At 39.6% G+C, this 72089-nt stretch overlaps 1 protein-coding gene across 2 annotated transcripts; it reads right to left on the reverse strand.

The window, feature by feature from the left end:
• Positions 1 to 9693: 9693 nt before the first annotated feature.
• tbx18 (T-box transcription factor 18) lies at positions 9694 to 35219 on the reverse strand. 2 transcript variants are annotated; one of them, XM_073056447.1, is made up of 9 exons: positions 35145 to 35219; positions 32055 to 32295; positions 31499 to 31673; positions 30745 to 30846; positions 29071 to 29242; positions 26544 to 26711; positions 25391 to 25455; positions 14459 to 14553; positions 9694 to 12743 (listed from the first exon to the last, which is right to left on the reverse strand). In XM_073056447.1, the coding sequence occupies exons 2-9, from the start codon at positions 32275 to 32277 to the stop codon at positions 12028 to 12030; spliced, it is 1716 nt and encodes a 571-aa protein (XP_072912548.1). In that variant the 5' UTR covers positions 32278 to 32295; positions 35145 to 35219; the 3' UTR covers positions 9694 to 12027. The 2 variants fall into 2 exon arrangements, with proteins under 2 accessions (XP_072912548.1, XP_072912547.1); XM_073056446.1 differs by lacking the exon at positions 35145 to 35219 and adding an exon at positions 32596 to 32710.
• Positions 35220 to 72089: the final 36870 nt, after the last annotated feature.

Raw genomic sequence — 72089 nt, forward strand, 5'->3', positions numbered from 1 at the left:
TCCGACATTGAGGTCAATACTCCTGCGATGCTGTGGGTGAAAAATTATCTGAAAGGAAATCGCTTTTGGGTTTATAAGGATGTGAAACTCGCAGGCTGTTTAGATTACTTATTTGCTGTAACCATTTTGTGATCTGATGAAGCTCCAGTAATGAACAAATGCTTGCAAATGCAGAGAGGAAGCTAACTCCTGACCATCGTACTGGAAACAAGCCATTTCTTGACATGAGCCATGTTGATTTGGTGACCACCAGAAGTCAAAATCATACTCTACACCTCTGTCTATGAACCTTTAATATGTCTCAACGTATGTCATATTTTTTTGCACAGATTTCAATTATTTGGCTGTATCTGAGAAGTAAAATCTTATGGTTAATCAACATAGAATCTTCTAACAACCCTGAATTCTATATAATAACCTACCCCAGGTGTAAGGGAACAAGTTACTGATAGATAAAGAGGGTTTAAAAATCTTGGAATGAGATTGATTCTTTATAGCCAAGTTATAGAGTCCTACTACAAAAGCTTGAAAATAAATTTAGGTCATTCAGTGTCAGTCAAGTGTGACTTTAGCTAGCTACCATCTTCCACCTTCTCAATCAACCCTGGGGGAGCACATAAGAATGGTCAGCGCTCATTGTACAGGGGCAGGATGACCAGTTGCAACCTGCTGCCCTTTGCTATGGGTTCTACCCCCAGCAAACTCCCATCACTACAAACCCTTAACAGTGACCAGAAAGATCATCTTCCTCACCAGCTGCATCAGGAGACCTAGTTTTAAAGGGCAGCATCAAACAACCTAAGAGGGAAGGGAAGCCCAGGGAACTGCATTTCATTATGAACTCCCTGCAGCCAATTTTAGCAGCTTGACTTCTGCCATGAGATAACTCAAATTACTGCACAGTGATTAGACTCAATTAACAAACAAAAATGAAAGACCATAAGTGTGCTGTATGTTAGCAAAACACCAATTAAAGTTGGCTTGAGAGTCTTCTTACTTGGCCCAATCTCTACCAGACATGTTGCTGCTTACAATTTAAAATGTGATTCATCAGACAATGAGTGTTTCTCTTTTCTGGCTGGGAATGCCATCGTTTGGTGACCCCATTTTCAGGAGAGTAACACTGACTCTATCAAAACATAGAGGACAGAGGGGTGACAATGGAGAAAGAAATTTTCCTTTGCTTGTGATGAAACACGTACTGAACTCCTTGTGTACTGAATGTCCTTTGCATCTTCCAAAATGCACACATTTTCTAATATATAACATCTGCAAAGTTATTTTCCTGGAAATTTATAATGTCAAGTTTCATAAAGAAATGAGGTTGAATGGAACTTTACAGAAATTCTAACATCTGAATAAAATGTGTAAAGTCATTGATATTACTACATATATTTTTTTCACAGGGGTAACTCAATTAGAAATGTATAAATATTTCTCTACATGTAGATTCAATATAAGTGGAGATCAAGATTAACAAACAATATGATTGAAGGGTGTTACCATTTCTGTTCTGGGTCCAGCACCTAAGTATTATTACAAAGAAGGCACGACAATGCCTCTACTTTCTTAGAAGTACTGAGAAACACTGTTAGTTGGGCCACAGTGAACTGTTCCCACAACCAAGGGATTCACTTTCCAGGACTCTTCATCTCGTGATCTCAATATTTATTGCTTATTTATTTATTATTATTAATTTGTTTTTTCTTTTTGTTTGCACAGTTTGTTGCTTTTGTCCATCTTGTTGTACGCGTTTTTCACTGATTCTTTGTATTTACTGTGAATGCCTGCAATAAAATAAATCTGATATGGTGACATATATATTCTTTGATAATAACTTTACCTTGAACTTTGAAATTTGGTGATCATATTGCAATAACCTATAAATCAATTCTCCAAAAATTACTGTGCATCAGGATTAATCAGAAAATGTAGAAAGTTTGGACTTTTTCACATCAAGAAATAAAGCTTAGAGGAAATAGATGAGCACCTTTTGACTGGTTCTCAAGTTGTTTGCATCTTTTCTCTTGACCTCCAAATGTTGAACAATATCAAAGCACTAGAGAAAAAGGAGACAAGACTTGGGTGTCATGGAAAAAGTACATAGATGTCTTCCTGAAACACTAGAAATTATAGTCTGTGAATATTTTATGGACTCCATAAAATGACTTGGCAAGTAGCCATCCAGCATTTTTCAATACAACTCTCATTTGCAAGGAGGCTGTTGAATGGATTTGATGTGTTAACAGCTCCTCCCAACCCACATCCATGAAGTTCAAAGCCAATGTTTTTCCGCAGAGAAAATCTGCCCGCAAGATCATTCTCAAGTCACTGCCACGTGGATCATTGAGCCATTGTTCAATTCATTCGGAGCACATTTCAAAAATGGTACTAATCCAATTAATACCAGAAGAAATATACTCTGATCTAATGATTGGATGAGGGTGGGTTTTATTTCTACACAACTGCAATTTTTATTAGACTGTAGATGGGGACATTTTTATTGAACATTTTAATGACATTTTAATGCTGGACATTGCAGCCAGCTTTACTCAGTCAGGCAGTCTTAGACCATGGCAATTAGCCATCTGTTCAAACTGTAAGTCATTGGAGAAATCACTCCATGCTGTACAGCTGAGCCAGAGACAGTGTCAGCTCAAAATTCTTCTTGAAGAAAAATGTAACTGATTGAGGTAGCGTGGAAGGGTAAATAAATTAAAGGTCACGCCTTGTTAAATTTACAAATGCAACATGGAAGATAAAAATTTAAAAATATTGCATGTCAGCGATTTTACAGATAGGAGCAGCAAAATTTTGCAAATTGTAAGGAAACAGTATTTAAAAGGTTCATGGGTCTTATTCCCTCTGTTTTACTTTTGTTTCTTTCAGAAAAATGTGCAAATTATATGGTAATGTAATAGGAATGATGTCAGCATGACACCTGCTTCGCATTCCGATTTTCAGTCTAGAGGACTTACAAGTGCTTGTTCAACCATTTTAAGTAGAGTATTAAGGTATTCCTCAACCACTATGATTAGCAGAGTCAAAGGAATAGGAGGAAGTGAGGAATAGGTGGAAATGAGGAATAAGAGAAAAAAAAATCTCCCCCCTCACCAATAGTGAGAGTCTTGAATTTCCTCAAAGAGAGGAAATGATATAATCAGACCGCAAGCTTACTGATTTCAGTACTATAGTCAATTATCATAATCATGTCCCTCTTGAGTAGATGTTCCTGCACCAAGGGAGAAGCAGTTTTGTCTAACAATAAAGTCTGAACCTGCAGACACAGGGATGTTTTCCCTGAATTGTGGCTAGCATTTATTCCCCGCGCACCCCCCCCCCCCACCCCACTAATGTCATAACAAACTGTTCACCTAGTCCCTTGTGGTACTTACAGGACATTTATAGATGCAATCTGGTTGGAAAGTTGCAATCAAATGGTATAAACCTCTGTAAATGTACAAATTATTTTTTTCATTTTCTATCTTTGATACTTTTAATTACATCACACTGACTACTCCACCTCATTTTCACTTAAGCAGCAGGGAAATGAAAAACTAACTCCTTTATTTGAGATCAGCTTTCTCAGTCAGTAAAAGTGAAATCATTTTCCTGTCCTAAGTATAACTTCACTCCATAAATGACTATTTCAGTGGTTGGCAAATTGGTGCTGTCATTACATTTCAATGGACTAAGAGGCTGAGCTCTAACTTATTAACACTTCCACTGAAGCCTTCAAATAAATGAGCCCTCCATTAAACATCTGGAAAGAAAACCTGCCGTCAGTACATAAAACTGACCTCTGACAATGAAGATCCATGAAGAATCCATGAAGATGTGGTTAATTTTCCTTAGATTAGGAGCTACCTTTCAATGAACAAAGGCACTAATGACAAGTCACCAATTCTTCGAATGCTCGATGCAGCCTTCAGCTGATTTTGATTAAAGTGTTTATGGACCAAGACTTCAGATGTGGCACTAAATGCATGGTCTGCCCACAACAATGATCATGTCTTCCTGTATCTTTTGGCATCTTGGAGACTGATAATGCCCACCTCAAAACAGTAGGAAAGTAAAACCATTGGTGTTTTCAATTTCTTACAGGCATATACAGGGAAAAAAATAAAAGGTTCAAATGTTCAAAGGTCCAATTTAATGTCAGAGAAATGGATACAATATACATCCTGAAATGCTTTTACTTTGCCACCATCCACAAAAACAGAGAAGTGCCCCAAAGAATGAGTGACAAATAAATCCAAAAACCCCAAAGACCCCCCCTATTCCCCTCCCTCCCATGTGTAAGCTCAGCAAGCAACAATCCCTCCTCCCCCCACTGGTAAAAAAATCAGTCATCGGCACCATCACCAAGCACTCAAGCGTGAGCAAAGCAATAGCAATGACAGAGTCTTGCAGTTACCCCGAAGACTTCACCTTACACCCAGCATTCGACATACCACAGATTCTCTCTCTCCCTAATAAGGGAAAAAAAGGTGTCTCCATTTCCCAGCGAGTGGGGAAACATAACAAACAACTCACTGGTTTATGATGTTAAAAAGTCTGTTACTTTGCTTTTATCGAGCTCTGTGCCCAAAGATCACAAAGATCCGGGTCTTCGGGTCCTGACTCTCCCGACAGCATATGGATCTCCTATCATGACACCAACCCTCGATCCGCCCATTTCCAGAGCCCCGAGATCTTAAGCTTCTGATTTCGAGCTGGACTCTCAGGCTGAACCCTTGGCATGCCGAACAACGGCCAGTCCTGAAACCCCAAGAACAGGTCCCATTCCCGCAAAGAACCGAAGTCAGCATGTAACTCCAGATCAGGGTCTTCAAATGACCCTGAAAGGGCAAAATAAAGATATCAAAGATGGAAGTAGAGCTGTTTCTGAAGATGCAAGCAAAGGAGTCGCTGGTTAGTGCCATTTTAAAAATACAACAGAATTTTACAAAAAGCAACAGAATGTGCAAAAGAAGACAAACTATTCATGAAGACATGAGAACATGATTTGTAAAGAGTCTTTGAAAGTGAGTCTGTAGATCATAGAATCAGGTTAGTGAAGTGGTGAATTAAGTTACCCATATCTGTTCAGGAGCCTGTTGGTTGTAGGGTATTAGGTATTCCTGAACTTGGTGGTATGGGACCTAAGGCTCCTGCCTGATGGTAGTAGCGAGAAGAGAATATTATCCACAAGCTTCAAACCTGAAATAAGTGCTTTAGCTTGTGCTACATCCCAGGAAATTCACAAAACCATTGTAGAAAACTGGTAACACCCTGATACATAGAAGTCTCATGATTTCTTTATGGAAATGGAGTGATGGAGCATATGGGAAAGTACTAAGCGCCTTGAGTCTCTGGCACTATTACCTAGAGACCATATACAAACTGCAGAGGAATAGAAACCATCACAAACAAACTTAACCAGTTGACACATTAAGTACTTCATACCCCACCTGCAAATCCCACATGGTACTCTTTAATCACCTCAGAACCCACAGACATGGAGTGGAAGCAACTCGTCCCCAACCCTGAGGGACTATCTCAAAACAAGAAGAAAAGAGGGCTCAGAAGTTGCAATGCAAGCCTTAACTAGCAAATACCACAAGGCTCCACCCTAGAAATCATTCATTATTTCTTATTGTGTCCATTTAAAATAAAACTCCAGTGAATATTTGTACATTATTTGCAGTTGAATGAGGATTTTTAAAATGTAGGTGTTGTCTTCCCAGCTTTTACCTGAAGGCAGTGACTTCACTGAATTACAGATTCATTTGCTTTCCAGGACTATAGCAGTATTTTAAGGTTATAATCAATAGGAGAAAATTTCAGAGATTTTTTTAAAATCACAGAACACGGAAAGCAATGAATTATGACCCTGATTATTTTTGATCCTCTATAAGAGTGGTCCCCAACCATCGGGCCGTGGGCCGGTATCAGGCCGCGGCCCGGTGGTTGGGGACCACTGCTCAATAACATTGATCATATCAAGAACACAATTTGGAGACATCATGAGTAAAGTGAGCAAAAACACCGTTTAACCATAGTCCAGATATGAAAATAAGTTTGAGCAAGGCACCTGGGATTAAAGCTCTTCCAATTCTCCTGCTGTTCTAGATTCTACATGATTATGATGTGTTGAATTCAAAATGACCAAGTTACAAATGTTTTCTCCAGCTGCAGGAAAATAAATCTGAAACAAATTCAGAAATCCAGACTCAATATGCCAGACAGCACATGGAAATAGAGTTATTAGCTGTAAGTTTCTGGTTATTAAGTCCAGCCTCACTTACACCATCTTGGATGGTACTTCTCTTCCATGGAATCCTACCATGGAATGAGGGAGTTCCTTCAGGAAAGGTGATATGTTAATTGGTGCCACAGACTTAGGCCAGATTGCTTACTCCACCGGAATTTGTTTAAAAACTGACTAGATGAAAGGTATACTAGTCGTGAAATATAAAGCTTAGGAGTTTCAAATATTCTAGTGGCTGAAAATACAGACTGAACAAGTGTAATGGAAAAGAGATGCCGTCAATTTAAATGTCAGAACTAACATGAAATCCTGCCCAAGTCAGGGTTCTGCCTGATGTTATTGAGTGCTCTCCAGCATTTTGTAAATAGTTTACATATTAAAAGATCATATGGCTCTGAGCTTCAGCACTCTACTGTATCCTTTGCTTCTCTACTTGCCAACAAGCAAGTGTTAATGTCTGAAGATTTACGGATGATAGCAGGCACGTCATTTCAGCTAATTTCAAGACTTCAAAGCAGCCATGGGCTCATCTCTTGTTAGTCATCAGCACAACGTTTTTTATATTTTTGGTCCCGAATTGAAAGTTCCCTTCCCTGGCTGTCAGGAATTAAATCTTCATGTGTTTCTCATTTGTCATGGACTTCACCTTCCAATGACAGAGCGCGTTTGCACTTACAGGCATGGCTAAATTTAACATGGAAGGAATGAGATCTAGAATGATTTGCTGAGGCAGTTGTCTGAAGGAAGTAGAATTTTCCAGTATTTGTGGAAGTTACAGTGATTGCATCACACTACATATCATAAAGAATCGGAAAAGGGTAGGGACAGGGTATGATGGTGGAAATGTATATAGTTTTGGAAATAAGGGTAGGGATTTATACATTAGTTAGCGATTTGATGTTGGCTGTATTTTAACTTATTTATTTCTTGGAAAAGAAAACTGGTCATTGTCTGTAACAAGAGATTGATTCACAGAAATAAATGTTTGCGTGTTGTTGAAATTAAATTTCTCCCAAGATTTGCCCCTATCAGGCCTAAGATATATTTTAATTATGTTTATATGATCATGGTTACATTTCAAATTTAATGGACAAAGTTTATTATCATTATGCCTCCATAAATGTCTGAAAACATGAACATGATCGTATACTATACTCACAAATGGAAGCACTTTCCATATACAGTTTTATGCAATGAACTGACAGCTAACAGACCAGCTTAGATGGGACTTTATAAATAATATATTTAGTCTTTATTTGTCCCTTTAAATCCCTTCAGTCCAGAGACTTCCCTTTGCCTGGTTTGCTTTGTTAATATTTTTAACACCAACTCATATTCAGTCAAAACTCTTATAAACTCCTGGAAGTGGCAACTTTTATTGATGTCAAAGGTCAAAGTTCAAAGTTAAAAGTATGTATTTAAATGAAAAACAGAATAAATTAGAACAATATCAACACTACTACTGTTCTATAAAAATGTGTATTAGTTCCTATTTTTTATCACCAGAGGAATTCATCAGTGTACCTGTATGCTGCCACATTCTTTTGATTGATTGTAAATGAACAAAATCAGTGTAGATAATAGACTGCCTTCAGACAATGCTATTGATGATTGAATTTTACAAATCTTCATTTTCACTGTAATATTCAAGATGATTGTCGATACCTTCAAATTCTTCATTGTTCCTACCTTGTTGAAGTAGTAAAATTCATTCATTTTCACTCCCTACTGTTTCTGGTATCTCCAAATCTGAATGTTTGAAACCGCAGTGAGCAAAGCAGTTCTAAATTGTCTTATTGCTTATTTCTCACCAACTCTTAGTGACAAAAATCACTGCTTTTTGAACACAAGCAATTGACACTATTTAAAAACAGTTCACTCTAAGCACAGTGTAGTGTCTGAAGGCCAGGCAAATGCATGCGATTGACACTAGTTAGGAACTGTTCGGCCACAGTCTCCTGTCCCAATTAAGCAGCTGTGTCCCAAATAAATAAAGAGAATCCTGGCTATTTTGTCAATTAGCTTTTGTTCTTTAAGAGTGGGCTCAAGCAACCCGCCCAACTAACTAAAATCCACTGCATTCTGACTGTATTTATTCTTTTAACTCCCTTCAATTCAAATACTTCCCTTTGACTGGATTGCTTTATTGATAATTAACATCATTTCATGGTTAGTCAAAACTCCTATAAATTCTTGGAGGCGGTGACATCAAGGGATGCCTGCTAGATAGAATAGATTCTTTCCTACACTTGATGGACCCTTTCTCCTCAGCTCATGTTTGCTTAGGTCATTTTGTTATTTCTCATTAAGCTAAGGGTACGGATCAGTAGTGTTCAAATGCTGGCTTCTTAATTCTAATCAATGCACTGATTATATTAGCCTTATGTTTAATTGGAATTGCAATACACCTCACCTCTTTTTTAGCAAAGTGGCTGGACGCTGGGCATCCTAGGCTGCCAGCTTTCACTAACGTAATGGTCAGTGAGCATACAGTAATCTGTAAGAAAAACAGAAATGCTGGAAACACTCAGTAGGTCAGGCAGCATCTGTGGGAAGAGAAGCAGAGTCAACATTTCAGGTAGATGACAGTATAAACTAGGATGATATCCACCTTATTTTGTGACATAGACCAGGCACAGTCAATTTAAGACTGGGTTGGCCTGCTTCTGATATGGAAGTTATTAACTTTACTAGGAAATCTAAGGGCATTTCCATTTAGGTGTTTTGGCTCTCTGTCAAAAATAGGTGTGGAACACTTTTAATATCTAAATTAAGACTCCAAAGTCTTCAGCAGATCTCCGGTGAAAAATATATATGTGTACCAAGTGAAGCACCCTCCTCACCCAGAACTAGACAGCAGCTTTTGCACTTTCTGAACCAAGAGGAGCAGAAGAACTGGGCCTGCTCCTTCACACTGACACCCAATTTCATCCCAGCCAGCAGCAGGCAATCCCTCCCAAAATGAAGGACTGTTGACAGCATGATATGACACCTGAATCCATGTGGAACAGCAGGTAGAACCTAGCAAAACCTAGCCTTTGTCTTCCTACCTTTTAAATCATGCAGCAATCACTCAACAAGGTGTTTTGTGATTGCTGATTAAGCTATGTCAGATATTCCCTTTTATTGCGCTTCAGTTGCACAACTGCACCAATGAAATCCAAAGTAGATCCCATTTCCATTAACAGATACTAAATATTAAACATACTGCATTTTTCCAGAAAGTGGAAGATGTCAATATTATTGTTAATATTAAAGCAATCCATAGCAATACTACTTCATTGAAGACATCAGAATAACATATGAAATGCATGACAGCTTCACTATGTCCCTATTTCCTTAAACATGATGAATGAGCTAATCTAGAGAGATTGCAATCTCCTTGGTGATTTTAATTAATACTTTGAAATTTTAACATTAATGAATGCTCTAGGCATGTATTCATGTAAAGTCTACATTTTTTATTGCCAGTAAATCTTTGCAGTATCATTGTTACATATTTACACTTCTAAACAATTTCAAAGTACAGCTTTTTAACAATATTTGACAAAGCTATTCATGATTGATAATTTAGCAATATGTCCTCACTGCTGAATAACAAAACGAGAAGAAAATTTGGCACTTATGGTACGGTGTAATTCAGAAAAGGAGTGAAAGACTGTAGTCCTTGTGATGCTGGTAATGTTCTCTATGTAATAAGAACATAATCTTAGCCAAATTACCTCTATTATTTTAAAAGACTTTATCATGCAGCTCTTAAACTGGCAAATTTGCTTCAAACACCAGAATCTTGTAAATATATGTATCTATATTTCCCAAAGTAGATTAAGCAAGTTGAAATAATCTTGAATCATATCTTATTTTCTTTATCCTATTGCATATATAACCCCAAGATACTTGAGAATAAAAAAAATCATCCCAAATGGGAGATAATTTGCAGATATATTCTTTGTGAATTATTATTTATTGTAGTCATTTCAAGTGCTTTTTTATGAGGGGCATTATTATATTTCCAGGGCATTAATTTCTGATAATTCAGTCACCATTTACTAAGAGTTAGGTTGAAAATCTTTTATTTTAATTTAGCAGCTTCTTAAAATGGGGGCATGATCAATTTATGAGCACCAGCCTATGTCTCTTATTTAGGATTAGTTTCAACAATATTTGTAATTATTGCTTATGTATTACATCTGTCACAAAGCTATCCATTGTTGTCTCTTACGTTATTTGCTTTATCCCAGACCAATAAGGGAGAACATCCTGTATATTTTTCATGTAACATTAATTCTATTCAGTACATTTGACATGTGATTCTCAAACATTACCACCTGATGCCAAATGTATTTATTGGCTATCTAGAATTACATTTTATATTTCTAATCAGCATAATTAGGGAAACTAATCTTCCAGATATTGGAGAAATATAAGATCCCTATGTATAGGCATACAACTAAATAGTATTATATCAAACTGTACTTATATTATCAGAGAGATCTCAGAAACTATTAGCTCTTAAGTTAGCTCTGTGATTATTCCCAAAGGCAAACATGAGAGAAGGCATGGCTGATTGTACAAAAGTTGGAATATTTTATTGTATTTCCCCCTGATTAAGTGCACTGCTTATTTTACTGCCATAAAATGAAAGTAACTTTGGATATCCCTACATTTTAGTTTGTTTTCTATATTTTGGGGAAATTTTCATATCGGATTACATCTTAATTAATGTAAATCACTTCTTTGTTTCTGCCTTATAAGTTGGCACGTTGATTGTCATCTTTTATGTTAAGTTGGAAGAGTATCAAACAGGCAGTTTTTAAGTATAATGTAAAAAACAAGAAGAGAAGAGAGAAATCAAATATTATTTAAACTTGACTCCATGGATATAGTAAAGATTAATCCAAGAAGATTGTGGAAATGATCTGTACTCTGTATTGAGTGCCTTGATTTTAAGGGCCAGCTCCAGAGATCAGACCACTCTTTAAAGGGAAGATCAATATCCTATATGGGGAAGATCATCCATGTAGTATTGCTTGTACACATGTCACTGCACACGTAATCCTATGAAAAGTGCACTTGTGCGGCCATCAGGGTCAGACAGGATCAACCTTTGCTGTGGTGATACCCAGTATTTTGGCAGTCTATTAATAATCACAGTTTAGACTTATGGAAAAGAAAGGTTACTTGGCGAGAATTGAAAGGAGCCAAAGTATATAAGACTATATGTCACTCCAGGACAACACTCCCAGGACTGCATAGAAGAAAGTTGAAGGCAAAGAAGAAAAGCCACCAGATGACCAAAGAATGGTGCTTGTAAGTTTATGTGAGGTTGAATGTTGAGACCGATTCATTTTGCATCCTAGTGTCTTGATTGACTTCACATTGTAACTGTCCATTCACTATCTGCCACAGTTAGTGAATTCAATTGCCAGTTCAGAAGATGGCATCAATATACAAGATACATTGTCAATGATAGTGACTCTTGAAAGCAACTGGCCTTTTTTTCCATTTCATTTGTTCCTTTGTTCTTTGAATCTCTTCTGAGAGCACAGTTGGAGCACCATTGCACCTGACACGCCATACGTACAATGGGAATAAACACTTCAGTAGATGCAAAGTCTAAAGTTGTTCTGATCCCCAGCATAATCAGTAGAAGTTCTACTATTGGCACTGGTCAGAAATGCATTTCATATTGGGGAAAGTGTTGATAAATGGAAGGATCTCCACGAACAATTCATTATGTAACACTGCAAGTTTCAGGCAGCACAGCTATCTTGTCAGACTAAATGTGCTGGAATCTGAGATGGTGAAGCTGTTAAATTCCCTAAAGACCGTGTGTCAAACATGTTTTGCTGGCTGCTGTTAAGAATATGCACCCCATCCACAGTGGGCAAGATCTGTCGATCAGTCATGGTACCACTGGGAGACGAACCCAGAAAACCTCCTTGGGAAGAAATTATTTTCTCAGGGCTGGCGGCCAGTCTAGGAGACGTGGAAAAGTTATATCCATATAAGCCATATGGGCTATGCAGTCTGAAGGTACTGTAGGAACCCTGGTGGGTCTGATTGGTAGTGAAAGCATTATTTGATGGTGAAGGCATGATGTACTGTAGCTGAGGAGATGATATTCCAGAGATTGGCACTGGCAACCCAGGTTGGTGGCAGTTGAATGCTTCTCCTTCATTGCCTGATATTGACATGTTCACACTTGCAGTGTTAGCCACACCAATGTAAGAAGGTGTCCTCTGAGTTGCGAATGTTTCACTGCCCGGGCTGGTCAGGCGGTTGTAGGTTTCGGCAAGACTGCTGCTGTATCTGTTAAAAGCCAGGCCCGTGCGGTTGCAGGTTGTGAAGTCTGCTGGGCTCAGGCTGCAGAGTTGGCCACCATTTTGTGCCAGATGGAAAGCTGGTGAGGAACAGGAAGAGCCTGGCAGACGATGTGCTGGAGCACCACTTCCTGGGTTCTGGTGGGCAGTTGAAGGTACTCTACCACCTATTAAGAAAAGCATAGTCTCTTTGCAAAGTTTCTTATAGTAAACATCTTTTAAGTACTATTGAATATGTGAAAGCTGACTTAACATATGAAAATTAAAAGTGACAAACATTTTTTCAGGTTACATAGTTTCTTAAAATCATTTGTCACTCATGTCTAATTGAATACCTGTCCTTCTTAAATTTTTAGCTTTCAAGCCATTTTAGCACAGTGGAATGCCATCTGCAATGTCAACAAGCATTGTAGCGGAGCACAAATGGTCTACAACTGCATGCTCGGTAAATCAGATATTATTCATTAAACAACTGGCAAAGAGGATCTCTGCTACAACAGGTGGCGTGGTTGTTGCTGCTGCTCCACCCAGCTGCCTCTACTCCTGCCTCCACTCGTAATCATCCCCAACCCTGACCCTTAGCCACCTTCCAAATCTTTCAAGCAACAGATGGTGGTAAGTAGATATCAGGTGAGGACAGTACAAAATCACTCCTTTGACAAAAAGTGAGGTAACTTTAATTGTTCACCACTATGGTCTTATAACCTAGCAAGAATGAGTGTTTTCAGCAAAAGACAAAATTTACAAAATTCATGCTCCCCACCACCATCAGATTTCTGAATGGCAATCAACTAATCTATGAACACTACCTCACTATTTTGCTCTCCATTTGCACTACTTATTTCATTTATTTTTTATAATATTCTGTATTTATTTTGTATTGTAATTTATTGTTTGTTTTTCAGTTTTGCATGGTACTGCTGCTGCACATCAACAAATTTCGTGACATATCTCAGCAATATTAAACCTGATTCTGATTCAGAATATTGCTTTATTTCGATCCAGAGGGTTAAAAGCAACAGCTTACTGTTTTGCTTATCCTGTTAAATTTACCTCTTATTTTTGTTTTATTTAAAGCTGCAATGCCATTATATAATGCTGATACAGTTTTTTAAGAAAAACACAGTGTATGGTTGAATCTTGTCCCTCAGCTAGATGCACACATTGTGCATGCCCCTGCAAGTGTAATCCCCAACTAGAATCTAGGAGTTTTATCAAGAACTATGTATCATGAATTTTATTCATGCTCCACTTAATACTATACATCTAAAACTCTCAATGTGTAGTCACACCCTTGAATTTGAAATTTGCTGTTTGCACAGCTGCTTTGAAAGGGTAGTTATATCTTGAAGGTACCACCAAATTGTTCCTTTAAACTCGGACATTGGTATAGGGCAGGTATAAAAACTGCATTAATCCTTTACAGATTATCTTGCATTGCAAAGTGAAATTAATATGTTAAAGTACCAGAATGACTAAAAAAAAATTTTGTTATTATTAGTTTTTAAGGATTTCTGGTGAAATTAGTGTAAAATAAAGCACCGTTTATTGCCAAGCAAGAGAAAATCTGCAGATGTTGGAAATCCGAGTAACACACACAAAATCTTGGAGGAGGTAAGCAAGCCAGGCAGCATCTATGGAAAAAAGTAGTCGACGTTTTGGGCAGAAATTCTTTGGCAGGACTGACATTCGACGTTTCGGCCTGAAACATGGATTGTACTTTTTTCCATGAACGCTGCCTGACCTGCTGAGTTCCTCCAGCATTTTGTGTGTGTTACTGTTTATTGAAATACTTTTTGGCTGCCTATCGCTTTAATAGTGATTAAATTTGCCAATGATTATTAACAGAGAGAACGATTGCAAAAAGAAGCCAAAGTACTACCTTGTTTCTGAATTCCAGGTATATCTTCAAAGCTGAGGGTCCTCAAAGAGGGCCTCCAAAATGCATAGGATTCCACAATCGCCTCTAAACCCATTCTAGGTCAAGAAAATTACATCATGAAATATGTTAAATCATTTATGTACAATGAATTTAAATAAATTTATACATTTGGAGAACTTAATTTATTGGTTACTTAAAACTTATTTTAATAGCTGATCATTAATTACAAGATTTCTTCAATAATTGAGGTAGAATCTTGACCCATGTCAATATCTTACATCTTGTTGTATAATTCCATGGGCAGGCATAGTACATCTTAAGTACCAACCCCAGTATTTATTATGTTTTCAAGATATAATTCAATAATCAATAAATTTTTGTGGCAAATTATTTTCAAAATAGCCACACATTAGGAAATAAATCATGTAAGTTTCACATGTAAGAGAATAGTGAGAGACAGTCCTATAATTAGGCCATAAGACATAGGAGCAGAATTAAGGCAATCTGGCCCATCGAGTCTGCTCCACCATTCAATCATGGCTCATCCTTTTTCCTCCTCCTCAACCCCAGTTCCCAGCCTTCTCCCCATAACCTTTGATGCCATGTCCAATCCAGAACCTATCAATCTCTGCCTTAAGTGCACCCAATGACCTGGCCTCCACAGCTGCCTGCGGTAACAAATTCCACAAATTCACCACCATTTTGGCTAAAGAAATTTCTCCGCATCTCTGTTTTGAAAGGGCGCCCCTCTATCCTGAGGCTATGCCCTCTTGTCCTAGATATTCCCACCATGGGAAACATATTTTCCACATCTACTCTGTCTAGGCCCTTCAGCATTCAAAAGGTTTCAATGAGATCCCCTCTCATCTTTCTGAATTCCAGTGAGTACAGACCCAGAGCTATCGAACGTTTCTCGTATGTTAACCCTTTCATTCCTGGAATCATCCTTGTGAACCTCCTCTGGACCCTCATCAATGCCAGCACATCTTTTCTAAGATGAGGGGCCCAAAACTGCTCACAATACTCAAAGTGATGCCTTACCTGTGCCTTATAAAGTCTCAGCATCACATTCTTGCTCTTGTATTCTAGACCTCTTGCCTTCCTCACCACTGACTCAACCTGCAAGTTAATCTTTAGGGTGTTCTGCACAAGGACTCCCAAGTCCCTCTGCATCTCAGCTTTTGGAATTTTCTCCCCATTTGGAAAATAGTCCACACATTTATTTCTACTATTGCTGTATGCATACATCTACTGATGCCTCTGGACACATCATCAGTGATGTTCCTGGAATCATCGGGTGTTTCGGGTCTTTCAACATCATACACCATCCTCCAGGTGACCCAGCCGGGGCTGATCAGACCCCAGCTTGTGTCCAGATGGCTAACTACACATGACTCCATGGCTCCCCTCTCTTGAGCCACAGCCACCTTGAGGCCCTCTCTGCCCCATTGGTGGTACAGCAGATGGCTCTCCACTTCCTCTCTCCCTCGATGCCCAAATTGCTGTAGGCTCTGGCTAAGAAATGGGCTGCAAATCCCCTACAAGCAACTTCCACTGGGAGACACCTCGCTCTCCACCCAGCCTGCTGGCACCAAAGTATATGACCATGTATTTTCCAACATTGTACTTCATTTGCTACTTTCTTGCCCATTCTCCTAATCTGTCTAAGTCCTTCTGCATCCTACCTGTTTCCACAATACTACCTGCCCCTCCACCAATCTTTGTATCATCTGCAAACTTGGCAACAAAGCCATCTATTCCATCATCTAAATCATTTATATACAGCATAAAAAGAAGTGGTCCCAACATCGACCGCTGCTGAACACCACTAGTCACTGGCAGAAAACCAGAAAAGGATCCTTTTATTCCCACTTGCTGCCTTTTACCAATCAGCCAATGCTCTAACCATGTTCGTAACTTTCCTGTAATACCATGGGCTCTTAACTTGGTAAGCAGCTTCATGTGTGACATCTTGTCAAAGGCCTTCTGAAAGTCCAAATATACAAGATCCACTGCATCCCCTTTATCTATCCTACTTGTAATCTCCCCAAAGAATTCCAACAGGTTTTTCAGGCAGGATTTTCCCTGAAGGAAGCCATGCTGACTTTGTACTATCTTGTCCTGTGTCACCAAGTACTCCATCACCTCATCCTTAACAATTGACTCTAACATCTTCTCAACCACTGAGATCAGGCTAACTGGTCTATAATTTCCTTTCTGCTTCCTTACTCCTTTCTTAAAGACTGTCCAATGATTTTTGAAAGATCATTTCTAATGCCACCACAATCTCTAACACTACCTCTTTCCTAGGGTGCGGTTCATCTGGTCCGGGTGACTTACGTACCTTTAGGTCTTTCAGCTTTTTGAGCACCTTCTCTCCTGTAATAGTAACTGCACCCATTTCTCTCCCTTCACACACTACAACATCAGGCATACTACTAGTCTCTTCCACAGAGAAGACTGATGCAAAATACTCATTTAGTAAATCTGCCATCTCCTTGTCCCCTGTTATGGTTTCTCCTGCCTCATTTTCTAGCGGTCCTATATACACTCTCATTTCTCTTTTATTTTTAACATGCTTGAACAAACTTCTACTATTCACTTTGATATTTTTTGCTAGCTTGCTTTCATATATCATCTTTTCTCTTCTGATTTTTTTAGTTGCTCTCTGTAGTTTTTAAAAAAAATCTTCTCTATCCTTTATCTTCTCATTAATTTTTGCTTTGTTGTATGCCCTTTCTTTTACTTTTACAATTGCTTTGACTTCCCTTGCTTTGACTTCCCTTTTCAGCATTGGTTATACTATTTTCCCATTTGAGTATTTCTTCATTTTTAGAATACATATGTCCTGCACCTCCCTCATTTTCCCCAGAAACATATGCCATTGCTGCTCTGCTGACATCCCAGCCAGCAGCTCCTTCCAATTTACTTTGACCAACTCCTCTCTCATACCACTGTAATTTCCCTTACTCCACTGAAATACTGCTACATCAGACTTTACTTTCTCCCTCTCAAGTTTCAAGTTGAACTCAATCATATTGTGATCACTGGTTCCTAAGGGTTCTTTAACCTCAAGCTCCAAAATCACCCTCGGTTCATTACAAAACACGCAATTCAGTATAGCTGATCCCCTAACAGGCTCAACGCAAACTGCATTAAAAAGCCATCTCTAATAATTAAGCAATGAAGCTTAGCTTGATTTGTTATTACAGATCATCATCATTATTATCATCTGCTGTGTTGTATGATGAGGGTGATCATGGTCAATGACCATGATTATTCTTGGTGAGTTTTTCTGCAGAAGTGGTTTGCTTTTCCTTTCTTCTGGGCATCGCCTTTAAAAGACAAGTGATCCCAGCCATTATCAATACTCTGCAAAGATTGTCTGCCTGGCGTCAGTGGTCACATAACCAGGACTTGTGATATGCACCGGCTGCTCGAAGGACCACCCACCACCTGCTCCCATGACTTCACATGAACCCTGATCGGGAGACTAAGCGGGTGCTACACCTTGACCAAAAGCAACCTGCAGGCTAGTGGAAGGAAGAAGCGTTGTATACCTCCCTTGGTAGAGATGTACCTTCACCCTACCACCACAAATAAATAAGGATGTATTCTCTCCCAGTCTCAGAGGAACATTCACAAGGCAATTTAAGAGATAGTCATTTTAAAATCAGTACAAAGTAAGAATGGTACAAATAACAGCTAGATTTATACTTATATATACAGTATTATTTCCTGATTTGTTAATCTTTTTGAACAATATATAGAATTGTTTAAAATTTATTTTTATCTTTGCCTCTTGGCTAATGGCCTTTGGGACAGTTAATATAAAATTATAACATCATTCAATTCTTACAAAGTTCTTAATATTTAAGCCAGTCCCAACATATTACTATTTCACCAAGCTTAGCTTTGCATGAAGTCATTCAGGGAAATAATTGCATTCTTCCTCCTAATGTGTGAATGTAATCCAGCTTTTAGGGCACCATGTCTGTTTATCTAAATAACAGTGGAACAAAATCTCTGGTATTTTTCTTCCCAAAACTGAAATGAGAATGAATCACTTTTAATTTTTTCCATTTCATGCTGGTAATTTCATATCCATCAGGAGCCCATGTTGCAATATCACACAAATGGTTTAAACATCATATTTAGCACCATTCACATGCAAACTTTTCAGACACTACACCGATTTTAAAAGCAACATCCAAATTGTTTTTGCCCCAACATAGTTTGGTAAGCAAAACTGATGCAACATTGTTAGATGAAAAAATATCTCCAGTAAAGTCAGCTGGAGAAAATAACTATAACCAATGAGATTTTCATTGATGACAGAAATATAAATTAGCATTAGCCAGTTATAGTTTAATATAAGCCTGCCATCGTTTATACAGCCACAGTACAAAATCAACTTTTCTTTTATGATACCTGTGTTAAAGTCATTAAGTTACAAAGAGAGAACAGACCCTTCAGCTGTTCATACCAATGAAGTATCCATCTATACCAGGGGTGACCAACCTTTCACATTCCATCGTCAATTTTTTTCACGCACGAGTTCAGATGCGCTATACTACTCTAGTACCCCCATTCAATTATTGTAAAAATATGTTAATATAGACATATTTAGCATTTTTACATGATATATTGATTTAATATAAAAACAAGGTAAACATTACTTACCTTAATGAGACTTTTAACAAATATATTTTGTCTTCTTTTGATTTCTTCCTTTCTCTTAATCACATATTCTTTCCGTACCTCAAACCCAAGCACTAGCTTCAGTTTTCCTTCTATTTCAGTCTGATGTTGTGTTTTATAGTGTCTATTAAGATTATGTTTTCTATTATGTCAGAAAATGTTTTCACGAACAATGTACAACGGTTTTCCTGATGGACCCGCTATAAATAAGAACTAATTTTCCCACTGTTTATTGAATTCACGCTTACTATCACTTTCTACTTTTCTTTTGCTCATTTTCTTTAGCACTGTGATGGGTAACTGAATGTTAAAACACGGCTTGATTTTTGAAAAAGTACAAAACTGCAAATGTTCACAAAGGACGAACAAAGCACAACTCGGTAGCGCACGAGTGTCAATTGTAAACTGACTGGCAAAGACCTGTGACGCACCGCTGGTGCAGACACCTGGAACCTCAGGATCAAACAAGTATCAAACGTGTATTGAACAGTTATGGAACAACTGCAGAACAAAAGTCCTTCTTTCCTAGTTTGACTCATTGAACATTTTTTAAATTGAGAACAGATTAATGTGAAAGAAGATAACATTTGCCAAAAGATGTGCACAAAATAATAAAATCTCTAAAAATAATTGCTAAGTTTTAGAATTATTCTCAGTAAAACCCATTTCTAGCTCTAAGCTACTGGAATTCCTGTTACAGGTTTTTTTCTACAAATCGGTTTTTGGTTAATACTTTTTGCATGAGTAGGCTAACTTTTTTATTATTATCACTGGAGTGCAATGCGCCACTTCTAATCATCCAATGCGCCACTTTTGGCGCATGTGCCATAGGTTGGCCATCGCTGATCTATACTTATCCCATTTGCCAGCACTTGGCCTGCTATGCTTCAGTGATTCAAATGCTCATCCAGGTGCTTAAATGTTGTGAGAATACCTATCTCCAGCAGCTTCTCAGTCAGTGTATTCCAGACAGCAAATACCCTGAGTGAAAAAACATTCAATCCCTTACTCCTCAACTTAAACTTATGCCTTCTTGCCTTAGGCACATTTTATAAAGGAAAAAGTTTCTATCTATTCTGTTTAATCCTCTCATAATTTTGTACATCTCTCTCAATAACCCATTCAGCTTCCTCTACTCCAAGGTAAACAACCCTAATCTTATCCTGTCTCTCCTTATAACTGTAACATCCATCTTCTACTTCCTCTTCATTGTAATCAAGTCCTTCCAGTGCAATCAAGTGCAACCAATATTGGTCTCCTAGGATATTCATGTGCATTTGTATTTCTGCACTTGACTGTTAAAATAGATGCAAGCTGCTTTTCTATTATGATGGAAAATAAAATTAATTTGATTTAAACAGATGAACACAGGCACAGATTTGGCTACTAGTAAATGCAGTGGAATGACACATCATTTTAATGAGCAACCAGCAAGCAACATGCAGTGAGGAAAAGTGATGAACATTGTTATTCATCATATTATTCCTCAATAAATTCAATCTACTAGAGCTGTGAAACATAGATCACAATTTTTATGGTTTCACCATTTAAAACCAAATCAATCAAATCACTTTAGAAAATTTAGAATATTTATTAACAATGTAAGAGCAGCTTATCAATGGTTAATGATTGCCAGTCAATCTCTTTAATCCAATTATGTGCCAAATCTCTGTGCTTCAGGCCTTAGAAATTCCACATTCAGTTTGTGAAATACGACTGCCATACTGCACATTATTTCAAACCCTACAAACTAACAGTGGCCAGCCTCTACTGGCTGACCACAAACATGATCAATTATAACCTGGTAAATGAATGGAGTGATAAACCACACTTTCCAAGAAAATGTGGATAGTACTTAGCTGATGTTCTTCAATGTTAGCAACCAATACTCACCAGATTCTCCCTTGCCTTTGGTGCAATGATTTCAATTTGCACTTCCAGCAAGCTAGTGGGCATAAAATTATGAAACTTAAACATGGTCAAGTCTAACAAATGAGGTTGGTACTAGGCTGCCCTGATCCCAACAAACCAAACTCCTAATTCTAACAAACTTCTACAGATACACTGTTAAAAGTATCCTGATTGATTGTACCATGGTCTGCCATGGTAATTTAAGTGGACTCTGTGCAACATACAGTATCGTAGACACATCCCCCTTCCCCCCACCATTGGTAGTATCTACAGGAAGTACTGCCTCAAGAAGCCAACATACATCATCAAATATCCCGACCAGGGGTGCAGTGCTAGCCGGAGCACACCCGGCACATCTTTAAGAAAAAAGTCAAACCAAACAAGCTAATTAATTAGGTGCCACCCAGGGTGATTTGAGTATCTCAGAAACTGTTGATCTCCTGGGATTTTTACACACAGCGGACTCTGGAGTTTACAAAGAATGGTGCCAAAAACAAAAATACATCCAGCGAGTTGCTGTTCTGTGAGCAAAAACATCTTGTTAAATCCACTCGCTAGATTTTTGTTTGTTTTTGGCACCATTGTTTGAAGATTCCGGAGTCCGTTGTGTGTAAAAATCCCAGGAGATTAGCAGTTTCTGAGATACTCAAATCACCCTGGGCGGCACTTAATTAATTAGCTTGTTTAGTTTGGTTTTTTTCTTAAAAATGTGTCGGATGTGCTCCAGCTAGCACTGCACCCCTGATCCCCACCATCAGGCCATACCAACTTCTTGCAGCTAGGATCACGCCGAACAACCCATATGACCATGTTCAAGAACAGCTATTTCCTTTCAACCATTAGGTTCTTGCACTCCACTCCCCTCCCCTAGCAAAACCTTAATCACTAGAGTGTCGCAATACTGTGACTATTTTGATCATTTTGCACTAAAATGGACTTCATTATTTTGTGATCTTTCTTGTAAAAATTGTGCATAATTTCTGTTTAGTTTATTTTTTTCTTGTGAGTGCTGTGTATATGATGTAATGTGCCAATGTATGCTGCTGCATGTAGAATTTCATTGGACTGGTACACACATGTATCAGTGCATATGACAATAAACTTGATTTTGACTTTGACCAGACCAGCAGTCTCTAGCTTCAAAGGATAAACCTACTGCTGAACTGCATAAGGAGATGATATTCAGCTAGAGCTATTTTCTGTTCTATTGGTAATCTAGACCTACTTTCTCCTTGACAGAAGACAAGTCTTCCAAATAGCCAAAGGAAGAGAAAATCAGTGAAGGGCTACATCAGAGAGGTGATTTTGGATCATTTGGGTAGGTGACTCAAATAGGGAAGTGTGAACCATCAGCTGGTGATGAATACCTATGCAAGTATCCAAATGTGCTAAGTAACTGTATTTGATTTGTAATTGAGCAATGACAGTAGAATTTTGAAGATGAGATTTGCAATATATAAACAAAATAAAGACATTTCCTCAGTTTTGAAATTTTGAGATGATGAAGGACCGGCTGCTCATTTAAGCAAGAGCTGATCAATAGAAGGAGTGATACTATAAGAGATAGAGATAGGTGCTATTTTTTATGATACTGTTAGCAAAAAATATAATAGAACCCTCATATGATATGTGAAGCCTGAAACAATGGCCAATACAGGAGACGAGTTCAGTGTAAAATGTCTAAAGCTAATGCTAATTTTGGATTTTTCTGGAACTGGCCAAAGGAATTTATAGCTGATATTAGGGCTGAAAGTGAGAATATGGATTTATAATGCAGAGACAACATAGGCTTGAACTGAAATGGCAGAGCAATAAAAGCAGGACAAATCTGTGTTTGAACCTCAGGTAAGCACAAATTACATTCATGACTGTAATGAGAGATTGCATATAAAATATCCAGGTTTACTGACAATATAAAGCCAGATGCAGGAAGGACAGAAAGATGCTGTAAAGGAATACAGGCAAGTTAATTAACTGGATGGGAACATAACATGACAGGTAAAATACAAGGTGGAGGAAAGATAGATTTGATAAGAAAAGTAGAAACACAAGATAACATTTAAATGGTTTCAAGATTGCAATTCAGTGGGATCTTGATGAAGTACATGATCTAAAAAAGTCCAAGTTCAGCAATAGCAAGGGATGAAGAAAACAAGTGACTTGTTAATGTTTATTACAAAAGAATTCAAATACAAAAATTCTTTCTTCACAGGTATGTGATGTGAGTTGGTAGAAATGTGTGAATGTTGATATCTTTATTCGTGAAAATCTATAGTTGTATTATAAGGATTGTTCACTGGACTGATTCTGGAGATGATATATCTTATTTGTGTTTGAGGAGAGATTGATTAGAAAAGGTCTTATATTCTTGGAGATCTCCCAAGGTGATAGTGTAGACCTAAGCCGCCTATGAATAGAACTGATCTTGTTCCAGATGGAGAGGGGAGCTACAAGAAAGTATTTATGAACTTAGGAAATAGCAAGGGAAAATGGTGTCAAATGATGGGGCATTGTTATCATAAATAAGAAAAAAAAGGGGAGCAAAAGACAGAATAAGAACAGGCACGACTTGGGGTTAATACACACAAAAAAGCATTGGGGCGGCAGTCACTAGACTGCAGAAGCAGGGAATGAATAGTACTCTGTTCTCTTCAGGGTGTGTGAGGGTAGTAAATGGTTTAGCAGAAAATGATGAGGAAATCAGCAGAGGATGCTAGCTACATTTACATAGAAGAAGCCCTGTTACCTTCCTGCAAGTGTTGATCTGGCCATTTCCAGGGAGCAGATTACAACTGGGAGGTTGCTGAGATAAGGAAAAGTCTTTAACTTAATTCTAACTGTGATAATACCATGCTCCACCCTCCATTGACTTTCCTCCCCTCCACTATTTGTCGTCAAACTGTGGAATGGATGGAGATGAGTATTTTAAAGCCAGCATATACCTGAACATAAGCACAAGCCATCGGGCTGGTAATCCAGAGTAACACATACATAATGCTGGAGGAACTCGACTTGTCGGGCAGCATCTCAGGAGAGAAATAAGTAGTCAACATTTCAGGCCTGGATTCTTCACCAGGACAGAACGTGTTAACTTTGTTTCTAAGTCCAGAGACACTGTCTGACCTGCTGAATATTTCAAGCATTTTCTATTTTTTTGTCGAAATGTTTTATTGAAAATTAATTTTCTTTTCACTTATCATTTCCATTGCACGGGTTGAAGAACAAAATGGGGGGGGGGCAGATTGACAACAGATTCAATGTAACTTTTACTGAGCGTTTTACCAGCTTGTTCTGATGAAAGGTCTCAGCCGAAATGGCGACTATTCATTCATTTCCATAGATGCTGCCAGACCTGCTGAGTTCCTCCTGCATTTTGCGTGTTTCGCCGTAGAAGGAACAACACCTCCAGTCCACGCTAATTTTGCGGGGTTCGTAGATTGCGGAAACATTCCCAAATACTCTGCCATCAGTATAGCATTTTCCTAGCAACGGGTCTCAGCGCTTTCCAGACTGAGCGCCGCAGCGCGAACAAGACTCTGCTACCGCCCGCAAAAACTGGAGCCGGCGGTTTGGACACGCTTACATCCCAGTGGGCCAGGTATACTGAGGCAACTGTCACCGTCTCCTCTCTATGCGTGTATAAGAATCTGGCAAAGGAATTAAATCAAAGCGTAATTGGCCCAAGTTGAACGAGACGAGGACCGTGAAAGGACCAAGAAGTCGGGCGAGTTGTTTGCTCGCCAATATTTCGTTGCCAGACAACGGCCTTCACCCTGCCTTTATGGGGGGGGGGGGGGGGTTACAGGCGTTTCGCAAGAAGCTACAATAAAAAGTTTATTGGGCGGACTTCGGCTTCACTTTCCCCAGGAATAAGAGCTTTTGCGTCCTAGTTAGTGTCGAGATAAAAGTCGCCTCCTGGAGAGATGTTGCTAAGGCGATAATTTACACAAGATGTCTTGAACTTTTCCTACTTTATCACTTGCAGCGCTTGCGCTATCAAATAGTCGAGTTTGTTTAGCAGATAAAACCATCTTTTCCTGTACTTTTTAAGAGACCAAAGCCTGGTAAAGAAAATTAAACTTTAAACACAGGAATCCGACTGTAAGAGAACTGCTGCGTCGATCTCAGCATCTTTTACTTTGCTCTGGGGAGAGGGCTTGCGGTGCCAGTTCTAATTATTTCGATGTATGGAAGGCGTAGGAAGTGTGAGGTCGGTTTGAAATTTTATTGTAGCACTCAAGGTTTTAATATCGCGTGCGCGTTTTACACTGCTGGCAGACAGATTTCACATAACTCCTTCAGTAGAATGAAACGATTTACCTGTTGCGCCCAGAATCACGGAAACCCTTTGCAAACGGATTGCGGTCGATCTTCAGCCTGGTGATCTGACATAGAATTGGAATTGGCATTAGGGTCATCATTATTAAAGAGTCGGTTTAAGTTTGCACATTGCTACGTAACGCAGTTCTTTATAAATGAAAACGAATCACATTATTTCCATGTATTTTGCTCCAAGCAGCAGACGGAACATTGACGGCCTCGATTTTTCTATTTCCTTCACAGGCTCCAAGGTAACCTCCCTCTCTCTCTCTCTCTCTCTCTCTCTCTCTCTCTCTCTCTCTCTCACACACACACACACACACACACACACACACACACACACACACACACACACCCACACACACACACACACACACACACACACACACACACACACACACACACACACACACACACACACACACACACACACACACACACACTTACTTTACCAGAACTGACCAAAGAACTGCAGAGCCGGAATGTTGACTAACACACTCAGAATGTTGGAGGAACTAAGCAGGTCCGACAGCTGAGGGGAGGCCCGAATCGTCGACTCTTCATTCCTCTCCATAGATGCTGCCTGACCAGAAGATTTCCTCCAGCATTTTTCCTGTGTTACTCTTGATTTCCAGCATCTGCAGAATCCCTTGTGTTTTCAAAGCGAAAATTGTTTTTCCACAGATGCCACCAGACCTGCTGAGTTTTTACCCCGGCTTTGTCTGTTAATGTTCAGTTAATAAGTCTAGTGGGACGAGCGTTTTCTGAAAAGTTATCCAATTAACTGACGTCAGTTAAACTTACACCAGTAACACCGTATACAGATGACTTCAGACAGAAGTTTAAGTCATTCTAGTATACTTGACCCATTAAAATGGGAAACTTTTAAAATCAGAACAGCAGTTTTGCTTTGTTAATCATTGGACACAACTACCTAAAATATAACACCTTCTCAACGATATTTTTAAAATGAGGGAAACTGTGTGTAGCGGACCCATGGACTCCGGTTACACACCATTCTGTAAAGACGTGGTCAGAGGAAATTGAACAGAAATTCTAAATAAAAACTACGAATCAGCGAAGATGGATCCGAGCGTACCGGAGAACATTACTCGGTGCCAGGGTAAGGGTGGATTTTCCGATCGCTTCTCACCTGCTGGTTCTGGTAGGCGGTCACGGTGGTGAAGACGGTCTCTGAAAAAGAGAAGTGCTTCACCCCGTCTCCTCTTGGGATGGGTTTGACGGGGGACAGCTCCTCTCCACACTCCTTCCGAATGATGTGCACCCGGGGCTGGTACTTGTGCATCGAATGCAAAATGATCTGTTTCAACAACAAGAAAACGAAATGGTTAATTTAGGACGGAATCAGGCAGTGTCCTTAGCGCTTCATTGTTCGTGACCCATTGGGCAAATATCCAGAGGAGGACTAATTACCTGTCTCCACATTGTAAAATTGAGGAAAATTGATCATTTCAGATGCAATGGTTTCGTTCAGCGTTCCACCCAAACCAAATTTTCTCCTATATGTCCCTGTGAAATAAACAGTGTTTTCTTTTCCCAAAGTACTCCTCTATTCGTTCTTGCTGAACTTTGATTTTACCGTATGCTTTCCGTAGCATCGGTAATCTGACAGATGCCAATAGTTAGTGGCAAATACAGAATTGGATACCCTGTTGTTATGAAACGATGTGTTCAGTCAGACATTCGCGGGTAATATCCCTTTAAGTACTACAGTATAGCTTGACACCCAGCTTTTCCCTCTGCGATGTTACAAGTTCACCAACTTAACCTCCCCGAGAATTATATTTCAACGTAAAGCTTTGCTTTAATTTTCAAACAAATATCAGCACATTAAAATGATAACCGTTTTGTTAACTTTACACACAGAATCTCAAATCGAACACGAGATGGGAACCGATTAGCCAAAAAATATAAGTCTTTAGTTCTCATATTCAACTGCCGGTTACCCAGAGCGACTTTGTTTTATTTCCGAACATCGCCCAGCCGCCTTCAACAAAATTGCCTTAAATCAAGTGAAAATATTCATCAATCGCACTTCGTAGGTGAAGCAAAGGGCTTCTCATATACAGAGAATGCGACGAGAGGAATACTGATCAAGGAACAGCGCTTTCAAACTGTAAAGTTTGCACTACTGTGTAATAAACGGAAAGCGCGTTTTGAAGGATTCTTCAGTGTAAGGTTCTCCTCAACGGAGAACCTGGTTTTGAAAGTTCTCCCACTCCACCATGGCAATTGTAGCAATCAAAACATAATGACTAAAAATCATATGAATATTGATGAGATTAAGTTTAAAAATTCGGAAGACGTGAGCTTGATTTTTGAACGTGAATTTATTTTATTGTTAGACGTGTAAATTGAAAGATTTGCAATTGCGAATAAAAAAAAAGTTTATTTGGGAAGAAAACCTACCGCCTTTATCCAATCTGGCCTACGTGTGGTTGGTTCTTAACTCTTCGCTGAACTGGCCTATTAAACCACGCAATTGATTCAGACTGCTACAAAGGATTAAGGTCTGCAGCTGTTCGAAAAGGTCCCCCACAACCTTCCCAGAATAACCATGGATTAGTAGCAAATCCCGTCCTCGCAATCGATGCCCGCATTCTCAGAATAAAACGTATCTTTTTTTTTATTACTTTAGCTGCATTGGTTAGAATAGCAGCCCGCTTTCAGTAATACAATGTCTTCAACGTTAGATTCCGGGTTACCCATTTACCTCCCTCCCCGCGTTTCTTCACCTCACTGCTGTGACGCCCTGCCAGCCTCGACTATTCAAACAACCCCATAGCGTCCTGGGATCCCCGTTTATTCGGATCAGTTCGAATCCGAATCAGGTTTATTATCACTGACTGCTACTGTCGTGAACTATGTCGTCTGCGCCGTTGTACAGTGCCAAGACATGCAAATTACTATAAATGACAGGATAAATAAATAGTGCAAAAACAAGCGAATAGCAAAATAATGTTCATGATTTCATGGAAGACTTTGTAAAATGGAACCAACTTGCTAAAATTGGAAATACAAATCATAAAATATAGTTCCGGTAAAGATGGTTTTCAGAAGTCAGAGCAGAATATATTTAGAATTGTTCATGTTATATCGCATATTTCTCTGCTGAGTTAGGTTTTTCATTTCGCAAGATAACGTTAAAGTTTCAAACATTAAATGATTCACATTTCCATATTTTGCAGGATATTCCGTAATGTAAATTTATCGTATGAATGTTAAAATTAATACGCAAACTTCTTTCTTATCTCGATTCTAGTCTGTTACGGAAGTTTGTGCCACATTTGCTTGTAGATTAAATAGTCGATTCTAAATAATTATTTGTCCTTTTAAAAATGATTGGATGTCCATTTAATGAGCCTGGCCTTGCTTAAATAAACACATTACCTAATCTGAATCCATCTCATAAAGTTCGAGGTAATTTTAAATAAACTCTGCCGAGAGGAGGCGTCAGAAACAGGGGCAGCAACCGATTTTTTTTTTGCCGGTTTAAAGTGCAAGGAATCATTTGCTCGCAATCGATTACAGAATTACTAGGTCGATTTGTATTTTTTTAAGATAAGCAGTTATCTCCGGTGGCTTCGAATTACGCGAAAACAAATCTGTTCTGCAGTACATATAAGAGGAAGCGGAGTGGACGGAGAGTGAACACTCACGTGTCCCTGGTCATCCAGCTCGTTGTTGGTCAGTTTGAGCTTATCGAAGCTGATGACCTGACGCATCCAGGTGTCTCCCGAGGCTGGAGAGTCGGGGTGGATGTAGACCCGAGGTGGGACTGGAGAATCAGCATTTCCTGCCACCATCCACTTAGAGCTGTGGTACACATATCTGCATCGGGGGGAGATACCAGAGCAAGAGTCAGAGCCGTACAGAATAGAAACGGGTCTTTCAAACTTATTACCAAAGTGCACAACCCTGAAATTCGTCTTCTCTGGATAGCCACGAAACCAAGAAAGAAAAAGAACGGCAGCAGGATCATCAATCCCAAAATCCCCGCACAAAGAATCGAACGAAAACAGAACAAGCGCATCGACCCCAAATCGCCCACCCCCGCACAAAAAAATAAAACGAGAAAGATCGGGCGAAAAACCCAGAATACGAAAAAAATCTTTAAGACTGAAAAGATGTCGATAGTCTAAGCCCACATCCAAAATGGCCTACTGCTTCCAAACTCATTGATAAAATACCAATTAAACATCATCAAACATCTTCCTTATTGTTCCTCTTTTCGAGCTTGCAATTTATCATTTTCAAAACTATCAAGGAATCGTTGTCAAAATCACGAAGCCTGGTTAAAAGCAATCTCGATATACAGCCTTTCCAGTTTACCTGAAAAAATATACATATCTAATCACCACTCGAGGTTCCATACCTCATTGTCGCAATTTATTAATATAAGGCTACACTGAATTAAACTTCGTGGTCAATATCCGGGCGGAAATTTTAAGTAGAAAATAAATCATTCATTCTGCTATTGCTGCAACCGAAGAGTGAACTTAAGATTAGTTACTGGATAATATGAATGGAAGCCGACATGCACAATTCTGCGTGGAGTTAGAGAAGGAAGTCTAGAGATACCCACTAATGTGTATGAATCGGGGGTGATCTTATAATAAAGATTTCGACTACCACCACTGCTGCTCGGCGTTCACAGTCCGAGATGGTTAGAAGCGAGGATGATGCACAACGGTTGCAAGATGTTCATCACTCCCGGAAGGAAGTACCCAGAGAGACGCATCCTAACGCGAGAGGACTGGTATTGTTGCAGACAGTTTCTTGGTGTCTATTTCTTATTTTTGATTGAGTTCTTTGAATGGTCATGGTCGTCACGGCGCGACCAGGGTCAAGAAGCCAAACCAGCCGGCTATTTGGGATTTTTGGCAAAGTTTCTATGCACACAACTTATATTTTCCGATTTATGCCCAGTAGCATACGAAGCTGGCAGTCTCAGGTATATCCAGAGCCCCTCAGTGCAACTACCTACATCCGTCCAATCGCGTCTTCTAACCACAACACAAAAACAACAAATACTTAAAACCTTGATATTCCTTGAATGTCTTTTTAAAATTTGGTTGTTTCATTTAGCACCAGACTATGAGGGCGCGAATTCCGACTGAAAGCGCCCATCGCAACCTCTCTCCCTCTTTCTTCTTTCTCACCTCTCTCTCTCTCTCTCTCTCTGTCACACACACACACACACACACACACACACACACACACACACACACACACACACACACACACACACACACACACACACACACACACACACACACACACACACACACACACACACACACACACTCCACTCTGAATTTTAAGCTGGTTACCTGTAACGCTTGTTATCCACTGGAATGATGTCCATGGCGATATAATACTGTTGATGGGGATCCAGGCCAGTGATCTTAACCCGCATAGCTGGGAACATTCGTCTGGAATCGATTAAAAAAAAATAAACGTAACAGCGTTAAGGCGGGAAATGATCAAAAATATTATAGCTAGCTATTGCTAATAGTGTAGACCACGCTAAATCGGACATAAAATCCTGAGCCGCACAAATAATAAGTCAGCAAATGACAGCATAACCAACACCCGCCATTCCAAAAAGGGAAGAAGACAATTTAACTGCAGAGAACAGATCCCAAACGCAGCTTTAAAAAATAGTGATTCTCACTCAGCCTGCGCGGGAATTAAGTAACTCAACCGAGCTCCGTGAACAGACTAACAACAAAAAAGAGTTCCTAACATATGGATTTTTCCGATACTAAGTTACGATTTTCCTTTTGCAATACGCAAGGAAGCTCTTTTAAAACATTTACAAGCGGGCACATGTGGGTTTAATCACGATGTGCGTTCCTCGATACAGAATAAATAGCATAAACTTCAGTGCAATATCAAGCAAAGTGAGGTGCATTAAATATTTTAAAACAATTACGAGACCGAAAGAGAAAGAGTTAACACTGGGAGTTCACAAACCATTCTCTATAATGAAGGGACCAACATTCTAGGTCTAACTGTCAACTAACCACCAACAAAAAGTGCACCTTGTCTGTTGGGTGTTTCGCGAACCGCTGTCAGACTGACCTTCCCGCCTTGGTGATGATCATCTCCGTGCCGATGTCGTGAAATCTTTTCCACAGGTCAGCACCTTGTAGTTCGGCGTGAATATCCTCGTGAGCGGTGCCGCACTTGGGCGGCATATAGGCCTTAGTGACTATTGGAGGGGAAGGACACTCCAGTGTATCGTCCCCGTTCAGAACTAAAGCATAAAGGGTCAAACATGAAACACTCGATAGGACTGAGATTATACTTAATGCAAACAAAAATGATATAGTATAAGTTAATTATATGGGCATTGTACACGCATATATATTTCAATTGTATTTATAGTCTAGCAAGGACTATATTGCAAATGATTTAGTTGATTTATTAGCAACTAACGAGTGGCTAACATTACACTTTCTATAATCTGAAACCGATGGCTGTTAAGGTAAAAAAAACAGATTTTCTTTGATGAAATCGTAACAAAAATCGAGTGCCAAAGTAGCAATTCGGCGTGTAACCGGGTGACTTCCTTTAATTGCACTGTCGAGAGCGAATCACGGGCAAATTGGAAGCTATTTAATGTGCGAAAACTCACCCGATCTTTCGCTGTAGTCTGTGCCACAGTTTCTCTCGTCGTCTGAGTTCCTGTCTTTCCCCGACGCATTCACAGGCTGGCTTGTTATTACATCTTTTATCTCAACACCATTCATGCAGCAATCGTCCAATTTCCTCTTCTTCTCCGCTCCGATCAGCGCTTCCACTGAAAAAGCGTGAGCTTTCAAACTCATTGTAGACGGCGATCTCCTTTTCTCAGCCATTCCACGTCGGGCTCTGCTCTGTATGTGTGCAGGAGACAGATTTTTTTATAAGTTTCTTTTCCCCAAACTCCCAGACGGAATCCAGTGTGAAGATTATTGCTGAAAAAAATATATAAGGGCTTTGAGAGTGACGGAGAGAGAGGGAGAGAGGGAGAGGGGAGGGGAGAGAGAGAGAGAAAGAAAGAAAGAAAGAAACGGGGGTTCCGTCTTGTCCAATGGGCCAAATGGAGTGACATGGACTGGGCACGCCGCGGGTGGACTCTGAGCGCAATTAGGGCTGGTAATTGAATTTTGTTGCCTTGATCTGTCAGCACTTACAAGCAGGAGAGCGGTGGACATACTTCACCCGTCCAGCTACACGCGTGTCAGTTACAGACGGCAGGAGGCGGTAACCTGTCAATCACGCCGCTAGCGCCCTATCAGCTGGCGGCGATTGTCCTCCTGGACCAATGTGAGTGCACATATAATTATCATTTTCTACTTTTGTCCTAATATGGCACATGGTCTAAGTATCAGTCAACAGGTTTCTGCTTCACTGTAGTCCGCTTTTTTGGAGTGTTCTAATGGTTTTAACGATTCAAAGCATTACTTTTACTTCCCATTAAGTCTCCGACTGCAGCGGTTTGATAGCGCGGGACACAAGCCTTCGTTATTAATAAGTGTAAACAAAAACTACATTTCAGCAAAGCAAAGTTTCAAATAAATCCAATAACAAGAACAAAATCCTAGTTGGGTAAGAGTCAAGGTGGGGGTGAGGGTGGGGGGGGGGTTAAAAAGTCTCATTCAGTGGTTAATAGCGGACTCTCCTAAAATGATACATCTCTATTATTTTGTTGAATTAACTTGTCATGAAGTTTAAAAAAAGTCCAGATAAGAATTGAGAAGGATTTCCTTCTGTGGCAAGTAGCATGTTCAGCGATGCCAGAGGTGATTTTTTTTCAATTGTAGACGTATATTGAGTGAGCGGTAAATATATTGCGGGTAGTGAATCATCGGCAGATGCCTAGTGAGACGTCTTTATAGAATAACGTAATGTGTCAAAATATGTCGACAAGTCCTAATACTCGGAGCAATAAATGCTAGTGGTAAGACAATTACCAGAAAAATAGTCAGATTGATTAACAAAAAAAAAATTTCTGGCCCAACAATACAATTGAAATTAAGACACAGCTGATACTTTCGCGTTTCATGGATAAGAGACGAGTTTAAAAGAAAATGTGTGCGCGCGATGATCTAAATTGAAACCAGTAACGAGGCAGAGAGTTTCCCAAACCGTTGATTTTCAACGCGCCGTCAATAGTACATGAACCCTGCAAATGGCAAAAGCCAAATGTGAATCCATAAAGAAACCAAAGAAATCTGCTTTGACAACATTCAGTCATTAGCAGCTCTCACAGTGTCCCGTTTGCAAACCGCGTCTTGGAGGAAATATTTCAGTAACTATTGTTCAAGAATTTCCCATAATTTAATGCCTAAGTCACTTCAGCTGGACCCAGATAATGTTACAGTTATCCAAGTCAAATATATCGGAACTTAATTCAGGTTGTTAGCTGAAGTCCGATAACTCGATAAGGGTAGAAACATCTTAATGCGTCTGTGAACATTTCCAGTTGTCTTATACTGCGCCAGCTAAGTTTACAACATACGATATACGACCATGATGCCTGCGCAGGCTTCTGGTTTCACCGCTCTTACCGCCGTGCATTCTCGCAGAAGATTTCACTGCTTCAAATAAATATACAATGTTCTCTTAAGAAAACGCGAGGTCTCCGCCGCAGTTATTTCCCATGGCAATGTCCCGATCTGCTGAATTTCTGCGAAAGAGTATTTATTCTAAGCCATCTCCCCACTCCAGTAGTCTTCTTTGTAAATTCATAACCCTCACAACCCACTGACTTTTCAATCTATTCCTCCATCCCCTACAATTTCCAGGCGCTATGGGAAAATATTTAATATTTGCTTGCATCCATTGTATATATACATACATCGCACGTAGGAAGGCGGTTTTCGGAATATTAAAAAAAAATCATTCTTTCAAATAAGTTTTCTTTTCGAAAGGAGATCAATAATTGTTTTGAAAACAATTAATTGTAATAAACTGAAGTTCTTTAAGTTTTTATATACTAAAGATAAAGCGCAAAATTAAAATAAATCTTGCATGTATCGAATAATTTTGTTTTTTTTAATATTTGCCGCGTCACAGAATGTTTTTCTGTGTTTTCGTTTTTCTTTTCATGCATTCTTTTCAGTTTATTTTAGCCTACCCTAATCTCAACCTCGTCCCCATCCGTGCCTCAGCCGTCTCTCTCAGAGTTAATTGCCAACTTTATGACTGAAATTTGATAAACGAGTTGATAAAGACAGCGTCCTTCTAATTAAATGTAATTACACCAAATCTCAAAGTTCAAAGTAAATTTATTATCAACGTACAGATATGTCACCATATACAACCCTGAGATTCACTTTCTTGCGGGCATTCGCACTTTCTCCTCGCTCAGATGCGGTGCGATTCCCCCCCATACCATCCCTCTTTTCTTCGTTCTCCTGGTGCCCTGTCCACTTCCAACACCCACTCATTGTATAGCCCTTTGCAGCCCGCCTCACCTTCTCGGGGCGTGGAAGCTATGTTGACATCTTTGCAGCGGCCAAATCCATGTTCAGCTCCAAACCACGGTACTCGGGAACACAGCACCGACAGCTCCAACCAACCATCTCCACCAAACCCAAAGTAAATCACGAAAAACCCAAAATACATAATCCCCTACTTGGACCCATAACCGGCCTACACTGCCAAATCAACGAAGGAACGATTAGCTTCACTTTTTCTGTTGATTGAACGCAAATTGCCAAACAGTTTCTCTACTTACCAGGTCTTCCTCGATTTTATCCGTAGGCTTCACAGATTCCTCAGATATTGGAGATTCTCTGGGCCCTCTTGGAATATTTAGCTTTTAAAGCCTATCTTAAACTGACACGGAGAAGTTAACAGTTAATTTTGAAAAAAAAGTTAGAAAAGTTAAATTTAAAATATTTCAGTTTGGCGAAGATTTTTTAATGTAATTTCCTGTACACAAGTGTAAAGAAAAACGGAATAATTGTTACTCAGGATCCGATGCAGCACAACCCCCCCCCCCCCCGCACAAAAGAACACAATATTATTATTTTTAAAAAGACGAAGTACAAATACACGAGATAGCTTATATACACAGACCCCTCGCGGGACCATGATGATGAAAGGGTTCGGCCCGAAACGTCGACTGTTTATTCACTTCCATAGGTGCTGCCTGACTTGCAGAGTTCTTCTGGCATTTTGTGTGTGTTTCGCTAGATCCTGCTAGCCACCGGTTTGATAAATTAAACTGGTCGCAGTGCCACGGATTGGAATCCCAACAGACTGACAACCAGCGATTTTCATTATGCAAGCAAAGCCTTCATATAAAATGCTACATTAATATCTATGTGGCCCTTTTTGTTTTGGGTGAAGGAGAAACAGCATCAGGCTTAATAGAACGCAGCTGAAACACTGGGCAATTTGTAGGTTCTAGTAAATTCTGAATATCGACTCTCCCGGATGACTTTCATAGGAAAAAATATCGGGTTTTTTTCTGTTGAAATCCTGTTGAAGGGTCTCGGCCCGAAACGTCGACTGTACTGTTTTCCATGGATGCTGCCTGGCCTGCTGAGTTCCTCCAGCACTTTGTGTGTGTTGCTTGAATTGCCAGCATCTGCAGATTTTCTCTTATTTGTGATTGAAATCTCGATTGTGTTTATTTAACAGAGTAAAACTGGAAAACAAACAGCGAACTTTTTATCCTGGGTATCAGCTCCGGCGAAAGAAACATTGATTCGATGGAATCTGACTAAGTAAAGGAAATATTTTTGTCTCTAAATTCCACCTCAGAAAAGACAGACCGCTAATTTAGGGATAAACTGGGTGTAAGTGTGCCTGTATCTTGTCCCAGGCGTTTATTATAAGCTCATGCTGCGTCTGCCATCCACAGATTCTAGCCAACAGCATGTTTTTTTTGTTTATCTGTATAGAGTTCACGGTTAATATATTTGTTTTCTTGAGGTATTTCATAACTGCTTTGTGAAAGAAATTTAGACTTAATAGTGTAAGTTCCAGTGGTAAAATCACTGTGATAAATCATTTTTGCATTTAAATTTGTCTTTCTACTATATCAACCTTCAAAATACCACGTCCAATCTTTAAAGAAATGAATTCAAAACAATTCTTTATCACAATAACACAATTTCCATCGATCAACGCCTTGTTTTAAAGATGCACCGCGAATATGATACATTTCGGTATTCTATGAACCCTTCTTCTACTTAGGATGATAGCTCCAGTCTGCTTAATTCTGTCAGTCAGTGTGTTCGTCAGTGCGATTAACTCATTCAGTCCCGTGGGTTATTAGTCAAAGAGCATTTCTGTGGACCTTAGTGGCGGACAGTATAATGAAGTATAACTCTTTTTGAAAAGTTGTGTTGAAATCGACTCTTCGATTTGTGATACAGACAGAACAAATCGCGCACGAGGTTTAGAGAGGCGGAAATCAATGACGGGGACAACGGATCTTCATAAGGTGCGAATTCAATCAGCGATGTTTCTCAGCAGGTTTTATTCATCTCTGCACGTCATAACAACTTAACAACTTCCCCAAACGAAATAAAGAAACAACCAACAACAATCCGACAAAACGCACAATCGTTGCTTACAGATTCAACATTCGACAGTTGTCTGTCGCCTCATGAAGAGGGAGTTGGTGCCTATCGTGCCACCTACTGTTAACATCGTGATACCTCACTCCCTCTTTGCCCAGACAACTCGTCTTTGCATTGACAGGCTACGTAGGTTTCCTTTAAAATCAACGCCGGTGTGGTATTAATCTAAAAACAATAATCTTGCATTTAGAAGTCGGTGCAACCAAAGTGTTGAAATGTTTGTTTCAATTAAAACAGAATGTTAATTAGCAGGCCATGAATAAGGTAGTTTATTTTCTCCAGTGTGTCTGAAAGATAGCAGGGCTCCATCAGGAGTGGAGCTGCGGAACAAGAGGGCACTTCAGTTGGGATCAGATACTTTACTGGATCCGACATTGTCCATACAATTAATTATCTTCCGCCCCATTTCGCCTCCTCTCAGCACGGTAAACAAAATGATTTATATGTAATCCAAAATATAATGACTGAAATGAAAACATTTGTAGCTGGATCTATGTTGTACGGAGCGTACTTAAACTTAGTTAGTAACATGTACATTGGCCCTAATTGTCTCTCGCTATGTGGATGACACCAGCAGCACGAAAAGCGAATCTGCAATAAAAAGGTCACTTTTAGCGAAACAGCCTTGAAATGGAAAACGAAACTTGAACGAATAGTTCAAAAATGGTATAATTAGGGACTAATAATATCTTCCTCAATTTTAAATCTTAACGAGGCATTGGAATGTTTTGGTGAAATTGTGTTCAGTAATTTCTATTTGTGGACTTGATATCTTGTACGTTGGAAATGACACACAGATGCCGAAAACGTTACTATTTATTCAATTACCGTTTCTGATGAGTTTTTCATAAAGTTTTTTAAATCTCGAGTCTGTAGTTGGTGCACCAAATTATTCTTGTAATTTCTGGTGGATGTCGCTCCTCTGTCAGTTTGTGCCGGATAGAAAGCCTCCTATTTTTCGCCAAACCCAGGACATTGGCCAAGATGAGGACATTTTGGCTTTACAGTTTTATCAAGCATTTGACAAGTTCAAAGATACAGTAATTGAAAATAATCTTATTTTGGTACGATGAGAAATATTGCCGTCCGACTCAAAAACACGGTTTTACCCGGTTCGCAGCTCATCTCAAGTGACCTAAAACCCTAGCGTTGCTTCCGGACTTCGCCTACGTGATACACGCGAGAAATTCTGCAGATGCTGGAGATCCAGAGCAATACGCATGAAACGCTGGAGGAGCTCAGCAGGTCAGGCTGCAGCTATTGAAATTAATATACGTGAGATATTAATTTCAGCCTACGTGAGATAAGTGACTGCCGGTCTAACGAAAGCTTTTATAACTCCAAGAGTTTGGGCATAATTTGACCAATAAAATCACACACTTAAAAAAGAATGCACCTGATGAAATTGCTATTTAAACTTTAAAATTCATGGCTATCCGTAGTCACGCTTGGCCCCATTTCAACCCATTGTCATTACTTTTGGTATTTTACATTTCCATGCAATAAAAGTTGAGGACTCTTCACTTACCGCCTCTCACCGTCTAGATGACCAAAGATATGAATGCTGCAGAGAAATCCCGTGGTTCCAACCCTGATTGCGAGAAACAGAAAGTCAGAGGCATTTGCGACAAGAGATCTTCTGGTCCCCGGAGATGCCAATTGAGGATAAACTATCTGCTGCAGTAGAAATTAAATAGCAAAGCGCTAATTATGAAAGGAATCACAATTATATATATCTGTGTTTTCAAAGTTTATTTTTCAGTGTGGCACCGTAAAAAAAGAACATTTCCACTTAATTCTTACAATTCGACATTTTGTATTTTATGAGAGCGTTTCCAAATTACCTTCAAACACGGGGAACCACACCTTGTTTCTTTTCCATAGATCAACTACACTAAAATCTTTAGCTTTAGGTGTCGACGAATCCCACCGAAACCGTAAAATCCAGCTGTCTACGTTGTTACTATCCACCTTGTCAAATCGTTAACCTTGCCCATGCTTTCAAACGCGAACCTACATCGTAAACGGCAGTGAGTTCAGCTTTATTTGTTTTCAAAACGTATTATCAGTAATTTATTAAAACAGACATATCACACCTCTGGGAATAGTTCGTCACAATAATCAACCTGTTGCTTCGATCAGCCATAGGTCTTATTTAGAACAAGCAAGATGATTAAATCTTTCTCTTCTGACATGTAGGGATGTACTGCTGAAGCAACCTGGATTTATTCGCGAGAAGAACCAACCAACGACCACTGCCGGCGACAATGTAGACCTTTTGAAACGTTGTTTGGAATTGCATTCTTATTTCATATATAAAATCATAAACCACGTCAGGTGTAAAATAATTTCTGGTTCAACAACATAAATAGTTGATATAATTAGCAATTAGTATCCACCCGCTTCTCCATAGAACGCCACTCCCAATCTGAACGAAAGGTAATATTTTTAAATTATCTACCTGTTATGAGTTGAGGAATCTAATGATCCTCCCCGACACTAATCTTGTGTTAAAGGCGGTGAACAGTTAAATCTCTTCCGTCACAGAAACAGACTAAAACAAACGTCAAAACGAAAATTGCCACCATAAATTTTCGTTTACCATCATGGGATTGATGTCGAGAACATCAGGAGAAAAATGACAAGTCTTTGGAAAAGATTTCAATCTTCTGCTGAAAGAGCGCGAACATAGGTAATAGATCTGTAGAGATTTTCTGTCAATACTGCAAGTTTCTGTTATATCGATCTATCCCTTTAAATTATGCTACAAGCTTATTTGTACTTTTATAAATATCCTCACAAGACTGTAATTTGACGTTGAACAGGAAATACGTGAGACTAGACTAGATGTGAATGCTGCTACGGAAATTAATAAACCAAACACCAGGAGTAAATTTTTGCTTACACACAATTGATCAGTAATAATTTTGACTGTTTGATTCATTTAATCGCTAGCATTCTGTTACTTTCAAATTAATTATACCAGAGATAGAGATTGCAATACTCAATTAATTACTCCAAAGCAATATAATAAAGAAAAGGACGAATAAGCCGAATTTTAATACTATTATGATACATTGTTTATGACAGCAGTTCTTTTGCATTGTTCAAAGTAATTGTATTTAAATTAGAATGAGAGAAAAATGGAATCTACTGAAATTGAACTACTGATAGGATGGATTATTTCAATTATCTGTAATTTTAGTAAAGCACTGTTCAAATATTTTACCAGACTTCCTCTTTTTATGAGAAATATATATGTTAGCTCAAACAGAAGAATTTATTTTGATCGTTAGGTATCAAGAATTAATAGGAAACAAAATTAAATAAAACAAATAATACCCTTTTAATGTGTATGATACTTTAATGTTTAATTTGCTATTTTAAGGTAATCTAAAATATGTACTTCCTGTTATAGAAATTCAAATAGGAACCCTTCTAGTAAACAAATGTGGACTTTTAAAAGTAAGTTTTGATATGTTTGATACATGTGAATGAATTAACGTTTATTTTCTCTTTTGAGGTATATTTATATTACCAGAATTATAAATGTCACAATTTTTGATAAATTCAAGAGGATAAAAATGGGAAATACTGTAGTGCTGAGTTCATTGAGCAATAAGCATATATTTTATTGTGCCCAAAGAAATAATTTTAGGCAGTTTTCCAGACACTTGAAATCCACAAATTGCACTTTAATGGAAGATTGGCACAGAACAAGAGAATTATCCATTGTTGTCTGTATGCTAATCCAGTTGGAATTTGGAACCTGTCTCATATTATCTTAAAACAATTTAACTGTGAAGCTATGGTTCCCTGCACTCTTGCATGGCTTTGTACTGATGCTGCAGGTCTTAACCCTTATGATACTAAATTGAACATTTTTCCTTGACAACAGCATTAGCAGAGATATATCTTGAAGCAGCAGCCCTTTCAAATAACCTGAACAATGCTTTGATTCTTCTACCCAAAGAAAAGCTCTATGCATATGTAGACCAAAATTTTCATGCTTTTGAAGTATTTTGAGAGCAAGTAGCAACCTCCACAGAATCAGAATAGGTAAAATGAGTGCAGGTATATTTTGAAAGTACCTTGAGGGACCAGGGGTCACAATGTGAGTGGGGTTAATCTGAAGTATTGTGAAGCCTCTGATTGGTCTCAATCTACTGCTCTGTTGAGAACTGGTCTGTGGCTCTAGATTTATTCCTTAGCTTCAGTAATAGTGTGAAGTTAATTGCCTTCCACCAAATTAAAGCAAATACATCTTTTAACATAACATATTTGGTAACATAAAAAAGTACAGTACAAGTAACCAAAAGAAATATCAATGACAACTAACCAGTTTGTCAACATCTGTATGGAAATTATTGATTAAAGGTGTCAAATCCCTTGTTAACTGAGTCAACTCCTACTAATAAGTTTACCAGCTTTTCATTCACCTTCTACCCTTACCAGAATCAGTAGATTCACAGCAGCCATAAGTGTGAGTACAGTGCCATCTATAGTTTGTATTCTTTTTGAAGAATGGTGATGGATAAAATGAATGGAAATATCCTGTCTGATTTTTCTTTCTGGAAAATCTTCCAATATGATTGTCATGATCAAGAACAATAATGTAGAGAATGAAGAATTAATTTCAATATTTATTCTTGACAACCACTGGAGTTGTTTCAAACAGAAATTAAATATCTGGATAAATTGCATTTTCTCAGTGGTGGGCAGAATGGAGATGTAGTATTATTCAAGGACTTTGTTAAATCACCTATGATGTACAAGAACTAAAAGAGTGTTCTTCAAGGCAACATTTCTGTTAAACATTTCAAATAGCTTAAATTTCCCATGGTGCTAACTTGTTCAAACAAAAAAGAGAGGTTGCAGATTCAATGGATGAACATTATTGAATCAGCTGATCTCTAAGGAGCCTTACTTGAGTCCAGTCCTCCTTGGCTAGACAACCTATCAGGATATTTCTTTCTTTTTGTTACTCTTTGCCTATTGATGGAAAGTGCAAGTGTGTTATTGTAAGTTTAAAAGATTTGAAAGGGAAATAGAACATAAAACATAGAAAACCTACAGCACAATATGAAATGATGCTTTTCATGGATGAAGAAGCAGTAAAATACCTTATTACCAGCTTAGGACAACTGGCATGGTAGCGTAATGGTTAGCTAACACTTTAGAGCACCGAAGAAGAATATATTGCTGGATGTCCCTTTTCCAGTTTAGAATCTTTTAACACTCCTACTTAAACTCCTACTTTAAATGCTCGATGACAGTTTCCATAAGCATTGTAAGCCTGTTTTGAATTGCATAATTCATTTTACTTTCTGCTGCTCTGAATTAATGTGGCCCTGTTCTAATAATTGACCTTAATTATGGGACATTTTTTCCTGGTGCATGTGAACATCTAAGAGGCTCTCTTCAACCCTTGCCAGTTTGGTAAAGGTCATCACATAAATACACATTATACTTCTGTCTACATCAATTTCCAATAAGAAAATGATTTCCAAAACAAAAGTGCTCAAGCAAATACATAGCAGCACAAAGCTTATGCCAAAGAATGGGAATGGAGCCATACTGAATTAATAACTTCTCCTTTGAACTATCCTTTAACAGTTAGTTTGTACTGCAGTTGTTGTTCTGAAATCTGGAATTTGGGGTTCAATTTTATCAATATAATATTTAAACCTCGACTATCCTTTGGTGCCACCTACCACCCCCAGAAAAATTTCTATGCCTTTGGTCCTTTAGCAATACCGTCAAAGAAAAGGCAGTAAATGATCAAAGCCAAGAAAATGAAGATAAAGTTTTAAAGATAAAGGACGAGCTTTATTTGTCGCATGTTCATTGAAGCAATGTAATATAAAGTGAAATACATCATTTTGCATCACCAACCAACCCAGTCTGGGGATGTGCTGGATTAGCCCGCAAGTGAATTCATGCTTCTGGTGCCAACCTTGCACTAAACTAACCCGCATATCCTTGGAATGTGAGAGGGAACCAAAACACCCTGAAGAAACTTACGTGGTCACTGGGAGATAGTACAAACTTCCTACGGACAGCAGCGGGTATTGAACCCCTGCGCTGGCACTGTAAAGCATTCTGCTGACTCCTATCCTAGCATGGCTGATTGAGCTAAACTGGCAACAAGGTATTTACTTAGCATTCTTCAGACTTCAGGACATCTTGCATCTAACAAAATAAAGTTAAAAACTTCAATTTAATATAATTATTAAAATCATTGTTTGTGACCCAAGCACACATCATTGCTTACAAAATTTAAAAGATACTATGCAATTCAATCTGCACCCAGATCAAGGCAAATTAATCTAAACAATTACATGAACTAAAGGGAATTTGCTCTTTCTTGTAGCCTGTTTGTCTCCTGTCTTTCATTTCATACCCAGCCATTTAAACTGTACAAAACCAAAGACTGTGCTTTCCTGGTGCCTAGCCAATGCCTCACCTCCAGCTGATATCACCAAAAACATTACAGGTTAACAGCTCATTCATATCACTGCTACTTGTGAGATGCCGTTGGCACAGAGCAGTGGCAACTCTTGTACTTCAAATATTGCTCATTGTATGAAGTGCAACAAGACATTTTGACATAAAAGATTTTTTTCATGGTCCAAGAGCTTGCTAAAACAAAAATCTGCACCTTTAGTGATGCCCCAAACCACTTTACAGCCAATTAATTATTTTGAAGTCTGGTCACTGTTATAATGTTAGAAATGTAGCAGTCAATTTGCACACAGCAAGGTCTCGGAGACCACAGTGGTGCCAAGTATTCTGTTTATTAATTGATACTTATGGAAGGGTCAGTTCCAAGACCAGGAAGAATTTCCCTGCTCTTCTGGGAACCCTGTATCAGTTGGTCTCTCCTCCGAGAAACAGGCCATTTGACCCCCAGCAGTGTAGAACACACTCCTTCTTGCTGTAATGCAGCCTTGCTTGTATGCTCATTCCTCTGGAGTGAGACTTGAACTCACATCCAAATGACTCAGAGGCAAGATTGCTTCCAATGAGCCAAGCACACCGCCTGAACTCACAGATGAAAAATGAGCACTCTGGTGAGGTGCTGGATGACAGCTGGCACCTTAACCTTGAAAAAGCGACTTCAGAGGGGAAGACGAGAAACCCGGGGGAAGGAAAAGAAAGAAAGCCATTGACGATCTCCAACACGCACAGTTATGATTTACAAATTTTTTCCGTTTAATTCTGGAGGGTATTGTGAATTCACCCAGTCGTCTTTAAATGCACAATTACTAGACAGCTCTGAGTTTCAGCCCTGAAAGGTGCTATGGAAAGAAAACATTACCTCCTCTAAGCCTTGAAGGCACGTACGGGGAAGGAATAATCAGCTTTAGAAAAAAAGGCTTCAACAGGATATGATCTGGGGTGAAGCAGGCCTGCTTTAAGCCATATTCACACCCATGCTGAGGAAACAGTCCAATAAAATGCATCTTTTAATCTAACTGATACAGCTGATTTACAATTTATGACCATTTTAATTTGACTAATGGAGTTCCATGATTTAAACAAGACGACTGCCATGTGTTAAACGCACTGTATGTACCAACATGTATTGGAGCATCTGACCTCACAAATGGATTTTTGGCACTTTGCTACAGACACCAGTAGATATCCAAGTAAATCATGTCATAATTCTACAGGAAAAAAAAACAATTACAGATCTGATATTGGGGTTCACAGCAAGAGTCAAGTTAGCCTTTTTAATTTTTTCCCTCTTAGTCGACCAGAAAATAGGTCAAAAGAGAGGATCATACAAGTAGTTTTCAAGCTCAAAGGATCTTTGACATTTATGAAGGAGCTGTATTTTTTCTGAGAGCACACAACAAGGGCCCAGCATTGCTCTCTTGCTGCAGAAGGCAATGCCAGTCTGAGTCGGGACCTGTCCACATGGCAGTTACTAATTCAGTCGTGCTGAATTTGCAGCTGTTCCCCATTAAAATGCACCATGGAAACACACATTTATTTTCTGCACTATTTTAATCATGAGGAAAAACACACACTTCACATTGTCAGCTTGAAAGCAGCTGCAATGCGCAGAATACACAGCATGATTTAACTTCCTTGTTGGACTTCTGTCTCTTTTTACGGCACAGAACACGTGGGCTGTAACTTAATACAATCTGAGTTCCCCGTTCCCTCCCCCACCCCGCCCACCCAATTTATGGCTCCGATATATAACTGAGTTCAGGAACAACAATTGCTTCCTACCCCATAAACCCAGTATGAATTTGATCCGTCTAATGAGAAAGGGGAGCCACTGTATATAGACCATAGCAGACAAGAGTAAATTTTGTTTAGGTTTGATGACTTGCGCAAAGGCCTTTCTGATAGAGCAATTCTGACTGGAATACACTATTAAATATACTTGATTATTTGTCTATCTTGGCCTGCCGTTTAAAACCAGGAAGTGTATTTGCTTGCTATTCTGTGATAATGGTACAGTAATTGTTTACCACTGCATGATCAAGATGTTAAGAGCCAATGATAAAATGTATCATGCCGTTTGATTGGATGTTACAACCAAAGAGGGAAGACAGCATCTAAACCAAGTCAATTCTAAAACACTCTACTGGGCCAGGCCATGATAAAACATTCAACATTCCTTTCAAGGGAATGCCTTGTATCCAAAGGCTAGTTATTTCAAGGAAAAAATTGATATTGGATCAATGGTTAGGGTCTAAATTTGTATCATATGGATATGAAGACTTGTTCACTTATTTTGCAGTTGGATTACTTTTTCTATTCAGGGCAGTGGGCAGTATTCGGACAAAATTATATTTAAGTCAACGTGGAGCTTGATTAAATTGAGTAATCTGGACAGAAATTTAGCACGTAGAAATTTTTAATAAAAGAGTTTGTCATTCTACCAAAGATAGTTAAGGGTCTGTGTCCAAGTGGCAATCACTCCATAGCACAAGATATGACAGTAGCCGTGGAGTTGCCTCTGATAAAATTCCAAAGCCTCTGGGAGCATTTCAAAGTCAGCATAATGCACTGATGGAGTTTGTTGGGGGTTGCTGGGTTGGCCTGGCTTGAAGGGCCAGAAGGGTCTACTTCACGGTTTATCACTAATTAAATAAATAAATAATAAGCTTCTCTGTTGCTGAGAGTTCAGATCACTCTACAAACACCCGCAAAACTTTGAACTTTTCCTCTTTATGAATTGGAGAAGGATGGAGAACTACAATAGAAACCAAACTCGGTTCTCCATGCAGTAATAAGGCTACTAACTGGTAAAATGAAAACTTACTGAACGTTGAGCATTCGAAAGACAAAACAGGTTTCATATCTGAAGTAAAACTCTTCATCAGAAGTTCACCAGATTGACAATGACAATTCTAATGAAAAGGCATAGGAAATGTTAAATTATCTCATGCTTTCAGATTCTAACAATCCAGCAGTGATTTCCCAACATGCTCTGTTTGTCCTGCGGCAGAAGAAAAACCAACTGTTTCACTCTCTGACTCCAAAGAGATTGAGCTGTTGGCTGATAAGCGCTTGATTCCAGTCATTAATTTTACTATCTGTCATAGTGGGTGAGGAGAAAAGCCCAGAAAAATTATAATTTTCAATGGCATTCTGAACATTTTGCAAAAAATAATAACAATGGTCGCAAGCAAATTTAAGAGTCATTAGCATGCTGAAAAATGCAAATTATCTATTCTCTACTCCCACAAAGCAAGAAGTTAAAATACATTTTTAATAGAATCTTCTGCAACAAAATACCATTTTAACTGTACAAACAGCTAAATATTTAATATTTTTGGAAATTATATTATTTATGTTATATTATATATCACATATTATATTATTTTAATAACTTTGTAAATAAGAGAAACAGGCTCAAAAAGCCTTTTTTGTTTGAGATCTATAGAAAACCAAATAGCACCAGCTTTTATTTAGATGTTTATAATAACTTTATTAATCTATGCTCAGATCAAATATACTGAACTGATTCTGCAATCTATTGATTCATTTTCAAGGACTGTACAACACATTTCTCAGTATTATTTATTTACTATTTGTTTTTCTTTGTATTTGAATAATTTGTCACCTTTTGCACATTGATTGTCAGTCTTTGTGTGTAGCTTTTCATTGATTATATTGTATTTCTTTGCTCTATTGTGAACATTAAGTTCAGAGTATTATATGGTGACATGTCCGTACATTGACAATAAATCTATTTTGAACTTTGAATTTTTACCTAAAGTTTTTGTTTGATTTCCAGTTTATGCTGTGGCTTAGAAATTTCACGCCGAGTGAAATAACTCAGAGAGTACCTACACTATGGAAAAGGTTGGAATGCAACCTTAGGGAATATTGCACATGGTCGAAGGCTATTGAGTTGGATCAGGGCCCTGTGGAAGGGGATCAGGCCCCACAGCATTTCAAATGATTCTGGATACTGTATCCGTGGAGACTGTATCATAGGATTCTGAAGTATGGATGATGGCAACCTGGATGAGATTTATTTTGACTGAATGATGGGTGCTATTAATTACAGTATTGAGAAAGAAATAATACCCAGAATGCAGAAAGAATATCATGCACAGGGACTCACTGCGATGTAACTATAATGAAACACAGATAGATTTAAAAACTCTGATTATCCGACACCCTTGGAACTTTACTGGAGCCAGAATGGCAGATTTTCCAGGTTATTTATTGCTGTACCTATAAATATACCAAAACACATTAAATTCACATATTGTTTCACGGTAGCACAGTAGTGTATCAATTAGCATAATGCTATTAGAGGGGCAGCAATCAGCAATCACGTTCAATTCCTGCCGCTGCTGCGACCCTCTGGGCTTCTTCCAGGTGTACAGTCCAGAAACGTTCAGGTCAGTAAACCGTGGGCATGCTTTGATTGCACTGGAAGCACGGCAACAGTTGCTGGCTGCCCCCCCAGCACATGCTCAGACTGTGTTGGTCATTAATGGATTTCACTTATGTTTCGATGGTTTTATGTGCATGAAACAAATAAAGCTGATCTTTAATCTAATTTCTAGTACAATATTTTTTTCAGGCGGACAGATGAATTTCGATGGAACACAGGAAATAAATGCTGTAATTTTAAAAGGAGCATGGGACCAGGATTCCCATGAGTTTAAAAGGAACTGAGGAACATGACCCCTTTAAGTTTGAAGGGAGCTTGGGAACAAGAGCCCAGTGAGTTTAAAGGGAGCCTTGATGAATTTAAAAGGAATCATGGAAACAAGGCCCTGATGATGTTAAAAGGGGACACGGGAAACATAATGAAGTGAGCCAGATGTTGAACTATCTGCAGTTTATTGCAGTTTTCCTGTGTTAAGCGTTGTGCATGTTTCACATTGAAAGAGAAGAAGAAAAACATTGTATGGAGTCCATTTTGGATTGAAAGTAATCATTTATGCAGTCGTACATGATATAAAAATCTTTATAAACTGTAAAGCATGTTCTAGAACAAACTAAGACTCACGGAAGAGAAAAGTGGCCATTCGCACTATACAGAATATTCTCAGAACCTGGTCATTGACAACAGGATGCTTTCTTTCAATTGGCCAGAAATGTAGACACCAAACTGTCCTGTTGCTAACAAGGTAAGTTGATTGCCTACCATGGGCTGGAGCTGAGATGAACAAAAGGTGAATTGGCTGAAGCATAAAACTCCTGAGGGATTGTGGATGTGTTAGTTTAGAGAGGTTTTTTTTCACTCTTGTGGAAGAATATAGAACGGGTGGTGGTGGTGGGGGTGCGATCATCTAACCCTTACTTCCTGCATAGCCCTCCATTTTTCTATCATCTGCATGCCTACCCAAGAGTTCCTTATATGCTCCAAATGCACCTGACTCTACCATCACCCCTGGCAGGACATTCCATCTATCCATCAGCCTCTGAGTATTGAACTTATCCTTGACACTTCCGGCCAATAAAATGATTCACCCTTCAGAAATTTCAGGAAAGCAGAACCTAAATGGATCCCCAGGTCTACCCTTTATTCCTCTAGCTTCTCAGATCAATCCACAGTCCATGCACAGCTGACTACTGTCACAGTGAAGTTGATGCAAGCACCAGAATCACTTTAAGGTTATTGGCAGGAAGTGCAATATACAGAGAATGCTACTGATCTCTTGAAGATGCATTTCTGGTGCCTGCACAGGCCAGGGATGATTTGCAAGACGTGACATCTAAATGTGGAAACCTCATTGTACTATACACCACAACCCAGCCAACAGAAGGCATCCAGTTGAGTGAAGAGTAGCACTCTAGGCCTGAAGGTCATGAGGTAGATGCTGAAAAGCAGCAGGATCAGGAGGAGAAAGGGAGCAAAGATGGGCACAGGGATATTTCCCAGCAGAAAGGAAAAAAACACCAATGTACCTTTGAACAAAGTATTGAAAAGAAGCATTAACTGCAGAGCTTAATAAGAAATTCCTTTAAAATCATAGTTCTCAATCCAGCTAAAGTTATGCTTACACATCAGAATCCTGAACAGTAACATAGAGTGAGCTTTCATTGCACATAATGCTATCAAATGCCCTGCTCTTATAGTTCATTTACACTTTTCCAACCCCAGTACTACTGTAGCTGACCTCAGATCCTGGTACCCACAGGCAGAATATGACCTGTAGCCTAAAAACCTCTAACTGCTTGTCCTGGTGTGTCTCTGAGGTACTGCCAGGTTTTACTCCTCTTCAGATGTCACCAGCACAAGAGGAAAATTTGCCAAGAAGTCAAAGATTAACCAGACTATTTCAATAAAAGATGACACAGTGTTTGCCGATCCCTTGCATTGCAACACCTCGAGTAATAGAAACTCATTCTGGCAAGATTTTCAAACCACTACCAAAAGAGCTTATGACCACAAGATATAGGAGCTGAATTAGGCCATTTGGCCTATTGGATCTGCTCTGCCATTAGATCATGGCTGATCCAATTTTCCTCTCAACCCCAATCGCCTGCCTTCTCCCTTTATCCCTTCATGTCCTGACCAATCAAGAATCTATCAGCCTCTGCCTTAAATATACATAATGACTTGGCCTCCACAGCTGCCTGTGGCAAAGAATTCCACAGATTCACCACTCCTTGGTTAAAGAAGTTCCTCCTAAAAGAACACCCCTCTATTCTGAGGCTGTGCCCCCTGGTCTTAGACTCTCCCACCAAAGGAGGCATCCTCTCCACATCCACTCTATCAAGGCCTTTCACCATTTGATAGCTTTTAATGAGGTCACCCCTCAATCTTCTGAATTTTAATGAATATAGGTTCAGAGCCATCAAACACTCTTCATATGACAAGCCATTCATCATGGAATCATTTTCGTGAATATCCTTTGAACCCTCTCCAGTTTCAGCACATCCTTCCTAAGATAAGGTGCCCAAACTGCTCACAATACTCCAAGTGAGGCCTCACCAGTGCTTTATAAAGACTCCACATTACATCACTGCTCTTATATTCTAGTCCTCTGGAAATGAATGCTAACATTGCATTTGCCTTCTTCACCACAGACTCAACCTGCAAATTAACCTTTAGGGAATCCTGCACAAGGACTCCCTTACACCTCAGTCCTTTGTATGTTCTCTCCATTTAGAAAATAGACGACCCTTCCATTTCAATTACCAAAGTGCAAGGCCATTGTGGTGAACTACATACACCTGTCTGGACACGCCCCCCCCCTTGTTGACTGCTCCTGTGGCTCCTCCCACGGACCCCGGTATAAAAGCGATTGGAGACACAGCCCCGGCCTCAGTCTCCAGGATGTAGTGTGGTGGTCAATTGCTGCTTGTTCTTTCTTCCAGCCAATAAAAGCCTATATCTTACCTCACGTCTCTGAGAGTTATTGATGGTGCATCAGCCATACACTTCCCAATACTATATTCCATCTGCCATTTCTTTGCCTATTCTCATCATCTGTCTAAGTCCTTCTGTAGCCTCTCTATTTCCTCAAAATTACCTGCACTGCCACCGATCTTCGTATTGTCTGCAAACTTTGCAACAAAGCCATCAATTCCATCATCCAAATTATTGACATGTAAGTAAAAAGAATTGGTCCCAACACAGACTGCAGTGGAACACCACTAGTCACCGGCAGACAACCAGAAAAGATTCCTATTATTTGTGCTCTTTGTTTCCTGCTAATCAGCCACAGCTTTTTTCATGCTAGAATCTTTACTGTAATACCATGGGTTCATAGCTTGTTCAGCAGCCTCATGTGTGGCACCTTGTCAAAGGCCTTCTGAAAATCCAAATACACATCATTAACTGATTCTCCTTTGTCTATTCTGCTTGTTATTGCTTCAAAGAATTCCAACAGATTTGTCAGGCAAGATTTTCCCTTGAGGATAAAGTCTGATATGGAAGAAAAATCTGATCTTACAAAATGAATGTGAGCAAAAATAAATAAAGACACACAGTTTTTTCATCATATTTCTTGACACATTCCAGATGATGTGGCTTCACAGTAAGAAAAATCACAAAACGGATAATTTTCTAGGAAACAGAAGACCATGCGACCATTCTCCCATCCACCCCTACCTCCACAGCAGGATATCAGCCCAGAATCAGAATTAGACTCAGATTTATTATCATGGACATACCATGTGAAACCTGTTGTTCTGCAGTAGCCGTACAGTGATGTAAAAACATAAAAATCTATCAATAATAGATAAATAAATAAATAAATAAATAGATAGATAGATAAATAAATAGATAAATAAACAGTGCAAAACATGAGAAATGAGGTTGTGTTCATGGGTTTATAGACCATTCAGAAAATAGTTGATGGAGGAGAAGAAGACAATGCTGAAGTGTTGTGTTGGGTCTTCAGGTTCCTGTACCTCCTGGTAGTAACAAGAAGAGGACATGTCCTGGCTGATGAGGATTCTTAATGATGGATGCTGCATTCTTGAGGTGCCACCTTTTGAAGCAGTCTTTGATGGTAGGGAGGATTGTGCCCATGATGGAGCTGACTGACAGCATCACAAGATCTCTGCAGGTTTTTGTGATCCTGTGCATTAGATTCTCTATACCAGGCTGCGATGTAGTCAGTCAGAACATTCTCCACTGTCTATCTATATCATTTGTAGGAGCCCTTGGTGACATTCCAGATCTCCTCAAGCTTCCAGTGAAGTAGATTGTGATTGCATCGATGTATTGAGTCCACAATAGATGCTCTGAGATGAGAGCTTGATGCTACTCACACCTTCCACTGCTCAATGAGGATTGGTGTGTGTTCTCCTGACTTTCCCTACCTGTAGTCTACAACTACTTCCTTTGTATTGCTGATGTTGAGTTTGAGATTGTTTTATAACACCACTCAACCAGTTGATTTATCTCACTCCTGTAAACCTCTTCACCACCACCTGAGATTCTAACAACAGTGGCATCATTGGCAAATGCATTGACAATGTTTGCACTGCTCTTAGGCATACATAGAGAGAGTAGAGCATTGAGCTAAGCATGTATCCTTGTGCTGTGCCGTGCTGATGGTCAATGTGGAGATGATTTAACCTATCCACACCGACTATGATCTCCTGATAAGGATGTCAAGGTTCAAAACTGTTTAATGTCATTTCCAGCACACAGGTTTAAAGGAGAATGAAATAATTGTTACTCTGGATCCAATACAGCACAAAAACACTATAAAATAAAGAGTACAATAATAAGTAAACACAATAAATATAAATACCTCAGATTGCTTATATACATAGATCGACCATAGGTCTATTAAGTGATGCTAGACACAGAAGTGTCTGTACATAAAACGACTGACAGGATATAATAAAGCAGTGGTGGTGGGGTGTGGAGTGTTGTGTTAGAAGGCAGTGCTGCTGATTAGCCTTATTGCTTGGGAAAAGTAACTGCTTTTGAGTCTGGTAGTTCTGGCGTGGATGCTACGTTGTTTAGTTGTGAAGGTGTTGAGTTCTTTGGTACAGAAAAATGGTGACTGATTTGAAGCATGTGGAGACAGCAGCCTAGATGAGAAAAGTGTTGAAGATGTTTGTGAGCTTGTTGAGAATCCAGATGCAGAGGGAAATACACAGGCCCAGCTTTAGAAGCTAGGTTATTAGTACTGAAGGAATGAAGGTGCTAACTGATGAGCTGCAATTGATAAACAGTAGTCTGGTGTTTGTCTTACAGTTGTCTAGGTGTTCCAAATACCAGGATGTAAAAAGAGGACTAGAATATAAAAGCAAGGATGTGATGTTGAAACTTTATAAGGCACTGGTCAGGCCTCACTTGGTGTATTGAGAGGAGGTTTGGACCCCTTATCTTAGAAAGGATGTGCTGAAACTGGAGAGGTTCATGAAAACAATTCCAGCATTGAAACGTTTGTCACATGAAAAGTGTTCATTAGAATTCAGAAGAACGAGGGGAGACCTCATTGAAACCTATCGAATGGTGAAAGGCTTTGATAGAGTGGACATGGAAAGGATCCACATTAGACTGGTGGGAGAGTTTATGGCCAGAGGACACAGCCTCAGAATAGAGGGGCATCCTTTTAGAATGAGGATGAGGAGGAATTTATTTAGCGAACCTGTGGAAGCCAAGTCTTTATGTATATTTAAGGCAGAGATTGATAGAGTTTTGATTGGTCAGGGCATTGGTCTTGAGCCAATCCAATATTCAATGTGATCACAGCTGATGTTTTAACGCATTGCCACATTTGATTCGTTTCCACGCATCTTTTAATTCTTTTTGCATTCGTAAATCTATCTATCTCCTTTCTAATTTTCTTGTGAGGGCTGATTTCTGTAATCATTTTCTTCTTAGTCCAATGGTGTACTTTGCAGGGATATTGCATAACAGTTGAATGCACACTTACACTCTTCTATCTAATTACAGTCACCAAGGCCAAGGAACATTGTTTGTTAATTGAATATTGTAGGATCCATAGTGAAAGCATCAACAGTTATGAGATTTTTTTTATCGTAAAGCATCTGCCTGTTTGTAAGGGTTGTGAAACATCGTAAGAAAATTCCACAAGCACTCAGCAGGCCAGGCAAATTTTGTGGAACAAGAACAAGTTTTGACACTTCAGGTCAATGACTCTTCATCATCTATTTTCGGCTTTAGTTTCAGTTTTCAGCATCTCATCTTACTTGCTGCATTTTCATGGGATGGCGCTTTTTTTGTTGTCCTGTCAGTGGTGCAAACATGTGGAGTTTGGTTGGCAGCAATTCTCTATTCTGCTGTGGAGGAATAAATTTAGGATTCAACCTTTGAATCTTTCAGAAACACTCCAAAGCAGTTTGGATGCCATGTAATATTAAGTATGAAATTTAATAGGTGTGTGAGATCAGTATTGTGCTTTTCCAACGCCTGCTGCATTCCTCATGAGGGCCGCTGATTTAAAAAGTGTATTTAAAGGAACTTCTTTTTAAATTCCTTTCTGTGCTGCTCATTGGACTAATTCCTGTAATATGCTGGCTCAGGAACTGAATCTCTGTCTGATTCAATTATCATTGTAAGAGGGATAAAATGGTTTTCTGATAAGCACTGATGTTAACTTAATTGTCATAGAATTGTGCAGATGAGAAACAGGCCCTTCCACCCAGCACACCCATGCCAACCTTTGTGCTCATCTACATTCATCCCAGTTGTTTGCACGAGGTCCATGTTCTTCTGCAGCTTCTCTGTCTAAGTGCCTCTCTACATGTAGTAATTGTATCTGATTAGACCATATCATCTGGAAGTGTATTCCACATAGCAAACACACTCTGTGTGCAAAATATGCACTTTCCTCTCACATCCCTTTTAAAACTTGCTCCTCTCATCTTAAACTGCTGCTCTCTTGTTATTGATAACCTGGAGAAATTATCCTGACTATCTACCATGTCTTTGCATCTTACAATTTTATATCTCCCCATCAAGTCACCCCTCAGCCTCATAGAGTCAAAGAGTTATAGAGTCATACAAAAGGCCATTCAGTCCATCACATCTATGCCAACTATAATCTCATTTTCCAGCACTTAGATTGTAGCTCTGTATGCCAGGGTATTTTAAGTATATTTCTAGACACTACTTAACTGCTGTTAATGACTCTACTTCCATCAGCTCTCTGGCAGTGATTCCCAGCTATTCACCACTCCCTGGGTGATAAAGGATCCTCACTAAGTCTCTTATCTGAAACCTGAAACTCACCTCTGGTAGGGGGTAATTGTTACAGTCTACCTTAACTATACTCCTCATAATTTTATATAACTTAAACAGAATAGGAATCAGGTTTATTATCACTGACAAGCATTGAGAAATTTGGCAGTAGTGAACTGTACGACACAAATGTTACAAAAAATTAATTATTAAATACTGTAGTTTAAAAGCAGAAAAATGAGGCAGTGCTCATTGATTCATGGACCATTCAGAAATTTAATGGTGGCCGAGAAAAAGTTGTTCCTAAAATGTTGAGTGCGGATCTTCTGCTCCCGCACTTCTTCTTTGATGGTAGTAATGAGAAGAGGGGATGCATCTTGACAATATCCTCAGTGGTGGGCAGGATTGTGTCTTTGATAAAGCTGGCAGAATCTACAACTCTCTGCATTCTCCTATCATCCTGCACAACCTCCAAAAGAGGCAGTGATGCAACCAGTCAGAATGCCCTCCACTGCATATCTGTGGAAATTTGCATGAATCTTTGGTGATGTATCAAATCTCCTCAAGCTCCTAATGACGTAGAGCTGCCAGTGTGCTTTTTTCATGATTGCATCAATATGTTGGCTCCAGGATACATCCTCTGAGATGTTGAAGTTAGGGTGTACTCTGGAGTTAAGTTATATAGCAAATATTAATTTCACCAGCAACCAATCTTGAGATTTGAATTTAAAACACAACTCGGAACAATTAGACCTTAGATGTCTGCATATGCATGAATGCAGCCTAGAGTCAGTGGCAATGAACATTTATTTTGGAGTGTGGGTGTGAAGAAGAAGGTGTTTGAAATCTATATGTAATTCGAAGGAAGCATAGTAGATACATTGTAACTATAGAATTGTCCTGCTGTTACTTTTGATCTTTAGCATATAAGAATGTCAATATTGGTTTGAGCAGGCCTCTTTTTCCAAGAGTGTCTCAAAATATGATGCCTGTTGTTCACTTTTGTTGAATAAACACTTTTCTATCCAATAGCTTCAGCGTCTCTCCTGTGACTTTGTTCATGTCACAACAGTTGGCACATGGCCGACTGTACGGCAATGTTTGCAGTCCTCTGTGTCCATGCAGGGAGACAACCAACTGACGTATAGCATTTCTCTGTTCATGCACACAGCACAGTTGTTCTTGTAGAGCCATGAACTGAGGCTGCTGCTCACTGAGGAAAAATCCAACCAGAAAGTGGCTGCACAGTGACACAGTTAATAGAGCGCTGCAATTCCAGTTCAATCCAGACCTTTAGTAATGTCTGTGCATAGCTTGCACGTTTGTCCCGTGATAGTGTGTGGATTTTTCCCCACAGTTCTCTCATTTACTCCAACATCCCAAAGACATACAGGAGATAGGTTCATTGGTCATGTAAATTGCATGCAGGCTGTGAATGAGTGATAAATCTGGGAATGTGGGGGAATGACATGGAATTATGTAGGGCAGGAACAAATGTGTTTTGTCTGATCACTTAGCTGAAGGGTCTGTTTCCATGCTGTGTGACTTTACGACTTAGCAAAATCACATTGTTCCCTTCAGGAAAAAAGCCATTCATTCAGGTTTTCAACATCTCTTTCATAGCAGAAACCATCGTTCTGGATCGATTTGTATGAGCCTACATGGAGACAGAAAGATTTTGAATGGCTTCTGCCTGTGTTTCCAGAGCTCTGTCCCCTGTAGGCAGGACCCTGTGTGATGGCAAGACAACTAATGTCTACATGGAATTTAACAAGTTCCTGCATGGGAGGTTGGTCAGGAAGTTTATGTCGCTTGACATTCGAGCAGCCTTCAGGAGAGTGAACCCACGAAAAGCATTTGGCCCAGATGGCGTACCCGGCCGAGTACGAAGGACCTGTGCTGATCAACTGGCTGGAGTGCTCACTGAGATCTTTAACTGCTGACTTTGGCAGTGTGTGGTACCCACCTGCTTCAAGCAGGCTTCGGTTACACTGGTGCCCAGGAAGAGTGTGGTGACTTGCCTCAATGATTATTGCACATGGGCATTTATATCCACAGTGATGAGGTGTTTGAGAGGTTGGTGATGAATCCTATCAACTCCTGCCTGAGAAGTGACTTAGCTCTGCTCCAATTTGCCTACCAGCAGATGCCATCTCATTGGCTCTTCATTCAACCCTGGAACATCTGGACAGCTAAGATGCATACATCAAGATGGTCTTTATCGAGCGCAGCTCAGCATTCCGTACCATTATCCTTTCGATACTAATCAATAAGCATTAGGACCTTGGCCTCAATATCTCCTAGTGCAATCAGATCCTCAATTTTGTCACTTGCAAACCCCAGTCAGTTTAGATTGGCAACACCAGCTCCTCCATGATCTCGATCAGCACAGGTGCGCCACAAGGCTGTGTGCTTAGTCCCCGATTCTACTTGCTTAACACTTGTGACTGTGTGGCTAAGCACAACTCCAATGCCATATTCAAGTTTGCTGACAACACCGCTGTTGAAGCACAAATTAAAGAAGGCGATGAATCAGCATATAGCAGGGAGATTGAAAATCTGGCACTGATGTTATAACAACAACAGCTTACTCAGTGCCAACAGGAGCAAGGAGCTGCTTATTGACTTTGGGAAAAGGAAAACAGAGGCCAGTATCATTGGAGAATCAGAGGTGGAGTAGGGCAGCAGCTTACAAAGAAAGCACAGCAGTGCCTCTTCTTCCTTGCAGGTCAGTGGAGATTCGGGATGACATCTAAAACTTTGACAAATTGCTATAGATATGTAGTGGAGGGTATATTGACTGGCTGTATCACTGCCCAGTATGGAAACACCAATACACTTGAATGGAAAATTCTTCAAAAAGTATTGGATATGGCCCAGTCCATCAAGTTGCTTATCATCTATCAAGAATCTAGATGATAATGTGGTACAGTAAACTTTATCATCAAATTTGTGGATGACAACAAGATTGGGGATGTAGCGGACAGAGAGAAAGACTATCAAAGCTTGCAGCGGGATCTGGACCAGCTGGAAAAATCGGCTGAAAAACGGAAGTTGGAATTTAATGCAGACAAGTGCAAGACAAGTGCTGTGGGAGGACCAACCAGGGTATGCCTAATGCGGTAAGCAGTAAGCGGTAGGGGAGCAAGGAGTGTGGGTAGAACAGAGGGATCTGGGAATACAGATCTATTATTCCTTGAATGAGGCATAACAAGTAGATGGGGTTGTAAGAAAAGTTTTTGGCATATTTCCCTTCATAGATCAAAGTATTGAATACAGGAGATGGGATGTTCTGTTGAAATTGTATAAGAGGATGGTACATGTTACCTCAGACCATGACCATAGAGCAGAATTAGGCCATTTGGCCCAATAAGTCTGCTTCGCCATTCAATCACGGATGATCCTTTTTTCCCTCCTCAGCCCCACTCCCCAGTCTTCTCCCTGTAACCTTTGATGCCTTCTCCAATCAAGAATCTATCAAGCTCTGCCTTAAATACACCCAACAACCTGGCCTCCGCAGCTGCCACTGGTAATAAATCTCCCAAATTCACCACCCTCTTGCTAAAGTGAGAGGTTAAAGATATTGGTGAATATCCAGCCAGTTGATCAGCATAGGACATTAGTACTTGGCCTAAATGGGTTCATTTTCATGAAGGATGCTCTCATGTCAGTCCCAGAGAATGAAATCACAAGCTCATTGGGGACTGTGGGAGTTCGTGACGATGCCTCCATGAATTGGCAGTGAGTTCATATAAAAGGCATTGAGTTCATCCAGAAATGAAGACTTGTTGTCACCTATGTCACTTGGTTTCATTTTGTATGAGGTGTTAGTATTCAAACCCTGCTACGGATGTCGGGCATCCTTCAGTGATTCAAGTTTGGTCCGGAATTGCCATTCTGAAATTGCCAGTTCGCATGTGAGATGGCTTTTTGGCGACGCTTATGTCTTGTGGAAGTTTTGTGATTTATTGTGTTGCCAGATCTGAATCCCACTGACCTAGACCACAGCCGATTGTGGATCTCATGGTTCATCCAGGGCTTTTGGTTGGAGAAGACTGAATGATATTGTGGAGACACATTTGTGACTTGCGGGAGATTTCATTTTGGTAGCAATGTACATTCCACCTCAGGGCAATGTCAAACGGTCTCTAGGTGACCTGAGCAATGTGATTAACATGCACAAAACAACACACCCTGATCCTTAACCATCATTTTGGGGGATTTTAATCAGGCCAGATTGAAAAAGTCACTAAATAATTGTCATCAACAAATCACTTGTAGTACTAGAGGAGACAATACACTGGACTGCTGTTAAACCACAGTCAAGAGTGCTTACCGTGCTATTCCATGGCCTCACTTTGAAAGTCTGATCACCTGGTTGTACTTCTACTCCCTGAATATAGACAGAGACTGAAGACTGCAGCACCAAAAGTGAGGACAAGGGAAGCACAGGATCGCCTACAGGACTGCTTTGAATCAGTGGATTGGATGGAATTCAAGGATTCATCTTCGAATCTAGGTGAGTATGCAGCAGTTGTCATTGACTTCATTAAAACTCATGTGGATGAGTGTGTCCCTATGAAAACTTGCTGTATATTGCTGTGGATGAACCAGGAGGTTCGTCATCTGCTGAGAGCTAGATCTGTGGCATTTAAGTCTAGTGACCCAGGTTTGCACAAGCAAACCAGGTATGACTTGTGAAAGGCTATTTCAAGAGTGAGAAAGCATTTTGGAATGAGGTTGGAGGTGACATCGACTGCATGCCAGGGTGTGCAGGACATTACTTCCAACAAAGTGAAACTCAAAAGCATGAACGGCATCAATGCTTCATTACCAGAAAAGCTCACTGCCTTTTATGCCTGCTTTTGAAGGGCAAACATACTGTAACTACAGCTGTGAAGATTCCTGCTGCACCTGGTGACCCTGTCATCTCTGTCTTGGAGGCCGAGGTCAGGCTATCCTTCAAGAGGGTGAACCCTCGCAACCTTAGATTACCTGGACAATACAAACACCTATGTCAGGATGCTGTTCGTGGACTATAGCTTAGCATTTAACACCATCATTTCCGTAGAATCCTGGACTCTGTACCTCCCTCAGCAATTTTTCTATATTATCATGTACTGTATTGTGCTGCTGCCGCTAAGTTAGCAAATTTCACGGCACAGGCCAGTGATATTAAACCTGATTCTGATTCTGTCTGCAACTGTTTTTTTAAAGTCTGTGACAACTGTGGTATGTTGGTTTATATCTTCTGACGAGTCCTAGAACTCTGAGGTGTTACTGTAGGGTGTCAGCCACGATGATGCACAATAGCTTTCATTGTGATTATTGAGTCTTCCTCAGTTCCCTCCAGTATCCCCTCTTGCTCCTCTCACTCAACCTGCTCTCCTACTTGGAGCAAAGATGCTCTGGGGAGAGTGTAGCCCACCTTTATTCCCTGCAAAGATAAATCTGAAATTGGTTGTGTTTGTAAGCTGGGTCTAAAACACCTTTATGGTGTTGCAGCATCGTGCTTTTATGTTCTTGTATCTGAATAGGTCCCGGTGGACAAAACTGGTATTTATTTGGTATAAAGCTCACCTTGAAGTTATGAGATTTCTTGTGACATTGTTCCTAGCTGAAAGGTTCTCACACCTAGCTGATGTTACCCCAGCCACCATTTGCCAGGTTCTTCCAATGGCATCCCTGTCAGGTCTCCTACCCTCCTGGCCAACAGGAATTCTCTGAGACATCTTCATCACATACTTCTACATTCCTCCAAGTGAATCTATGAGCTTTAGTCATAGAGCCATTCAGCACATTACAGCCTCCTGGCTCAATTTGTCCATGCCAGCTAAGGCACCCACCTCAAATGGTCTCATTTCCCATATCCACCTGAACCTTTCCTGTCCATGAACCTGTTTATTCAAATGTTGCTAATATACCTGCCTCAACCACTCCCTCCGACAGCTCATTCCATATACTGACCATTTTCTACATGAGAGAGTTGTTCCTCCAGTTATTATTAAATCTCTCCTCGTTCATCTTAAACCTATGCTCTCTAGTTCTTGATTCCTCAACCCTAGGAAAACACTGTGCGCATTCAGCCTATCTAAATCACTAATGATTTTATACAGCTCTAGAAGATAGCCCCTCATTCTCCTGTGCTCTCATAAATAAAGTCCCAGCCTGCACAGTCTCTCTCCATAACTTATTCCTTGAGTCTTGACAACATCGTTTTAAATTTTCTTGCTGTTTTTTCCAGCTTAGTGACATCTTTCTCAAAGCAGGCCAAAACTAAACACAATACTTCAAGTGCGGCCTCACCAATAGCTTTTACAACTGCAACATAACATCCCAATTTTTATACTTAGTGCCCTGACTAATGAAGGCCAGCTTGCCAAAAGCCTTCTTCACCACTCTGTCTACATGCAATGTCACCCTTGGAGAACCGTGTATTTGTATTCTTAGTTTCCTCTGTTCTACAACACTTCCCGGAGTTCTAGCATTCACTGTGAAAGTCCTATCCTCATATCTCATCCCAAAATGAAACATCTCAGTTTCAATACTTCCAAAACCCTGCAGTCAATCTCATCAAAGTGTATCATCAACTGCTCAGCCATATTAAGCTGGGATGTTTCACTGGAACCACAAAGATTCTTGTTTAGTGCATGCCTCTGGGTGCAAGTTGCCTAACACCTTTTCAAACCACATGTTGGCCATTCCAAGTTTTTTAGGGGAAACTACATGACCAGCAACACAACACTAAAAAACAGCTGAAATTTAAATTCTAGGCAAATACACACCCTCCACTCAAAGATATGAGTAGTTTTTGGTTTTATTTGTTCAGAGACAGCACTCAAGTTGTATCTACATTTTTCAGTTAAACAGCTGTTCTAGAAAGATTTGACGTTATTTTCAATCTGTTTCCACTCCCAACCATTTCATTTAGATTTTAGAAATAAAGGGGTCTCTTTCACTGGCTCTGCCCATCTTGCAATTATAACAATATTGGTGTGCTACTTTAGGAGATACAGTATGTCACCTTTCAGGTATAACATCTGTGCAAGGTTAGTTCTCAATGCCCAGAGTAAATTGAGAATAATAATATCATTTAGCAGAGCTTTGAGTAAGAAGTAACTATCAGAATTTGAATGTCAGCTCAGCCCAACATTTTAGCCTTGAAATTGTTTCACACAAATTTCTTTTGACATTGAAATAACACTTAAGGTCACCTCGACACTGCTTGTGGCAATCTCGCAATGAGTGAGAATTTCATTTGTGAGGTTCACAGAGCAATGTGATTGGTTTTCCTGCATAACTTCGAGTGGAAACCAATGCAAATTTCATTATGTCATTCCCTTCGCATGATCTACAATTAGCACAACATGTAGCAGAACATGTCTGATCTTTGCAGAAAGAGGAGCATAGCAAAGGAGTCACGGTCTTTCAATTGCAGGAGAGTGAGGTTACTGAATGAATGAGTGCCGTATGATAAAGAGAAATTATGGAAAAAGACTCCCAAAGGATCAGATTGGAGAAGAATATTGAGTGTGTGCATTATAATCATTGCAAGTGGGCTGTGGAAAACTTGTAGTGAATATAGTCAGTGCTGTATTCTGGGAAAGTCTATGAGGTATAATAATGTCCAGGCAAAGTCTTGTGACCTGAAGAGAAAACAAATGATCTTCATGTCTTGACCACATGGAGTTGTGAGCTTCTTAACAAGACCGCGTGCAGAACGCTGAGAGATGCAGTGAAGATCAACAGCAGCATTCTGCAAAATCCTGAAGCAAAACAATCTAACAGTGACCATGATCTTGACTTCCATAGGTTCAAAATACACATGTACTTAGGCTTGAGATCACAGGAGATGTCAGATCTGAAACAAAGGACAAACAAAACAGTTTGAAATTGGCCCTCTAAATAATTTTAGGGGAAATTAAATTGGTAAAAGTGAATACTCTGTGAGTAGAAGAATCATTTTAATTCGGATCAGTGAGTGTAAAGAATTAAGTGGATGAATTTTACACTGGAAGAAAACTGCCATGGAGAATGAAAATTCATGCAGAAAAATGAGATGACTTTCTGAAAAGCTAAGCTACGCATAAATGTGTGAAAACTGACCTATTTCAAGTAATGATTTTCAACAGCTCTTTGTTTTTGCTGGAGTTACTTGAATGAACTTTAGCCTCAAATAGTCTCTACAGATCAGTTAATGATATTTTTTGTCATTATACTCTCTCTGTAACAATCTCTGTGGACACTAAACTATTATTGGTGATATTAATATATATGACTGTATAATAACTTACATAGGATTCCTTTCTATTGTTGATTAATGTGTTAACCCACTTAATTTAAAGGGATTAAATATTGCATTAAAAATAAGATTTTCACTTCTCTCTGAATATGTTTGTGGGATGCTTTGTTTTATGTTGCTAGCTGCAGAACCTGGAAAATGAAGGGAGGCACTGAGAACAAACTGTTGGAATTTAAAGAGGATGTAGGAACAGAGAAATCCGCAGGTACAAGCACCAAAGTCCATATGTACACAGCCTGTGTGCTGAGCACCTTGCTCTACACCAGCGAAACTTGGACCCTGGGCACAAAACAAGAGCAGTGACTCAATGCTTTCCACATGCGCTGCCTCAGACTCATACTTGGTATCACCTGGGAAGACAAGATTACCAACAACACAGTGCTCAAGAGAGCAGGCACCACCTCCATGTTCACCTTCCTCAAACAGAAGCGTATGCGCTGGCCAGGCCACATCTTGCACATGGCAGATGGGTGCATACCGAAGGACCTTCTCTTTGGAGAGCTGGAGTCTGGAAAGAGGCCAAGAGGAAGACCCCAGCTGCACTATAAGGACACCTGAAAGCACGAACTCAAGGCCTTCTCGCCTCAAACAGGTGTGCCTGGAAGCAAGAGGTGAAAAAGGGTCTCTTGGGGTATAAGACCACTCTGATGCAGCAAGCAGAAAAAAAGAGAGCCCGTCGAAAGCTCCGTGCCCAAGCTGCCCAAGACGACAGAGCTGCCTCAGCATTCTGCTGTACACCGTGTGACAAGGACTGTCACTCCAGCATTGGACTCCACAGTCACAGCAGACACTGCTTAGTCCAGTCCACCAGAGGTGCAAACCCATGATCCCCTGTGATTGCCGGCTGCCTTCTACTACTATATACTTCATATTCTGAATGACCTGATGAGTTGAGAAGTCTGTTAGAATGATTTATGGGATACTTTGCTTGATTAATGGATGATTAAATAACAAAGCAGGAAGGTTCAGCTGAATCATAATAAAATTGTGGTCAACCTGTGATGGAGTACTGTAGTACCAGTGATGTAGTAAATGTAGTACCTACATTTTAGGGAGACAGTGCAGAAAGATTACTGGAATGGTTCCAGTCATAGGCTTCAGTTGAGCAAAAGGTTTGGAAAAATTAAATTTTCTTCTGAGAACAGAAAAGGTAAGAGGAAATTCGGCAGAGACATGCACAAAAATGAATTGTGTCCATAGCATAGATTGAGCTATACAGCATGGAAACAGGCCTCAGCTCATTGATGCTGACCAAGTTGTCCCTGAGATCTTGTCCTGTTAGTCTCTGACAATAAAGAAAAATTGCCTCTTTTATCGGAATGATTGGTTGCTTAATGCTTTAAGAAAGCTGGCAAAAGAACAGGAGGGTATTTTGTACAAGGTGAGCTGTTGTGCTCAGAATTATGCACTGAACAGGGTGGTGATGGCAGATTCAATGGTAAAATTCAGAAGGGAATTGAGACATGGAAGGATAAATAAACTACAAGTTTTATGGAAAGTGCAGGCAGTGAGACTGTTATAAAAGCTTTGGAAAAGAGGCAGTAAAGACAGATACCCTGCATTATTCTCTGTTTATGATCTGTTCTGACCTTTTATTTGTGGATCTTTAAATCTACTTCCAATACACCCAGATAGCCCAGGGCTCTTCTTTCTGACCACTTTTTCTCATCATTCAATTGCCTTTATGTCGGTCTGAGTTGCAGATTCCTCCACTTAAGTTCAGGGAAGATCTAAACCATTATCTTTGTTTTGGCCACAGATTTGCCAACAATTTCAGCAGTCATATCACAAGGATTTCGTACTTCCACTTACCCCTGCTGTCTGTCACCTGCAGGCTCAATTGTTTAATATTCTCCTGGTTAGTTTTCTATCTTCTACCCACAGATAGACTTTTTCAGCGAAGTCAAAAGTCTGTGGCCCATTTCCTGCCCCCACACCAAAGTACTACTTACTCTTATTGCCCAAGATTTACCCTGCACCCCCCAGCTCATTACGTTAAATCTAAAATTCTTAGACTGACTTCTAAATTTCTGTCTGGTTTCACAGTTCCTCACTTCTCTTGTGTCCCCAGAATGTGGCCTTATTTTCATCCACTTTTGTCCTGGCACACTTTATGCACATTTCCAATGACCTAATCTCCTTATTTGCTTTGCTATACTATCCACATCCACAAAACCCTTCTTACTACCAGCTTTCCTTCAAAACCCTGCTCAAAACTTGCCTCCTGACAAACTTGAGCCTTCTTCTCTGAATCTTTGGTTAGATCCATTATTTTTAATACACATCTCTGAAGAAGCTTTTGTTCTTCTACATCAAAAACGTGATCGTAGATTGTTATTCATACCCTCATGTTCATTTACTTCATTTGGTAAGACAATACTCAAAATTTGACGAGGAGTCTTAAGAAAACATTTAAACAGATATTAATTCTCAAGCAAAATGATTCCTCAGCAGAATGAGATCATTGGATCCAGTACTGTACACAGTGCAACATTGCTGTAGGAAGCATTACTTGATATTATACCAGGCATTGCTACCTACCTGAGAGTTACTGTCATCAACAATTAGCCCTCTGTCCAATTGCCTATACCAATGTAATGAAAGTTACTGAAGACCCATTGTACAGTTGCCCATTCTTTGAAAGAAGCTACCCTTCTAATAGGACATTGGAGTATACCTGTATCAAGTTGGGCTAGCAATCTCTACAATATGATTTTCTAGCACATATATTTCTTGTTCTTTCCTCATACCTTTTGATAAAGTTCCTAGAAAATGTTTTTAAAAAAATGACTCTGCTTCAATTTTGTTCAAAGTCATCTTAACTATAAAAAATGCACAAATGAAAAGGGGAAATAATTCTTCAGTTTATAATGGAGAGCACAAAGTATGTACTTTTCTTTGCTTGGCTGAAGCACATATTGGAGTTTCACGATCTCGGCTATGCCAGCACTGATGAAAGGTCATTCATAAAATGGTAACCTGCCTTCCTGTGTCAGATGTTGTGCATTTCCAGCATTTGCTGTTTTTATTACAAACTACATGTTGCTATTCTATGGCTCAAACCAGAACACTTTGACCCATTAACCATTTGCACCAGTTTTCAGTTTACAGGGCATTTAAAAGGATCCTGTTACAGGTTTCTTTTGCAAGTAATTGCTGTTTATAGTGAATTAAAAATATATACAAAAGTGCATTTTGGACAAAAAAGTAACATTTTCTAAGACAAACACCAAAAAGTTAAGTCAACATCCCTGAGATTTAAGATTACTTGTTTCAAAAATAAATACAAATTGATTAGGAATACACTGTACATTATTTATTCCTGTCTTTTTTTTGTTACTTAATATAATTCCCTGTTCCAGCATTCCAGTTTAACACCCTTCTTGAGCTGAACACCAAACCGAGGAATTAAAGAAACAAAACAGCTCATAAAATACAATTAGACCATTTGGTTGTACTTTACACAAAATCACAGTCATCCAATAAAATTTTCTGTTGAGCTTTATTGTTTTCTTAACACGAAAGCTGATTAAGCGTGCAACTCCAGAAAACATCTAATACTCAAAGTGGACATAGTAAAAATCCAATTGGTCATTGTAGCCTTAAACTGAAGAATTCATGTTATACCGATGGTTTATGGTCAATTTCCATTATGATACAGACACACACACACATTATACACATAAAATCATAGACCGAAAATGCATCATAAATATTTGCAAATACATTTTCCATCCATATGTCTAATGTCCATCTATAGAGTAGGGAGTGTGGATATGGTTGGCAAAGTAGCATGTGGGATAATGTGCTTTAATGGCTGAAGTGTAGAGTATCAGAATAGGATGGGAACAAGCCCAACATAAACTGGGAAAACAACACCTGAGTAGTCTATTATCCAATGGCAGAAAAGTTGAGTTTTCCAATTTTAAGTAAAATTTCCACCCTTGTATGTCCTTCCTCCCCCTCCCTCACCTTCTGATCCTCTTCTGGTCTTTCCAGAGTCAGGTCCCTTCTTCCATACTTCTCCCCAGCTCCAATCACCTGTCTTTGTCTCCCTCATGGTTTCATCCATGCTCTTCACACATAGGTTCCTCCCCCACCCCCCACAACTGCCATTCACCTCTCCTATTGGTTCCTATTCTTACCTCCTCAGTCTTGATACAGGGTTTTGAACCAAAATATCGATGGTTCCTTTCCTCCCACAGATGATGCTTAAGCCTTTGGGTTCCTCCAGCAGATTATTTGTTGCAAACTCAGCCCAGGCCATCACAGGCTCCTCACTTCCTTCCATCCAGTCCATCTATAGGGTGTGTTGATTCAGGAAGGCTAGTCCGTTCCCTAGCCATTCCCTCTTTTCTCTTCTATCTTCTGGGAGAAGATACAGGAGCTTGAAATCCCAGATGTCTAGAGTAAGGACAGTTTCTCCTCCATTGCTATCAGACATCTGAACCAGTCATCTCTTTCAGTCTTCCTTTCCAGTGGTGCTGCCATACTCCCATACTCAATTCTATCACTCTCTGTTATTCTGCTATTATCATTTAAGTATCTCTTTTTGCACTACAGTTTGTACTTTGTACCATTCTGCTGTTTTGTGCTCATTGTATTTATTATTGCCATGTATACCCCATTTACTCAGAAAGGAATTTCGTTGTATCCTAGTGTATATGAAAATAAACTAAAATGAATCTGAACGTACTTTAATGTTTTCATTTCCACTTCCATCACCAGTCGGTTACAAGGACATAGTTCATTTCATCCAATGGACTGTTTGGAACTCTGGATATTATTTCAAGCTATTTGAAAAAGATGTCAACATGAAGTTGTAAAAAGCACATATGTAAGATTTGCATTACCTGAGAGTATGACTTCATTCATTGCAATGACCAGGTTAGCGATGACCTTATTGAATGATGAAATAGACCAGTGGCTGATTAAAGTACTCTTGCTTTGTTTCTTAAATTATAATATAGAGCAGCACAGCGCAGGTCCAGGGTCTTCAGACAATGATGACCGTATCAACCATGACACTTTAAACTCATTGCATTTGCTTGCACTTGATCTATATTCATCTATTTCCTGCCTGTTCACATTTTTATGGAGCAGACACACTGAGCATTATTATGTACATAGTCAGAGAAAGAAGTGGAAATTATAATACTCAATAGTATTTGTAATATATCTGAACAGAGCTTTAAAGGCGTATGTTTAAAGCCGTTATGAGGGAATATCTACACATATGAGCATAGACGCCATTGAGAATTATCGTGAAGGGACAAGGATGGACACTGAAAATTTTACTCCTTTCCAATGACACAGACCAAGGCACTATTATACAGCTACACAGTTAGGAGGGATCTACTGAGTCATAAGTGAGATAGGCTGCAAGAATTCTGACGGGTATGGTTAATGGTCTATCACTATGACAATGCATTAGTGATCACAGGATTAGACTGGATTGATTCAGTCCTATTGAAGGACTGCTTTTGAAGTGATACAATCAAAAACTCATCCACAGTTCATGGTGCATCATCCTGCCTGAGCAGATCTGTAGTTAGGTGGGTTTGTAAATGCCAAAAGATCTTCAGTTGGCAGGCACAAAGTGGGGTGTGAAGTGCAGTTCAAATGAACTAGCCATAGAGAACACTGAGTCTATGATCAATAAAGCTATCGAAAGCAGTGGTTCTCACTGGGGGGCATGCTGGATTTTGCATGGACCACAACTGAAAAACAAGAAACTAGGGGCCACAGGAGTTTCTGAATGGTCCATGATATTACCAATCTAATGAAATCCTCTAAAATAAATAAATAAGAAATGAATGTAATGACCTGGGAAAGGTTTCACTGCTAATGCAATGGTTTCTCTGCAGCAGAAGTATGTTTGGGTTATGACTAGAGATAACGGGAGCTTTGGAATGTGCAGTGTCCAATGAGGTGTGGTTCTTCTTCCTTGTACGCCTGAGAGCAAGGTATTTGCTGATTTTTTTCAGTGTGAGATGGAGAGAGAAGTTGCCAGAATGGAGAGGTCGTAGACTTCAGGACTGAGTGGACATGGACTGGTGTTGGGAGTCGATGGAGAACGAACGGCTGGGAAAGTCGTGAGCTCCAACGTGCACATTAGACTGTTTAGTTAAAATGGGTCCTTTACTGACCCTCTAGTCAAATTAAAAATTATAAAGCTAGATTGTTTAGTTGCATATGGTGTACTATTTGTTATTTTGTGGCACTGATTTGTAACAGGGGAGAACATCACGCAGCATCCACACAAACAAGATTTCACAAGCTTTGCAGGCCGGAGAGTGTCTTCCCTAGACTAACACTGCCGACCAAACCTGAGGGCTACATGAATATATGTAATTTAATTGGAACCCTGAATGAAATGAATGAGAAAATATGCTGGATGATGCAAGTGTGACAGGAAAACAGCCTACCCTGCCCCACTCCACATCCACCCCCAAATCACAAACCGCAGATTGAGTGAGGCTCTCTGCTACAAGGCTATTCAATGAGTATACAGCAGGAGGCTGGTTCTGCTTGCCTTCCACTGACACGTGCATGCTGACACACACAAAACATGACATGAAGGCTGCAGTTACTGTAGCATGGGCATCTGCCAGAAGTAGCTAATCTGCAGAGAGGCGAGAACGCATGAAGTGTACCACTGCATTGCTATCTTACTGAGCTGCAGAGTGATGTAACAGCTCAAGCAAAATTCAAATGCAGCAAGTAAAATTTCTGGATAACTAGTGATCTTCAAAATAATTTTCCACAGCTCTGAGAGAAAGGAAAGTTGTTTTTAATTGGATTTCCTACCTCTTATCTATTTGAATATGGATTTAGTCAAAAAGCTCTTCACCTGTTATCAAAACCCTGTAATCATCTTGATGTTGTGCAAAGAGGTGATCTTCAATAATCTTTAAGCAAGTTGCAAGCAGGTATTCAAAAACTCGTTAGTTTGCTTCAGTCACTAGGATCTCATTAAATGCCCGAAGTAACAATATTAAGCACTTTTTCTTTGCTAGTTGGAAGAATAGTAAATATATAATAAATATGTTATTCTCATCTTTGAAATAGTTTTATTTTGCATATACATTTGTAACATTATATTTAACATATAACTCCTATATCTTGTTAAAACATGAATATTGACTGTATATTAGAATATTCAGTATAGTTGACCTAAAAAAAACTTCAGCAACTAATGGAGACTATGGAAGGTGGGGGGCCACAGATGACACAAATGGGCCATGATCAGAAAAAGGTTGAGAACCACTGATCTCTAAAAGAAAAGAGACTGAGAATTTGTAGGTTATTATCACAATGACTGTATGGTTAATTTCAGAAACTACAATAAATATGACCATCAAATTAATGTTTCAAAATTTTGCACTTGGCTCTGAGCTTGATTAAATTAAATCATCATCAGATTAGGGCCAAAGGGTCAAGAAGAAGATAGGTGACCTTAAACAAATGTTGGAGCAATAATTAAGATTTGATTAAGACACTTGGAAAGTGTTATAAAATTTGGAATTAAGTTGGTAAAATTGTTGAAAGAAAAACTGCTCATGAAGTTCCAAGTTGCATCTCTGCCAGAGAAAAAAAAGTTGAAGGCAAGTCGTGAGAAATCAGCCAGGGTGTTGGCAAAATATTGTTATGAACCTCCAGCTCATGGTTATTAGAAACATAGAAAACCTACAGCACAATACAGGGCCTTTGGCCAACAATGCTGCACCAAATATGTACTTACTTTAGAAATTAGCAAGGGTTACCCATAGCCCTCTATTTTTCTAAGCCCCATGTACCTATCCAGGAATCTCTTAAAAGACCCTATTGTATCTGCCTCCACCACTGTCACCGGCAGCCCATTCCATGCACTCACCACTCTCTGTGTAAAATGCTTACCTCTGACGTCTCCTCTGTACCGACTTCCAAGCACCTTAAAACTGTGCCCTCTCATGTTAGCCATTTCAGCCCTGGGAAATAGCCCCTGCCTATCCACACGATCAGGTCAGTTCTCATCCTCCGTTGCTCCAGGGAGAAAAGGGCGAGTTCACTCAACCTATTCTCATAAGGCATACTCCCCAATCCAGGCAACATCCTTGTAAATCTCCTCTGCACCCTTTCTTTTGTTTCCACATCCTTCCTGCAGTGAGGCGACCAGAACTGAGCACAGTACTCCAAGTGGGGTCGGACCAGGGTCCTATAGAGCTGTAACATTACTTCTTGGCTCCTAAGCTCAATCCCATGGTTGATGAAGGCCAATACACTGTATGCATTCTTAACCACTGAGTCAACTCGCGCAGCAGCTTTGAATGTCCTATGGACTTAGACCCCAAGATCCTTCTGATCCTCCACACTGCCAAGAGTCTTACCATTAATGCTATATTCTGCCATTATATTTGACCTATCAAAATGAGCCACCTAATACTTATCTGAGTTGAACTCCATCTGTCACTTCTCAGCCCAGTTCTGCATCCTATCGATGTCCCGCTGTAACCTCTGACAGCCCTCCACACTATCGACAACACTCCCAACCTTTGTGTCATCAGCAAATATACTAACCCATCCTTCCACTTCCTCATCTGGGTCATTTATAAAAATTATAAAGAGAAAAGGTCCCAGAAGAGATCCCTGAGGCACACCACAGATCACCGACCTCCGTGCAGAATATGACCCGTC

This window comes from Hemitrygon akajei, chromosome 9 (assembly GCF_048418815.1).
Source record: "Hemitrygon akajei chromosome 9, sHemAka1.3, whole genome shotgun sequence".
Taxonomy (NCBI): Eukaryota; Metazoa; Chordata; class Chondrichthyes; order Myliobatiformes; family Dasyatidae; genus Hemitrygon; species Hemitrygon akajei.

Coding starts and splice junctions, on each gene's coding strand:
- tbx18 (XM_073056446.1), bottom strand. CDS start 32,616: ATGTCCACCGCTCTCCTGCTT. Junction 32,296..32,595: donor TGTCCACCGCTCTCCTGCTT/GTAAGTGCTGAC, acceptor GCACACATACAG/AGCAGAGCCCGACGTGGAAT. Junction 30,847..31,498: donor ATCATCACCAAGGCGGGAAG/GTCAGTCTGACA, acceptor AATCGATTCCAG/ACGAATGTTCCCAGCTATGC.